Source organism: Parambassis ranga, chromosome 13 (assembly GCF_900634625.1).
Source record: "Parambassis ranga chromosome 13, fParRan2.1, whole genome shotgun sequence".
Lineage (NCBI taxonomy): Eukaryota > Metazoa > Chordata > Actinopteri > Ambassidae > Parambassis > Parambassis ranga.
The window spans coordinates 23041557-23112279 of record NC_041033.1 but is presented as its reverse complement, the minus strand read 5'-3'; the positions used below and the strand labels follow the sequence as shown (position 1 = coordinate 23112279).

The window sequence follows — 70723 nt, the reverse complement described above, 5'->3', positions numbered from 1 at the left end:
TAATTGATGACAGTTGCACTGACGTGTTTTTACTCTAAATCGCAACGTTGTTCTAAAATGATACCGACAAATCATCAGTCAAGTTAACCCCTTCATTCTGACAGGTTAAAGTAGTGATTAGGCACCAACCAGCCATGTTTGAAATATGTATTGATCACAGAGACACAAACTGCTTCAAAATAATAATGAAGCAAACTTTTAAAGTAGCTTTGTCCTTCACATGTTCTTATCTTCAGGTCACAGACCAGCATGTCAACATTAACATTAAACAGGACAACTGCACATTTAAATGTGTGTCTGTGCAAATCAACCTACGTTCTTCCAGCGCTTAGTTTGGTCGTAAGCAGCACGATGACTAAACGTACCGCGGATTCTCGGCTGAGTGGAATTCTTTCTATCTGCTGGAGGAGACTTCGCTGTTGTAATGTTTTCCTATTTTGCTGTGGAGTCAATAAAGATCTGGAGGCAGCTTCTCCAGTCGGAGTTCATTCTTTTAATACAAGCAAACGTCCAGTTACTATGGCAACAACCAACGCTCCACGCTTCACACCTAATGCATGTCGCGTATGCCTGTGCGGTACTATACACTACAGCTGTAGCCGGCGTTGTGGCCTCGTCACGTTTTCTTCACGTTAGTATCATTAACTGAACACCACTGCCTTCCGCCATTATTGTTATTGTGGGCTCACATGTGTGCGCTTGCGGGTGATGGTGAGAGTACGTCACACACAAAAATGCGTCATCATGACGAGGTCTAATCGCCGTAATCGATAAGTGGCAAATATTAATCTGTGACAGTTTTTCTGACGAGTTTTTGCACCAGCCTGGAGGAGACACGCTGCATCATGTTGTGACTCCTCCTGAAGACACTTTGTGGCAGTGCTGCACTTTGAGCTGCTGTTGGTCCGTGTTGATGCGACGTCGCCATGTTGTTGCAGGCGATCCTTTCCGCTCCTTTGACTTTGACCTGCCTGGTGATGGAGGTAAAAACTTACGTGTACACAGCCGGTGCTTACAGTTAGGTCCAAAAGGTGCCAGGGTTTAACACACAGGGAAGACTGAGGCGTGGCTTCCTGTTAAAAAGGAAACAGTTTTGCAGGTTATGTGCATCGATGTTGGCGTTAAAGGTGACACAGAATGGGCTCTGGTGATGCTGAGGCTCATTCTGTCTGTGTCTGTGTCTCATTTACCAGAACACGCCATGGATTTGGATGAAACTGACGACTCTGCGTTCTCCTACCCTGCCTGTCTTCCACCGGGCTCCTCCACCTCCCTGGACCCCCTGCCAGATGACGCCCTGATGAGGATTAAGCCGGTCCACACCTATTCCCGAAACAGCAGTCACAACCAGAACAGCATTCAGAATGACGGCTCCTCCACACCCCCGCCCGGACCCTCGTCCTCTGCAGCCTCCACCTCCTCTGAGTTCCCTCCAGCATCTGATCCAAACGCTGCTTCCTGCTCTGCTGCACCTGTCTTGTCCCAGTCCTCCTCCCTCCCTGCTCCTCCACCTGCTTCCTCTACTACATCTGGTGACACTGCTTCTGCCACTGTACCCACGACTACCTCCATCCCACCTCCACCTCCTCCTGCTGCTTCCTCCTCTGCTGCCGTATCTCCCACCACCTCCGCTGTGACCTCTGCTCCACCCTTCTCTTTTCCTTCTTCCAGCTTTCCTCAACTTTCCCGCTCCTCCTCTACCCTCCCCCCCAATGCTCCGTCCACTATGAGCTCCAACCCGGCTGACCCTCTACCAGAAGGAGCATCCACGCACAGGTCCCAGGACCAGGTGGCTCAGATGGCCTCTCAGAGCCTCCAGCAGCAGCGGGCCAGCAGGATGCTGCTGAGCTCGGTGTCTCAGTCTCTGGAGATCCTGGCGCAGTCCGTCCAGCTGCTCGTGGAGAGCCAGCAGGAGTTCGTACAGGAGTCTCTGCTGCTGCAGAGGGAGACGGTGGACATCCTGAGGGATTTCTCCAACACCGCGCTGACCATGCTGAGGGACAAAGCCAGCGGGGGACAGCTGGTGACACGTCATCATCCCTCATCACACTTCTGAGAGACGAACAGACGTTTGTGCTCAGAGAGCGAGGAGAGGAAGCAGTCTGCAGTAAACTGTGTGCACAGAAATGATAGATAACAGACGTTATTTTGAACAAATGCCCGGAGAGCCGTGTGCATGATGCAGTATGAGTAGTTAGTCACTATACGGAGTCCTGCTCATCCGTCAGGGGCCTAAAACCCTGACGGATGGAGGACATCGTCTGCTGCTGGACAGAGAAGCTGCTCGTCTTTCATGAAAATGGGACAAAACGTTTGCCCCAAACACAAAGCACAGAAACGGGCCGGTCCGGGCGGGATCTGCTCGACTGTGCGTCCAGTTTTTATTGATTACTTCCCTTTTTGTTTGTGCTGAGGTCCCATGCTTCCCACACTGTTGTTAGCATTTCTAATGTTTTGAGCTGTAAGAATGAAAAGACGTCCACAGACTGAAGGTGTGGACGAAGCAACACTACACGATGCTTTCAGATCAGACGTATTGATGAAATGGAAGAGCCGCTGCACGGCCATCTCCACCTCGGAGCCTCCCTCCTGTGGTGTGTGGCTGTGATCGGCACTCTAATGATCTATACGTTAGAATAAAACGTTTCTTCTGATGGTGGTGACGGTCGTTTATCTGTGCCTTCTCACAAAGTTCACTCCTCGAGTTACAAGAATGATCTTATTCTCTAAAATGGAAACTTGCTCAAATTAGTTTTTTCCCCTCGAACACTGATAATTTCAGTTCCAGAGTTTTTGTGTTATTGAATCATTTTTCTTAAATTCACGCCTTGATTCATTTTTAGGATATAAAGAAGATCCCTCCACGTTAGGACATGGCCTTACGTGGTTTAGTATTTGACGGTCATCACATCATTTAAGTGAAGGTTATAACCGAGCTTTGGTGACTTGTGTTAATTTAATGTCGAAGGATCAATGACAGCCCAGCACGGCCATGGTCACGCTGTGATGCCGACACTCCACAGGTTTGCAGTTTGTGTCATGGTGTCGTCTTCCTGCAGCAGTTTGTTCCTCAGAGTTCTTCGATCCTTTGCTGTGGACGGTCTCGATCTGTTGAGTCATCAGAGCAGCCTTGTATGCAAAATAAATAAAAATCCAGTTTCTCTGTAAATGGATCTGTACGTGACTCACTGCCCACACACCACCTGTCTCTGCTGTAACATCCGGGCCGGCACCGTCTGCGACTCTGTACCCTGAGGGTAAAGTGTTGGATCAGAACATGTCAGAGTGTTGGTGAGGAGACGTTTGAGTCCAGCTGCTTTGATGTAAACTCTTGGACACAGCTGGCACATGGTTACTGCAACACACGGGGGCGCTGTTTGTCAGGGCTTGAAGCAATTCTGTTGAAATGGTTCACTGTTGGATAAAAGGACAATTGGCGACATCTGCTGGCCAACGTTTAGCACAGCATGTATAAAGAGTATGAGCATCAATGATATATTTGTGTTATGTGATGCGGCCATGATGGATTACTGTAGGTCACGTGCTTTTTGTGAATACCGGTGCTTGTTCACGTGACCTCTCTCTCCCTGGTTGTTAATCAAAATCTCTGAAAAAGAAAAACTGGAATTTAAAAACAGCGAAACGTGTGTGTGACGCAATGAAGCGTCATTTAGGATGTCACGTGATCGTGCGGAGCGATGTCGGCCATCAAAGAGCGGATCAGCCCTCTTCCAGACAAACCGCTTCCTGCTCTGAGGGCCAGGGGAGCTGCTCAGGATCCTGCAGGGGGTGAGCGCCGCGCGGAGCCGCACTGGGTCTGAGCTGTGAACTGTTCCGTGTTGGAGTGAGTTTCCTGCTGCAGCTGGTGTGGCCCGGATCTGCCCTGGCTGCAAACCGCACACAGCGCATGTGTGTTCAGGTAGTAACATGTCTGTTTCCCTGATGGTTCATGTCTGCGTGTGTCAGCTTCACTTTCAATATAACAGATAAATGCAGAACGTTTGGTATCAGTTACTTTTATTCCTGCTGTGCAGGAGGCTGTAACTAAATGGACTTGCTTTTGGAGCCAGCCCCTAGTGGTTGCGTTGTGAATTGCAGCTTTTCACACTGCCGCATCGGCTTCAAGTCTGAGCCCCGGAAGTTTCCGTTTGGTGGCAAGGTTTATTTATGTAGATCCATTCATACACCAGGCAATTCAGAGCGGCTGTCGTTAGGCTGCTGGACATCGGTTTGACGTTGAAGCTGCAGCTGCTGTCTGTGCCTGTAGAGGGCAGCACTGACCCATCTGTCTTCTCTTCAGACGAGTGGTCGCGACCAATCTTTGGTTTCACATAGAAGGGATGACGAAGGAGCAGTGGCAGCAGCGCGACCCGGACCAACAGATGCCCCAGGCTCAGGTAACTGAACGGTCCAGCATGTCCTCACCTGCTGCACACAGGACACCTTTCATTTCTCCATAATCGTGCAGTGTTTTTGACTTCTTTAGTAATAATCCAGTGAAATATCTGCTGCAGGTGTTGGGGATTATTTTATACGAATTTTTAAAAATGCAAAATTTCTCGAAAAATCAGATTTTAGTGGCAATTTAACCTTTCATTTCTCCAGAATCCTGCAGTGTTTTTTCATGAAACTCACTGTGGTGATCGAGGAGGACGTCTTTAGTAATAATCCAGTGTAATATCTGCTGCATCTTTTGGGGATTATTTTATATGAATTTTTAAAAATGCAAAATTTCTTGAAAAATCAGATTTTAGTGCCAATTTAACCTTTCATTTCTCCAGAATCCTGCAGTGTTTTTTCATGAAACTCACTGTGGTGATCGAGGAGGACTTCTTTAGTAATAATCCAGTGAAATATCTGCTGCAGCTGTTGGGGATTATTTTATACGAATTTTTAAAAATGCAAAATTTCTCGAAAAATCAGATTTTAGTGCCAATTTAACCTTTCATTTCTCCAGAATCCTGCAGTGTTTTTTCATGAAACTCACTGTGGTGATCGAGGAGGACTTCTTTAATAATAATCCAGTGAAATATCTGCTGTATCCTTTGTGGATTATTTTATACGAATTTTTAAAAATGCAAAATTTCTCGAAAAATCAGATTTTAGTGCCAATTTAACCTTTCATTTCTCCAGAATCCTGCAGTGTTGTTTCATGAAACTCACTGTGGTGATCGAGGAGGACTTCTTTAGTAATAATCCAGTGAAATATCTGCTGTATCTTTTGTGGATTATTTTATATGAATTTTTAAAAATGCAACATTTCTCGAAAAATCAGATTTTAGTGCCAATTTAACCTTTCATTTCTCCAGAATCCTGCAGTGTTTTTTCATGAAACTCACTGTGGTGATCGAGGAGGACTTCTTTAGTAATAATCCAGTGAAATATCTGCTGTATCTTTTGTGGATTATTTTATACGAATTTTTAAAAATGCAAAATTTCTCGAAAATCAGATTTTAGTGCCAATTTAACCTTTCATTTCTCCAGAATCCTGCAGTGTTTTTTCATGAAACTCACTGTGGTGATCGAGGAGGACTTCTTTAGTAATAATCCAGTGAAATATCTGCTGTATCTTTTGTGGATTATTTTATATGAATTTTTAAAAATGCAAAATTTCTCGAAAAATCAGATTTTAGTGCCAATTTAACCTTTCATTTCTCCAGAATCCTGCAGTGTTTTTTCATGAAACTCACTGTGGTGATCGAGGAGGACTTCTTTAGTAATAATCCAGTGAAATATCTGCTGTATCTTTTGTGGATTATTTTATATGAATTTTTAAAAATGCAAAATTTCTCGAAAAATCAGATTTTAGTGCCAATTTAACCTTTCATTTCTCCAGAATCCTGCAGTGTTTTTTCATGAAACTCACTGTGGTGATCGAGGAGGACTTCTTTAGTAATAATCCAGTGAAATATCTGCTGTATCTTTTGTGGATTATTTTATATGAATTTTTAAAAATGCAAAATTTCTCGAAAAATCAGATTTTAGTGCCAATTTAACCTTTCATTTCTCCAGAATCCTGCAGTGTTTTTTCATGAAACTCACTGTGGTGATCGAGGAGGACTTCTTTAGTAATAATCCAGTGAAATATCTGCTGCAGCTGTTGGGGATTATTTTATACGAATTTTTAAAAATGCAAAATTTCTCGAAAAATCAGATTTTAGTGCCAATTTAACCTTTCATTTCTCCAGAATCCTGCAGTGTTTTTTCATGAAACTCACTGTGGTGATCGAGGAGGACGTCTTTAGTAATAATCCAGTGAAATATCTGCTGTATCTTTTGTGGATTATTTTATATGAATTTTTAAAAATGCAAAATTTCTCGAAAAATCAGATTTTAGTGCCAATTTAACCTTTCATTTCTCCAGAATCCTGCAGTGTTTTTTCATGAAACTCACTGTGGTGATCGAGGAGGACTTCTTTAGTAATAATCCAGTGAAATATCTGCTGTATCTTTTGTGGATTATTTTATATGAATTTTTAAAAATGCAAAATTTCTCGAAAAATCAGATTTTAGTGCCAATTTAACCTTTCATTTCTCCAGAATCCTGCAGTGTTTTTTCATGAAACTCACTGTGGTGATCGAGGAGGACTTCTTTAGTAATAATCCAGTGAAATATCTGCTGTATCTTTTGTGGATTATTTTATATGAATTTTTAAAAATGCAAAATTTCTCGAAAAATCAGATTTTAGTGCCAATTTAACCTTTCATTTCTCCAGAATCCTGCAGTGTTTTTTCATGAAACTCACTGTGGTGATCGAGGAGGACTTCTTTAGTAATAATCCAGTGAAATATCTGCTGCAGCTGTTGGGGATTATTTTATACGAATTTTTAAAAATGCAAAATTTCTCGAAAAATCAGATTTTAGTGCCAATTTAACCTTTCATTTCTCCAGAATCCTGCAGTGTTTTTTCATGAAACTCACTGTGGTGATCGAGGAGGACGTCTTTAGTAATAATCCAGTGAAATATCTGCTGCATCTTTTGGGGATTATTTTATACGAATTTTTAAAAATGCAAAATTTCTCGAAAAATCAGATTTTAGTGCCAATTTAACCTTTCATTTCTCCAGAATCCTGCAGTGTTTTTTCATGAAACTCACTGTGGTGATCGAGGAGGACTTCTTTAGTAATAATCCAGTGAAATATCTGCTGCATCTTTTGGGGAGTATTTTATACGAATTTTTAAAAATGCAAAATTTCTCGAAAAATCTGATTTTAGTGCCAATTTAACCTTTCATTTCTCCAGAATCCTGCAGTGTTTTTTCATGAAACTCACTGTGGTGATCGAGGAGGACTTCTTTAGTAATAATCCAGTGAAATATCTGCTGTATCTTTTGTGGATTATTTTATACGAATTTTTAAAAATGCAAAATTTCTCGAAAATCAGATTTTAGTGCCAATTTAACCTTTCATTTCTCCAGAATCCTGCAGTGTTTTTTCATGAAACTCACTGTGGTGATCGAGGAGGACTTCTTTAGTAATAATCCAGTGAAATATCTGCTGTATCTTTTGTGGATTATTTTATATGAATTTTTAAAAATGCAAAATTTCTCGAAAAATCAGATTTTAGTGCCAATTTAACCTTTCATTTCTCCAGAATCCTGCAGTGTTTTTTCATGAAACTCACTGTGGTGATCGAGGAGGACTTCTTTAGTAATAATCCAGTGAAATATCTGCTGTATCTTTTGTGGATTATTTTATATGAATTTTTAAAAATGCAAAATTTCTCGAAAAATCAGATTTTAGTGCCAATTTAACCTTTCATTTCTCCAGAATCCTGCAGTGTTTTTTCATGAAACTCACTGTGGTGATCGAGGAGGACTTCTTTAGTAATAATCCAGTGAAATATCTGCTGTATCTTTTGTGGATTATTTTATATGAATTTTTAAAAATGCAAAATTTCTCGAAAAATCAGATTTTAGTGCCAATTTAACCTTTCATTTCTCCAGAATCCTGCAGTGTTTTTTCATGAAACTCACTGTGGTGATCGAGGAGGACTTCTTTAGTAATAATCCAGTGAAATATCTGCTGTATCTTTTGTGGATTATTTTATATGAATTTTTAAAAATGCAAAATTTCTCGAAAAATCAGATTTTAGTGCCAATTTAACCTTTCATTTCTCCAGAATCCTGCAGTGTTTTTTCATGAAACTCACTGTGGTGATCGAGGAGGACTTCTTTAGTAATAATCCAGTGAAATATCTGCTGCAGCTGTTGGGGATTATTTTATACGAATTTTTAAAAATGCAAAATTTCTCGAAAAATCAGATTTTAGTGCCAATTTAACCTTTCATTTCTCCAGAATCCTGCAGTGTTTTTTCATGAAACTCACTGTGGTGATCGAGGAGGACGTCTTTAGTAATAATCCAGTGAAATATCTGCTGTATCTTTTGTGGATTATTTTATATGAATTTTTAAAAATGCAAAATTTCTCGAAAAATCAGATTTTAGTGCCAATTTAACCTTTCATTTCTCCAGAATCCTGCAGTGTTTTTTCATGAAACTCACTGTGGTGATCGAGGAGGACTTCTTTAGTAATAATCCAGTGAAATATCTGCTGTATCTTTTGTGGATTATTTTATATGAATTTTTAAAAATGCAAAATTTCTCGAAAAATCAGATTTTAGTGCCAATTTAACCTTTCATTTCTCCAGAATCCTGCAGTGTTTTTTCATGAAACTCACTGTGGTGATCGAGGAGGACTTCTTTAATAATAATCCAGTGAAATATCTGCTGCATCTTTTGGGGATTATTTTATACGAATTTTTAAAAATGCAAAATTTCTCGAAAAATCTGATTTTAGTGCCAATTTAACCTTTCATTTCTCCAGAATCCTGCAGTGTTTTTTCATGAAACTCACTGTGGTGATCGAGGAGGACTTCTTTAGTAATAATCCAGTGAAATATCTGCTGCATCTTTTGGGGATTATTTTATACGAATTTTTAAAAATGCAAAATGTCTCGAAAAATCAGATTTTAGTGCCAATTTAACCTTTCATTTCTCCAGAATCCTGCAGTGTTTTTTCATGAAACTCACTGTGGTGATCGAGGAGGACTTCTTTAGTAATAATCCAGTGAAATATCTGCTGCAGCTGTTGGGGATTATTTTATACGAATTTTTAAAAATGCAAAATTTCTCGAAAAATCAGATTTTAGTGCCAATTTAACCTTTCATTTCTCCAGAATCCTGCAGTGTTTTTTCATGAAACTCACTGTGGTGATCGAGGAGGACTTCTTTAGTAATAATCCAGTGAAATATCTGCTGTATCTTTTGTGGATTATTTTATATGAATTTTTAAAAATGCAAAATTTCTCGAAAAATCAGATTTTAGTGCCAATTTAACCTTTCATTTCTCCAGAATCCTGCAGTGTTTTTTCATGAAACTCACTGTGGTGATCGAGGAGGACTTCTTTAGTAATAATCCAGTGAAATATCTGCTGCAGCTGTTGGGGATTATTTTATACGAATTTTTAAAATGCAAAATTTCTCGAAAAATCAGATTTTAGTGCCAATTTAACCTTTCATTTCTCCAGAATCCTGCAGTGTTTTTTCATGAAACTCACTGTGGTGATCGAGGAGGACGTCTTTAGTAATAATCCAGTGAAATATCTGCTGTATCTTTTGTGGATTATTTTATATGAATTTTTAAAAATGCAAAATTTCTCGAAAAATCAGATTTTAGTGCCAATTTAACCTTTCATTTCTCCAGAATCCTGCAGTGTTTTTTCATGAAACTCACTGTGGTGATCGAGGAGGACTTCTTTAGTAATAATCCAGTGAAATATCTGCTGTATCTTTTGTGGATTATTTTATATGAATTTTTAAAAATGCAAAATTTCTCGAAAAATCAGATTTTAGTGCCAATTTAACCTTTCATTTCTCCAGAATCCTGCAGTGTTTTTTCATGAAACTCACTGTGGTGATCGAGGAGGACTTCTTTAATAATAATCCAGTGAAATATCTGCTGCATCTTTTGGGGATTATTTTATACGAATTTTTAAAAATGCAAAATTTCTCGAAAAATCTGATTTTAGTGCCAATTTAACCTTTCATTTCTCCAGAATCCTGCAGTGTTTTTTCATGAAACTCACTGTGGTGATCGAGGAGGACTTCTTTAGTAATAATCCAGTGAAATATCTGCTGCATCTTTTGGGGATTATTTTATACGAATTTTTAAAAATGCAAAATGTCTCGAAAAATCAGATTTTAGTGCCAATTTAACCTTTCATTTCTCCAGAATCCTGCAGTGTTTTTTCATGAAACTCACTGTGGTGATCGAGGAGGACTTCTTTAGTAATAATCCAGTGAAATATCTGCTGCAGCTGTTGGGGATTATTTTATACGAATTTTTAAAAATGCAAAATTTCTCGAAAAATCAGATTTTAGTGCCAATTTAACCTTTCATTTCTCCAGAATCCTGCAGTGTTTTTTCATGAAACTCACTGTGGTGATCGAGGAGGACTTCTTTAGTAATAATCCAGTGAAATATCTGCTGCATCTTTTGGGGAGTATTTTATACGAATTTTTAAAAATGCAAAATTTCTCGAAAAATCTGATTTTAGTGCCAATTTAACCTTTCATTTCTCCAGAATCCTGCAGTGTTTTTTCATGAAACTCACTGTGGTGATCGAGGAGGACTTCTTTAGTAATAATCCAGTGAAATATCTGCTGCATCTTTTGGGGATTATTTTATATGAATTTTTAAAAATGCAAAATTTCTCGAAAAATCAGATTTTAGTGCCAATTTAACCTTTCATTTCTCCAGAATCCTGCAGTGTTTTTTCATGAAACTCACTGTGGTGATCGAGGAGGACTTTTTTAATAACAATCCAGTGAAATATCTGCTGTATCTTTTGTGGATTATTTTATATGAATTTTAAAAATGCAAAATTTCTCGAAAAATCAGATTTTAGTGCCAATTTAACCTTTCATTTCTCCAGAATCCTGCAGTGTTTTTTCATGAAACTCACTGTGGTGATCGAGGAGGACTTCTTTAATAATAATCCAGTGAAATATCTGCTGCATCTTTTGGGGATTATTTTATATGAATTTTTAAAAATGCAAAATTTCTCGAAAAATCAGATTTTAGTGCCAATTTAACCTTTCATTTCTCCAGAATCCTGCAGTGTTTTTTCATGAAACTCACGGTGGTGATTGAGGAGGACTTCTTTAGAAATAATCCAGTGAAATATCTGCTGTATCTTTTGTGGATTATTTTAAATGAATTTTTAAAAATGCAAAATTTCTCGAAAAATCAGATTTTAGTGCCAATTTAACCTTTCATTTCTCCAGAATCCTGCAGTGTTTTTTCATGAAACTCACTGTGGTGATCGAGGAGGACTTCTTTAGTAATAATCCAGTGAAATATCTGCTGCAGCTGTTGGGGATTATTTTATACGAATTTTTAAAAATGCAAAATTTCTCGAAAAATCAGATTTTAGTGCCAATTTAACCTTTCATTTCTCCAGAATCCTGCAGTGTTTTTTCATGAAACTCACTGTGGTGATCGAGGAGGACTTCTTTAGTAATAATCCAGTGAAATATCTGCTGCATCTTTTGGGGAGTATTTTATACGAATTTTTAAAAATGCAAAATTTCTCGAAAAATCTGATTTTAGTGCCAATTTAACCTTTCATTTCTCCAGAATCCTGCAGTGTTTTTTCATGAAACTCACTGTGGTGATCGAGGAGGACTTCTTTAGTAATAATCCAGTGAAATATCTGCTGCATCTTTTGGGGATTATTTTATATGAATTTTTAAAAATGCAAAATTTCTCGAAAAATCAGATTTTAGTGCCAATTTAACCTTTCATTTCTCCAGAATCCTGCAGTGTTTTTTCATGAAACTCACTGTGGTGATCGAGGAGGACTTTTTTAATAACAATCCAGTGAAATATCTGCTGTATCTTTTGTGGATTATTTTATATGAATTTTTAAAAATGCAAAATTTCTCGAAAAATCAGATTTTAGTGCCAATTTAACCTTTCATTTCTCCAGAATCCTGCAGTGTTTTTTCATGAAACTCACTGTGGTGATCGAGGAGGACTTCTTTAATAATAATCCAGTGAAATATCTGCTGCATCTTTTGGGGATTATTTTATATGAATTTTTAAAAATGCAAAATTTCTCGAAAAATCAGATTTTAGTGCCAATTTAACCTTTCATTTCTCCAGAATCCTGCAGTGTTTTTTCATGAAACTCACGGTGGTGATTGAGGAGGACTTCTTTAGAAATAATCCAGTGAAATATCTGCTGTATCTTTTGTGGATTATTTTAAATGAATTTTTAAAAATGCAAAATTTCTCGAAAAATCAGATTTTAGTGCCAATTTAACCTTTCATTTCTCCAGAATCCTGCAGTGTTTTTTCATGAAACTCACTGTGGTGATCGAGGAGGACTTCTTTAGTAATAATCCAGTGAAATATCTGCTGCAGCTGTTGGGGATTATTTTATACGAATTTTTAAAAATGCAAAATTTCTCGAAAAATCAGATTTTAGTGCCAATTTAACCTTTCATTTCTCCAGAATCCTGCAGTGTTTTTTCATGAAACTCACTGTGGTGATCGAGGAGGACTTCTTTAGTAATAATCCAGTGAAATATCTGCTGCATCTTTTGGGGAGTATTTTATACGAATTTTTAAAAATGCAAAATTTCTCGAAAAATCTGATTTTAGTGCCAATTTAACCTTTCATTTCTCCAGAATCCTGCAGTGTTTTTTCATGAAACTCACTGTGGTGATCGAGGAGGACTTCTTTAGTAATAATCCAGTGAAATATCTGCTGCATCTTTTGGGGATTATTTTATATGAATTTTTAAAAATGCAAAATTTCTCGAAAAATCAGATTTTAGTGCCAATTTAACCTTTCATTTCTCCAGAATCCTGCAGTGTTTTTTCATGAAACTCACTGTGGTGATCGAGGAGGACTTTTTTAATAACAATCCAGTGAAATATCTGCTGTATCTTTTGTGGATTATTTTATATGAATTTTTAAAAATGCAAAATTTCTCGAAAAATCAGATTTTAGTGCCAATTTAACCTTTCATTTCTCCAGAATCCTGCAGTGTTTTTTCATGAAACTCACTGTGGTGATCGAGGAGGACTTCTTTAATAATAATCCAGTGAAATATCTGCTGCATCTTTTGGGGATTATTTTATATGAATTTTTAAAAATGCAAAATTTCTCGAAAAATCAGATTTTAGTGCCAATTTAACCTTTCATTTCTCCAGAATCCTGCAGTGTTTTTTCATGAAACTCACGGTGGTGATTGAGGAGGACTTCTTTAGAAATAATCCAGTGAAATATCTGCTGTATCTTTTGTGGATTATTTTAAATGAATTTTTAAAAATGCAAAATTTCTCGAAAAATCAGATTTTAGTGCCAATTTAACCTTTCATTTCTCCAGAATCCTGCAGTGTTTTTTCATGAAACTCACTGTGGTGATCGAGGAGGACTTCTTTAGTAATAATCCAGTGAAATATCTGCTGCAGCTGTTGGGGATTATTTTATATGAATTTTTAAAAATGCAAAATTTCTCGAAAAATCAGATTTTAGTGCCAATTTAACCTTTCATTTCTCCAGAATCCTGCAGTGTTTTTTCATGAAACTCACTGTGGTGATTGAGGAGGACTTCTTTAGAAATAATCCAGTGAAATATCTGCTGTATCTTTTGTGGATTATTTTATATGAATTTTTAAAAATGCAAAATTTCTCGAAAAATCAGATTTTAGTGCCAATTTAACCTTTCATTTCTCCAGAATCCTGCAGTGTTTTTTCTTGAAACTCACTGTGGTGATCGAGGAGGACTTCTTTAATAATAATCCAGTGAAATATCTGCTGCATCTTTTGGGGATTATTTTATACGAATTTTTAAAAATGCAAAATTTCTCGAAAAATCTGATTTTAGTGCCAATTTAACCTTTCATTTCTCCAGAATCCTGCAGTGTTTTTTCATGAAACTCACTGTGGTGATCGAGGAGGACTTCTTTAGTAATAATCCAGTGAAATATCTGCTGCATCTTTTGGGGATTATTTTATACGAATTTTTAAAAATGCAAAATGTCTCGAAAAATCAGATTTTAGTGCCAATTTAACCTTTCATTTCTCCAGAATCCTGCAGTGTTTTTTCATGAAACTCACTGTGGTGATCGAGGAGGACTTCTTTAGTAATAATCCAGTGAAATATCTGCTGCAGCTGTTGGGGATTATTTTATATGAATTTGTAAAAATGCAAAATTTCTCGAAAAATCAGATTTTAGTGCCAATTTAACCTTTCATTTCTCCAGAATCCTGCAGTGTGTTTTCATGAAACTCACTGTGCTGATCGAGGAGGACTTTTTTAATAATAATCCAGTGAAATATCTGCTGTATCTTTTGTGGATTATTTTATATGAATTTTTAAAAATGCAAAATTTCTCGAAAAATCAGATTTTAGTGCCAATTTAACCTTTCATTTCTCCAGAATCCTGCAGTGTGTTTTCATGAAACTCACTGTGTTGAACGAGGAGGACGTCTTTAATAACAATCCAGTAAAATATCTGCTGTATCTTTTGTGGATTATTTTATATGAATTTTTAAAAATGCAAAATTTCTCGAAAAATCAGATTTTAGTGCCAATTTAACCTTTCATTTCTCCAGAATCCTGCAGTGTTTTTTCATGAAACTCACTGTGGTGATCGAGGAGGACTTCTTTAGTAATAATCCAGTGAAATATCTGCTGCAGCTGTTGGGGATTATTTTATATGAATTTTTAAAAATGCAAAATTTCTCGAAAAATCAGATTTTAGTGCCAATTTAACCTTTCATTTCTCCAGAATCCTGCAGTGTGTTTTCATGAAACTCACTGTGTTGAACGAGGAGGACGTCTTTAATAACAATCCAGTAAAATATCTGCTGTATCTTTTGTGGATTATTTTATATGAATTTTTAAAAATGCAAAATTTCTCGAAAAATCAGATTTTAGTGCCAATTTAACCTTTCATTTCTCCAGAATCCTGCAGTGTTGTTTCATGAAACTCACTGTGGTGATCGAGGAGGACTTCTTTAGTAATAATCCAGTGAAATATCTGCTGTATCTTTTGTGGATTATTTTATATGAATTTTTAAAAATGCAAAATTTCTCGAAAAATCAGATTTTAGTGCCAATTTAACCTTTCATTTCTCCAGAATCCTGCAGTGTTTTTTCATGAAACTCACTGTGGTGATCGAGGAGGACTTCTTTAGTAATAATCCAGTGAAATATCTGCTGTATCTTTTGTGGATTATTTTATATGAATTTTTAAAAATGCAAAATTTCTTGAAAAATAAGATTTTAGTGCCAATTTAACCTTTCATTTCTCCAGAATCCTGCAGTGTGTTTTCATGAAACTCACCATGGTGAAGTCGGAGAAGGAGCTCTTTGTGAAACTGCTCTGGTTAGGCGACCTGGTGAGGATGGAGAATGATGTCATGGAGCCAAAGAGGAAGGGAAGTTTCCCCGTCAACAAGTCCCTGCTAGATTTTTTGTCAGTCGGCTCCATGGAAGCAGAGGTAGTACACCCACCTCTTTTAATACATGCTAACGTAACATAGCTCTGCAAGGTAACACAATTGTTATTTTTGTTTTGACAGTAAATTGGTCGAGTTACCACGGAAACGATTCAAGCTACCTCCCACTGACAGGATCGGAATGAGTTGTCTACCAAACACGGATAGGCTATACCCATTTCCTCTGGGAGCTCACCTCCACTGGACAGCGCCTCCTCTGGGCAGGTACAGTATAACTCTGTCCTTTGTGTCTCTGCAGAAGAATCACCACGACACAGCCAATCATCTGCTGAGCCTCTGAGAAGTTTTTATTTAAGAACCCATATAAATGCCTTTAAAAAGTTTACATAGATTTATCCGTCAGCCGCTTGTTGTATCATTATCTTGGAATACCTTGTTATTATTACAGTTTATAGCTTTATCCCCATTATTATACTTAATTTGTAGTCATGCTTTATTCATTAAATAAACATATCCCACACTTCATTTATTTCAGAACATAGCCTTTTCCCCCCTCACCTCATTCCATGATGTGGCTTTAGCTCATCTTCTATGTGGAACCAGTGTTTAGCCATATCCAACCTCATTAGATTTTAGTAGATAGACATATCCCTGGAAGGAGGAAATATTTAGAATACGTTTTTATTCCAGTACATAGCCATATCCAGACATCACTTCATTCCATGACATAGACTTATCCTTTTATTTATGAAGTACCAGTGTTTAGCCATATCCCACCTTATTAGAGTTTCAGTATATAGACATATCCCTGTGCCTAGAACTTGGAATGCCTTCTTTTTGTTCCACTTCGTAGCCTTATCTTTTCAGGACATAGACCTATCCCATATCTACCCTAGCTGGTGTTACCTTGTACATTTGCCTTTATTTTCAGCACATAGACTGATCCCCACCGTCCTCTTCAGTCGGTGTTGGAGGGGGGCAGCGGAGCAGTGGAGCCGTGCTGCTGAGGTCAAACACTTCTTTCTGCATCTTAAGTTTTTAACTGTGCTTGATAAACAAAAATAATAAGACGAGTCTTGTATTTCTGAAGCAGTGTTTTATTGCCGAAACAAATGTGGTCAAATGTGAGTAATGCTAACATTAGGTAATCAGAACTCCTTTAGTTTCCCTGAGGGGAAATTCTTTTTGTTACAGGCATGCATAAAAATCACAGATCAAGGCATGGAATTGAAATGTATAATAAATAACTGGGTAGCATTTGGTGCCTGAGTTGTATGTAAAGAACATAGTCACCACTTTATAAACCTTTACGTAGTAAAGAGCATGACCAGAATAACACTGATGATCCAGCTGGTCAGAAGGTGAAGCTAACGCTGCTAACCTGTCGGGAGATATAAACGATCACAGCTGAAGAGGCCGGTGTCGGTGAATCGACGCATCTGTTTATGGAGGCAGGACACACCCAGCAGACCCTGCAGGAGGAAACAGAGACGTCCATTTAAAAAGGAAGACACAAACGAGCACCTCCATCTGAAAACACTGACGGTGCACAGTGTGTGTGACTGAGACACACTTCCCAACACTACTGATGTACAGATGGGGCAGCAGTGGCTCAGTGGTATAGCAGGGTTGTCCAATAACTAGAAGGTTGGTGGTTCAATCCCAACTCCTCCCTAAGTCTTCACCTGCACTGCCTGTGTATCTAGAATAAAATCAAAGTACAGACAGCAACTTTCAAGGCTTGATCATTTCCTGTGTCCTGACAAAGGCCTTCTGAACACATTATTGTTCAGTTTTACGTAACATTACTGTATTTTCTAACCTCAGGTAATTCATCACTTACATTGGAACCATTTGAAGCTAAAGTTGGACTCGACCTGCATGAACCTCAATAAACTGGAAACACACAGCTCTGCTGGTTCCACATGTTTGCCTCCATCTTTAATCTAATCAATGCAACACACACACACACACACACAGCTAATCACTGACTCACCTGGTGGTTTGAAGACACAGCTCAGCAGCTCCTCCTGCTGGTCATAAACATCACTGCAGCTCCGACACTGAACAAATGGAACAAAAGAGAAATGAAAGTCAACAGAGTTCAGAAAAGGTACAACATGACATCACTGCACTGTGGGTGATACAAGTTATTACAATAATAACACAACTGACGACATCAGACTGACCGGACACACAAACACAGCTGGAGAAGTGTACAGACAGCTTTACTGAGTGTCAAACAGCAGGGGGCGTCACACTGCATTAAAAACAGTAACAACTACGGATAGGCCCGTCACGACAACTGATTTGGCTGGACGATTAATTGCCAGGAGAAATTATTGTGATAAGCGATAATATCGTCGTTTTGAGACCATGTTCAACTAATATAATGATAACGACATATAATGCAAGTACACCCTTTAAAGATCAATAAACTTCAATTTCTAAAGAACATTTAACACTTAAAGGCCCCGATCATCAACATTATTATTATTAATGATATTATTATTATGAGTAGTGGTAGGCCTATTACCATGGCTTATCTGAGCATAGTCAATGGACTTAAGTCAAACCAACTAGCACGTCATGAGCAACAGAGCCAAACAACACGCACTCTACCTGCTGCTGGGAGCGGGCTCACCTGTACGTAGGGGTGGGCGATATGGCATAACATTTTATATCACGATTCTTTAATGATAAAATCACGATTTGTTTTTACATTGACACTAATTTGCATGTTTCTGTGTAAATGACGTCAGGTAGCTACTCTGTCACTTCTCAAAAACTATCATAAAGTCTGATAAAGTAAGTAAAGTAAACTCTGATAACGTGCACTCAGTATTAGTTTCAATAAACATGAAAATTTAAATAACAATTACAGAACAAAATATTTTTCATTTCAAATAGGTTAAAAAGAAGACTAATGTAGTTCTGTAAAGTATTATTCAACAGTCATTTAAACAGACTGAAGTGTGCCTCCTAAGGACAATAACAATAAATAAACAATAAACTAACAATAAATACAGTATTGAGACTTAAGTAACTCTTAAAGTTCAAGTCACACACACACACAGGCTTAGAAGACGCGCCGCTGCTGCCGGCAGAAACAGCACCGAACATAAAGGTGGAGTTCGTTTTAGGGACCAGTTGCTCCGTTTTCTTTTCGTTTTCAGCCGTAGCTTCCTAACAGGGAGGCTGTCATTGGTTGGTCAGGTTCACATTAAGCGCGCTGAGAGTTGGACGAGTGGAAAAAAAACTCATGCGTCTGTGCGAACATAGAACTGCAATTAATAGAACGTGCTCTATGGACGATAAAACGATCTGTCCGTTCTGGTAGATCGCCCGACGCACCATGGCGACGCAGACAGCGAGCTGACCGTGGTCGGCTCAGAACGTCCCGTAAACGTTACACAATGAGTTAAAAAATAAGAACTACATGTTGATTTGACACATTTTAAGACAGAAGCCACGGGCCATATTAAATCTGACGGCCGGACTTTTCACACTTTATACGCTACGATGCACCGGAGTGACGCCTTTTGTCATCCAATCTCTTATCGCGGCCGAAAAACGTATCGAGCCCATTTAAAGTTATCGTGCAATTAATTGATTTATTGTTTATCGCGACAGGCCCAACTACGGAAAAATCTTCCATGAGGCCGTTTGTTTGTTTAGGAGCCGCTTTCAGGCTCCAGGACGCTCCGACCGCCGCCATGTTGGCAGCGTCACATGACAAAACTCCAAATATGGACAAAAGGGGGAACAGGAGCGGACAATCATGGAAGCAGGAAGCTCGAGCTGTGATACAGCAACTACCTGTCACTCAAAGCAGTAACGCCCATAATTATGAGTAAGTCCGAAAATAATTTAAACACCCCCCCCCCCCCATACAACTGACACAAGAGAGCCTATCATTTGAGACCAGAGTGGGTTTCCTACCAGGCTGTAAACATGTTCATTTCTGCTGTGAAGTCAGACATTTGAACATGACTCGCTTCTGGAGCCAGCCCCCAGTGGTTACGGTGTGAACTACAGGTTCTAACAAGGATGGCTGAAGTCTGAGCCCCGGAGGCTGCTGCTTGAATAAAACACAGCTCTACAGCCTGATGGATGCTGCTGTCCGTGTCCACTGTCCCAGGTTTATTTTCTACACAGACATTTGTTGCCTAGCAGCTGAGGACAGACTCCTCCACAGCTGGAGCTCAGTGTCTCACACAGGCCGCTTCAGCTCGTTTCCTTAGTTTTATTCATATAAATCCACACAGACGGATGTTTTTACTCTACTGTCGGTGTTGTATTGCTGCTGGTGCCCGAATTTCCCAGAGGGACCTTCCCAAAGGGATTAACCTTTTAAGTACACGCGGCCCGAGGACGGGACGGTTCATGTTTTCACTGCAATATCTCCGTCTGGGCGCAGCCATTTTGTGCTCTTTGTTGACAACCTACACCTCGTTGGAAAGCCACTTCCCTACTCTATTGATTGACAGCTCGTTTGACCATACAAAAGGATCGAGGGCATGTCCCTAGCCAAAACAATCCAATGAGCGACTATATCGAGCGAAGCACCTCCCCCCACTCTTACGCTTGTATTTTCAGCCCATTATATTTGACGCTGAATCTGATGCAATGGACGTATAGCCAATAAGATTTCCGTCACGGGGATGTCCCACATGAAGGGGTTGTGGAAGGAGGGTGGGCTACAGGCCTAAGCGTAAACATGAACAATGGATGCCGGCTGTCCATGCGTAAATGCGTAATAGTGAGAGTGAGCGTATATCTCCATTCCAGTGGTATTTCCAGTGACCAGAGAGATGGCGAAACGCATGGAAAAGAAGAATTACACTGTTGAAGAAGTTATTGAAGAGTGTACGAGACGGGAAAGCGACTTTTCTGACGAGGATGTGTCGGATGCGCAAAGTTATGTGTCGTCTGTTGACTCGGTGGAGGAGGACATGTTCATTGAAGGAGAAGATATTGTCCATGACAAGTAAGTAACTTTTATACATGTTGCAGTTTTATAAATAGAATGTAGACGTTTCAAAGAATTAGTGAATACAGTGTTGTGTCCTTTGTTTTGTTTACCTGTGTGGGGGAGGTGTGCGCTTTTACTATTCCTCCAAAAGTAGTTGTGGAGGACTGATTTGTGAGGTGAACAATGAATACAGCTACAGTTGTTCTGTGAATGAATATCTGATATATACATACAACCATACATACATCTATAGTTATTTTGTTTTATATATATTTTGTGCATTTTTAGGCAAACACTGTGTTCTATTTCATTTACCTGTGTGGGTCCTTTGTTCTGTTTACCTGTGTGGGGGAGGTGTGTGCTTTTACTATTCCTCCAAAAGTAGTTGTGGAGGACTGATTTGTGAGGTGAACAATGAATACAGCTACAGTTGTTCTGTGAATGAATATCTGATATATACATACAACCATACATACATCTATAGTTATTTTGTTTTATATATATTTTTTGCATTTTAGGCAAACACTGTTCTATTTTGTTTACCTGTGTGGTGTGCACTTTTACTATTGATTTGTGAGGTGAACAATGAATGCAGATACAGTTGTTCTGTGAATGAAAACCTTATTTTTTGCATTTTAGGCAAACTGATTCAGATACAGAGTGGGAGCCAAGCACCAGAGCCAGAGCAGCCTCCTACTCCCAGTGTACAACATCACAAGCCAGTCTACATCTCTGGTGACAGTAAGACACCCATCAAGCTTTCTAGCTGTGCTTTGTAGCAGCCCGTGACTGTAACAGTGGCATACTGAGAACAACATGTGGCTGTGAAACCTGTGGAATTGTAAACATGTAAACAGTTTGCTGTAAGTAGTTTGGGTATTTGTTTAGATAAAGGTGTTGTTTTTGACCATATCTCTTGTTCTGAGTCTTTTCTTGTGATGCACAATTTCAGTTTCAGTAGAATAATGAGCATTCAATGTGTTTTTGCTTCACTAACATTATTTCAATCATACTAATAGTGAATAAACTGAACTGAATATGGAATGAGGTTCCTCTAAGTGGCACCTTTCATTAGAGCTCTCATTGATGTCTGTATGTTGAAGCATTCCAGAGTTATGCACTTTGGTGCCAAAGTGTCCATTTGGAGACTCCAAATGGCACTTTTTGGAGAGCGCCTGGGAATACCTACAGAAAAACCTGTCCCAAATGGTCATTTCTTGTCCAATTACTATCTACTTTTAACTGGGAATAGGTAAGACTTCAGCCTGTGTCACTATATTGTCATCTAATCAACATCACCATGCTCCAGTTGTCAAGCAGCCTTTTTTTACAAAAAAAATTTAGGCGAGCTACAAAATCTTTTTATTTCTCTGTGTTTAGACTTCTCTCACTGTTAACCATTTGCAATTGCAGTAAATCACACAGCTAAAATAAAAATTTCAGAGTGTTACCTTCACAATGAGACCAAGCTTTTGCACATACTCCTAAGGGGTCACAAACAGCTTGTAGTTTAATTTGGGTATGCCTTTGACAGGCGTTTCATCAACTATTGAGGGTGGTGTTAAAGGGTTAATGAAGTATATTCTATTCTACACCAACACAACAACAAACTCTCAGCAGCGCATGCGCGCAGACTCACTCACAACCCGGAAGACAACCACCACCTGCTGCCGATCACATGTAACTCAATGAAAAGTTGCCAAACTACACAACACAGCGACGCAACATTTGTCCCGTACGTTCTCAACGCGTCTGCGCCTGAAACACGTCCCATGGCAACACGTCCGACAGAACACACGTGTCATATCAAAGCTTTTAGCGTTTCTGCGCAGACAGTAAAAACCGTTTCACCAGGTGAACACCCACCAGTTTAAACGTGTGTTTAAGCAGTTTATTGACAATGGTACCGTATTTTAACCGGCTTCTGTTCAAAAGAACCGTTCGTTGTCGTCGTCTGTCCGAGCAGCTACACAAGCCAATCACGAGTCCTGGTCTAAAGATGATGACTGTACCTGGACCTGGATCCAACCGGAACTAAACCGTGTACAGAACCTGCTCTTATCACCGACCTGCGCCGATAAAACCACGTCTTGCTTTGTCGCTCTGCGTTTGTCTTTTCTTACCGTGCTTTGTTTATGCTGCCGCCGCCATGACTGAACTCTACTTCCTGCTTCTCCTTCTTCTTCTTCTTGTGAATTTCCGGCAGCTCGGATGCCCGCAGGCTCATTGCTGCCCCCTCTCGGTGTCCTTTGAGTTGTGAGTTAAACCATCAGTGATTTTGGAAAGAGGTTTCCTGACAACATTTATTTTGTACACATCAAAGTTTAAGAGTCAGAATAAGTCTTATGATAAAAAGTTACACACAGAATAAAATCATTTTCTTTCTGTAAAAACAAACTTTACACTGAACACAGACAGTTACTGACGTCTAGCACAGATGTTGGATAAGACATGGACGTCCTGTATTTGTCCAATGAGATGTAATCTGAACGGTCAGTGCTGCAACTGTTGACAGAAGAATCTTTTTACATGCAAAAGAAGAAAGGACTGAAGGAGCCATTCGGAGGAGTGATAAAGGTCTTCATCAGGGTAGTTTTAACCCTTTGATCCCGTTGGTCTGAATTTCCAGAGACTGAAGAAAAACACAGAGAAAACCCTGACATGCTGCTTTCTACTGTGTCTTTACATGAACATAAAAGGAGCTGGAGTCACATAAAGCCCATCACAGACCTGTAATATACCTTTATGAGTATTGTCAGATGTTCGCCACCTTCACTGTCTCTTTGCTGTTTTCCCACATGATGATGAGGCCATCATGTGTCTCAAAGCTGCCCTGGTTGCTTCATCCTCTCTGCTCCTCCTCTGCTCCAGTCTCTGGAGCTTCTCTGTGTCTCCTCTCTCCTTCATCCTCTCTATCAGGAAGTCCAGGTGGACATGAAGGGACACTGAATCCACTTTCAGGGCGAAGTGCTCCAGCCGTCTGAAATGTTGGTAGGCCTCATCCAGCAGCTGAGACTTCTCTGCTGTCAGTCGATTCATTTCCTCCTTCAGCTTTCCTAAAAGACTCTTCTTCCTCTCTCTTTCTCTTCGATTCTTTTCGTACTTCTCTTTCATTTGTGCTTCAGTTCTCCGAACCTTCTTTGTCTTGGTCACATATTTCCACTTTTCTTTCACATGATCTGATACAGGACACTTCCCTCTACAGGAGGTACAGCGGCCATCTTTCATCACCTCACAGTCTTTAGGACTTTTGGCCATCGTGCATCCAGGATAGTGACAGTTCTCCTTACAGACATTACAGGTGACAGCTCCAATATAAAACACCAACCCCCACTTCCCTCCATTAATAGGTTCTTTTTCTTTGGACTGCACCTCAGCTTCTGCAGTGAACTTCTCATTCTCCTTCATCTCTTCTTCATGTTTCTTCAGAGCGTCTGTAGTCTGTGTGATTTCTCTCTGTTTCAGCTCAGTCAGTCTGATCCTGTCCTGCAGGTTCTGGATGCAGGCTGTCAGCCTGACTCGTTCAGTCATCACTTCAACGGTTTTCTTCAGTTTCTGAGCTTCCGTTTTCTCCAGGAAGTCAGTAAACTCAGTCATCCCTCTCTCTGACAGTTCAGCAGCACCGTTCAGGTATTCTTCGTCCTCTGCTCGGTCTTCATGCTGACAGTTATCAAACAGGAAGTAAACAGGCTGATCCTTCTGGTCTCTGGAACATTTCACATTTGCAGCTTCAAGAGCTTGAAGAGCATTTTTAGGTTTTCTTCCATCTGAGTGTGTGATCAGAGCTACGATGTTTTTCTCCATGTCTTTTCCAAACAGAGACATCACCGAGTCAAAGACATACATCAGACGGTCGCTCAGTCGATTATCAGTTGCCTTCATCACCAGACCCACTGCGTGAACTTCATGAACTCCATCCTCTGATCGGAACAGGTCGAATAGTCTCTGACAAATGTTGATGTCATGTTCGAGCCCTCTGGTGTCTGCATATCCAGGCGTGTCGATGATGGTCAGAGAGTACGGCAGAGTTTGACTTTCAAAGATCTGGTACACCGTCACATCGGACGTCTGACTTCTCTTCTCGTCCTCCACGATCTGAAACCAGACTTCCTCCTCAAACTTCACCCCCATGCTGTAGTTAAACAGAGTGTTGATCAGAGCAGATTTTCCGGCTCCTGATTCGCCCACCAATAAGATGGTTCTGTTGGTCTTGTTCACATTTCTTTCTCCAACAGTCAGTCTGGTCAGAGTTCCAAACGTCTCTTTCTTGGGTCTGAGCTGGATGACAGCAGGACGTCCTGTAGAGACCACAGTGCTGTTGGAGATGATGTCCTTGTATTTGGATCTGATGTTAGTGTTCCTGAAGAAAAAAGACAAAACTCATTAAAACTGTGTAAACTGTGCAAACATCCTGTCAACACCAGATGTTGTATTTTAATAAAGGTGTAGTATCATTTATTAGAAAATAACCAGAAAACAAAGGAACTGTGCATACAGGATTAAGATTAAGATTGACTTTATTAATCCCTGTGGGGAAATTGAGTTGTAGTCGCAGCATAAATCAAAGAACAATAAATGCAATATATACAGGAAACACTCTGAGAGACACAAACACAAAGCAGCAGATAAATGAAGATCAATACACAGTTCATGTAACTTTTCTGAAGTGCAGCTGAGAGGATGCTTTAGTTTCAGAGTGTGAGCAGCTCCGACAGTCACAGAGGAGTTAGAGTCTGATGGCGGGTGGCAGGGAGGACTTCCTCAAAGGTAAATAAAGCTGGATGCTCAAGATGTGGCAACAAGCGAAGGACATTTGAAGAAAAGGAGAGGACAAAAAGGACTGAAAGGCCAAATAAGCTTGAAAAATCCGATGAAAGGATTCTTAACCTTATTTCAGCAAGCACCTGGCTGCCTCATCAGGAGGTCAAGCTAACGTAAAAACGAGCCACAAACCTTGGGGACTTAATCCCTGCAGTAGTGAGTGAAGGTCTGACTGAATTCACACAGAGTACACTGATGTTCATTTGAAGTATAATAATAATGTGTTGATGTTCATACCATGTGTTTAAGTGCTCACCAGTCATCAAACACAGTGTAGTAATGTCCACAGAGTATTTTAATGCAGTGAATATTATTGTCCAACAGAGTACAGTAATGTTCATATAGAGTATATTAATATAATAACAGCTCACAGAGTATAGTTATGTTCACACCGACTATAGTAATGTTCTTATAGAGTATATTGTTCTCCATACAGAGTATAGTAATGTCCAGAGTATAGTAATGTTCTTATAGAGTATATTGTTCTACATACAGAGTATAGTTTTGTCCACATCGAGTACAGTAATATCCACTTAGAGTATAGTAATGTCCACAGAGTACAGTAATGTTCATATAGAGTACATTGATATAATAACAGCTCACACAGAGTATAGTTATATCCACATCGAGTACAGTAATATCCACTCAGAGTATAGTAATGCTTGCACAAAGTACACTAACAGAATGCTGAAGCCTCTTTATTTGTCTGTTTTTTCAGCTAGTTTCAGTTTACTCATCATGTACACCAGAGCTGATCGGGTTCCTTCATTCTCACGACTTTTCATCTCCTGCAGCTTCTGGAGCTTCCCTGTGTCTCCTCTCTCCTTCATCTTCTCTATCAGGAAGTCCAGGTGGACAAAAGTGGACAGTGAGGTGACATTCAGGGCGATCTGCTCCAGCCTGACAACATGTTGGTAGGACTCATCCAGCAGCTGAGACTTCTCTGCTCCAAGTTGTTTTATTTCACTCTCCAGATTTTCTAAGAGACTCAACTTCTTCTGACCTTCTCTTTTATTACTTTCATACTTCAGCTTAAGGAGAGTCTCAGTTTTCACGGCTCTCCTTGTCTTGGCCACATAGATCCACTTTTCTCTCACATGAGCTGATGGAGGACACTTATTGGTACAAACAGTACAGCGGCCTCTCTTCATCACCTCACAGTATTTGGGGGTCCTGGCCATGGTGCATGGATAGTGACAGTTCTCTTCACAGTCAGTACAGCAGACAGCTCCAGCATAAAACAGCCCCCACTTCCCCCGACTGAGAGGTTCTTTGTCTTTGTAGACTTCATCAACGTGGAAGGTGAAGTTCTCATTCTTCTTCATCTCTTGCTGATGTCTCTTCAGAGCTTGTTGAGTGTGTCTGATTTCTGTCTGTTTTATTTCAATCAGCTCAATCCTTTCTTGCAGGTTTTGGATGCTGGCTGTCAGGTTGATTCGTTCGTTCAGCACTTCGACCGTTTTCTCCATTTTTCGAACTGCAATTCTTTCCAGGAAGTCAGTGAACCCTCTCATTCCTCTCTCGGATATTTGTGCTGCATTTTTCAGGCATTCCGGTTCCTCTGCTCGGTCTTCATGCTGGCAGTTATTAAACAGGAAGTAAACAGGCTGATTCTTCTGATTTCTGGAACATTTCACGTTTGCAGCTTCAAGAGCTTGAAGAGCATTTTTCGGATTTCTTCCGTTCGAGTGTGTGATCAGAGCTACGATGTTTTTCTCCACGTTCTTTCCAAACAGAGACATCACTGAGTCAAAGACATAGGACAGACGGTCGCTCAGTCGATTATCAGACGCCTTCATCACCAGACCTATTGCATGAAGTTCATGAACTCCATCCTCTGATCGGAACAGATCAAATAATCTCTGGTTGGTGTTAACATCATGTTCGATCCCTCTGGTGTCTCCAAATCCAGGAGTGTCAATGATGGTCAGAGAGTAGGGCAGAGTTTGACCTTCAAAACCAAAGATCTCATACACCATCACATCCGACGTCTGACTCACTGTCTGACTTCCTGCCTGACCTTTCTTCTCGTCCTCTACAAGCTGAAACCAGTCTTCATCCTCAAACGTCACCCCCATGGTGTAGTTGACCAGAGCATTGATCAGACCAGATTTTCCGGCTCCTGTTTCACCCACCAATAAGACGGTTCTGTTTGTTTTGTTCACATTTTTTTCTCCAACAGTCAGTCTGGTCATAGTACCAAACTCCTGTCTCTTTGGTCGTAGCTGGTAGAGAGTAGGAGATCCTGAAGCGATAACGGTGCTGTTGGGGATGGTGTGGGAGAGTTTTGATGTGTTTTTGTTCCTGTAGAGGCAAAGGGACATTTTACTCATTGTAACATTGCACACATTTTATAACCGTTTCTGTATAACACATGACCAACTGAAACAGGAAGAGAAGCAAACAATACAACAAGGAGCTGCAGCACGTCGAAATAAGACAAAATTAACTTTATTCTGTTTGTCCATCAAGAGGAACCTAAACTGACTACAGTTAATTCACCTGAATGTTTCCCCACATCCAGAAAGAATGATGATGATTCCTGTTGGACATAGTCATCAGTGACTTGTGTTTTTTGAAATATGGTGGTTTTACTGTTTACTGTACCAGTTAAATGGAAGATTAACACCAGATGTGATCATCTGTAATAATTATAAATTAGCAGAGGGCCAATGTTCATCAATACACTGTTTGAGGCATGACTTGAATCAAGTTAGTCTTTTAGTCTGTGTCCCACTGGGAGTCCTAAAACTCTAACGACTGGTGAACACCTTCTACTCTGTTTTACCTGAGTTACAGTAATATACAGTACAGTACAGTAATATAGGCTGTGAATATGAAACAGTGTTGTTTGCATTGAAACAAACTGAACCATTTCTGACTTTGACACCTCCTGTATGGATAAAAAATGTGGAACAGTCCCAGAATAGAACCCTGTGGCTCTCCTAGCTGATGATCCTCAACATCAAGCAATTCCCCCTGGGATTAATAAAGTATTTCTGATTCTGATGCTACAATGCTGTGAGTGACTGGCTGTGTGTTTGAGGGCTGTCATTTACAGAGTTAGGACAGAGCATCCCCCTTATGTATGCTCACGCTGCAGGAACTGAGAAGAATTAAAGCAGTTTCCTGGATTAACACAGTCAGTTAACAGAGCCGAGCTCTCTGAGTTTTCCTGTTTGCACAGTCATCCCTGCAAAGACTACATGTACCAGGATGCACTGTGCACAACATGTTGAGTTATGGGTTTTAAACCAGCCACCAGATAAACTAACAAAGCCCCTTTCTAAAAAACTAGAGTGCATCCTTAGAAGCACATCTGCCTGTAGCTACGTTTTTTGTTTTTTAATCAGAACGTGACACAAAAAAATGAGGTTACTCACTCAATTCTGCTGGTCTTGATTATCTTTTCCAATTTGTCTTTGAAGGATCCTGAAGGTCTTAGCACACCTCTGTCCAGGTGAGGAGTTAAAGCAAACAAACACAAACGCAGTCATTCTGTTTCTGAGACGGTTTGGAATAAAGCTAGCTAGAAGTGTGACAGGCCTGCTGCCCTTTGACCTCACGCCCCTTAATAAAAATCTTTTAAAGAATTACAAGTTGATGTGTTTGAACATTCACTCAGTGTTTGCCAGCTTAACATCAGCTGTTCTATCACAGCAGCCTGAACATGGGTCTGTTAGAATCAACAGTGACTTGTTTCAGAGAAAGCAGAGCGGAACAACAGCAGTGGAAACACTTTTTAACAATTACTGCAAATGTTTGTTTGTGTGTTTAACTAAAGAATACTGTAGTGACACAATAATAACAGGAGGAAGTGATGATGTCACTCACTCTGCCATGGCGATGATGTGGTATGTGGATCTTCAGACGGATCAGGTTCTGGTATTTGGCTTCTGGTATTTGGCTGTTTAAAAAACACAGACAGAGCGCTTTTCTTTTATCTGTGACTGGCAGGAAAATGACATTATTACATCATTTTGTGTCGATGATAAGATTATTCACATTGGGTCTACAGCCTGTTAGCATTATTAGCACAGTAGCTAGTTGGCTAAACATGTCAGGCTAACAAATAAAGCCACATTCATTCACAGCGGGAAACAGCGTTGAAGTAATTCAGAGTTTTTAAAAATGATTTCCACTTTGAAAAACCTGCAGTCAGAAACCCACCAGAGGTTCTTACAGGTTTCTGTAAGGGCAGGTTCCAGCAGTGGGAAAGAGCTCTGGGTTTTATATAATATGACATAATGTAGAGTAAATAAATCAATGAATGATGCTAATGAAGACTCCGTCTTCCTTCTGATCTGAGGTTCTGTGTAGAGAAAAATCCTGACTGTGACCTCTGAAAACATTCCAGTATTTCAGTTCTAGTGTCAATCGAGTCTCTTTCTGTGCACTTTGAAGTTCTGCATGGAGCAAAGTATTTACTCTCAAAGCGGTCTTACCTGTGTGATTGGTTTGTGGACGCTCTGTGATGCTGAAGAGGCAGGAAGAGCAGAGAGCAGGCAGCGCTCCCAACGTTTATACTTAGCAGAGGAGGAGGAGACTCCGTGGTCCCATGACTTCACAGAAACTCTGAAACGTCCTGGTTTTAGCAGCATCTGTGGAGAAGTGTTTCCACCGACAGGGACGTCCATCTCAGGATTCATGTTGCACAGAGCTGCACAGAAAATATTTTTAATAACTACTACAACTATCAGAGAATATTAGGTGGGATCTTCTGATCATGTTGTGTCATAACCTCAGATTGAAGGTTCTCAGGATTCACATCAAGACAAAAAGTGTCACAACAACAGTTTAGTGTTGGGGTCAAACTTTAAAAGAATTTGAGGTTTATTTATTTATGAATCACTCCTAATATTTCATAGAAAAATTCCCCCGGGATGAATAAAGTATTTCTGATTCTGATAAGGTCATATATTCATATATTTTGTTCACAGTCATTTTGTTGATCTGTCTGTGAAGCCTTGTGCGTTCATACCTTGTTTATCATTTGATCATTGTGTGGTAACCTCCGGTTCTTCCTGTACTGCCTGTTTGTCTCAAAGTTGTTGTTTTTCTCATGCTCTTCTGGTTTAAATGTATTATCTAAAATGTGGGCGGAGGTGACAGAAAAAGCATCACACCCTACTTACACCCTACTAAATAGCTATTGTGCAGAACAATGTACAGCGTGTGTTGATGAAACAGAAACATCACAGATGAAGAGATGTGATGACAGCAGGTGTGTGAGTAAAGGTTCTTAAACCCTAAAGCTTGTTCCATACTCCACGAGAACAGAGAACTCACTCCACGGGTGGTAAGAGTAAAAAAAAAGTTTGTTTCGGCACGGAGGTACCATACTCCGTGGAAAGTGTCACACAAAAGGTTGACAATGTAATTGTATTGTAAATTGAGTGCACAGTCGTGGTTACCTGGCCTAACGAGCTGATAATGTTCAGGGAAGAGGGCTTACAGCATGACAATAGATAGAAGATCAGTGCAGCTGACTGTAGCAGACCTCTGGTCTGTGTGAGTTTAACTCTGTGAACGTGTGGATGACTGTTTGCAATAATACATCCTGTTTCTCGGTGTTTAATGTGCACGAGCCGCTGTAACACCGTGATCAATACTGGGATTAGTTTTTATCACCACCTTTTGGACAGACGCTCTACAGCCCTCAGCAGAGGGCCACGGACCCCATACCCCCAGAGCACCTCCCACAAGATGCCGCGAGGGACACGTTCGAACGCCTTCTCCAGATCCACAAAACACATGTGGACTGGTTGGGCGAACTCCCACGAACCCTCCAGCACCCTGCGGAGGTTATAGAGCTGGTCCAGCGTTCCGCGGCCAGGACGAAAACCACATTGCTCCTCCTGAATCCGAGGTTCAACTATAGGCCTAATTCTCCTCTCCAGTACCCTGGCATAGACTTTCCCAGGGAGGCTGAGGAGTGTGATCCCCTGTAGTTGGAGCACACCCTCCGGTCCCCCTTTTTAAAAAGAGGGACCACCACCCCGGTCTGCCAGTCCAGCGACACTGCCCCCGATTGCCACGCGATGTTGCAGAGGCGTGTCAGCCAAGACAGCCCCACAACATCCAGAGACTTAAGGTACCCAGGGCGAATCTCATCCACCCCTGGTGCCTTGCCGCCAGGGAGCTTTTTGACTACCTCGGCAACTTCAGCACAGGTGATAAACAAGTCCACCACTGAGTCCTCAGCCTCGGCTTTTATAATGGAAGGCGTGTTGGTGGGATTGAGGAGACCCTCAAAGTACTCTTTCCACCGTCCAACCACCCCCTCAGTCGAGGTCAACAGCTCCCCACCTCCACTGAATACAGTGTTGGCAGAGTACTGCTTCCCCCTCCTGAGGCGCCGGACGGTTTGCCAGAATCTCTTTGAGGCTGACCAATAGTCCTCCTCCATGGCCTCCCCGAACTCCTCCCAGGCCCGAGTTTTTGCCTCTACAACTGCCCTCGCTGCAGCACGCTTGGCCTGCTGATACCTATCAGCTGCTTCAGGAGTCCCACAAGCCAACCAGGCCCGATAGGACTCCTTCTTCAGCTTGACGGCATCCCTGACCTCCGGTGTCCACCACCGGGTCCGAGGATTGCCGCCACGACAGGCACCGGAGGCTTTGCGGCCACAGCTTTGGACAGCCGCATCGACAATGAAGGTGGAAAACATGGTCCACTCCGACTCAATGTCTCCAACCTCCCTTGGAATCTGGGTGAAACTCTCCCGGAGGTGGGAGTTGATCTCCCTAGCAGAGGGTTCGGCCAAACGCTCCCAACAGACCCGCACAGTACGTTTGGGCCTGCCGGGCCTGTCCAGCCTCTTCCCCCGCCAACGGATCCAACTCACCACCAGGTAGTGATCAGTTGACAGCTCAGCCCCTCTCTTCACCCGAGTGTCCAAAACACATGGTCGAAGATCAGATGACACGATTACAAAATCGATCATTGACCTCTGGCCTAGGGTGTCCTGGTGCCAGGTGCACCGATGGACAACCCTTGTGCTTGAACATGGTGTTCGTTATGGACAAACCATGCTCAGCACAGAAGTCCAATAACAAGACACCACTCGGGTTCAGATCAGGGAGGCCGTTCCTCCCAATCACGCCTCTCCAGGTGTTACTGTCACTGCCCACGTGGGCGTTGAAGTCTCCCAGCAAGATGACAGAGTCCCCGGTTGGGGCGCCATCCAGCACCCCTCCCAGAGACTGTAAGAAGGTCAAGTACTCTACACTGCTGTTCGGTGCATACGGGGCTATGAGCAAGCCCACACCCGTCCGCCGCCTCTCACCATGGGCAACTCCAGAATAGAAGAGAGTCCAGCCCCTCTCAAGGAGTTGGGTTTCAGAACCCGAGCTGCGCATGGAGGCGAGCCTGACTATATCTAGTCGGTACCGCTCAGCCTCCCGCACAAGCTCAGGCTCCTTCCGCCCCAGTGAGGTGACATTCCATGTCCCCAGAGCCAGTTTCTGTGTCCAGTGGTCAGGTCGCCGAGGCCCCCGCCTTCGACTGGCACCCAAACCACTGTGCACCGGCCCCTTACGGTTCCTCCCACCGGTGGTGGGCCCATGGGAGGTCGGCCCCACGTCGCTCTTTCGGGCTGAGCCCACCAGGCGCTCGCATTTGAGCCCCAACCCCGGGCCTGGCTCCAGGGTGGGGCCCCGGCTGCACCATACCGGGCGACGTCACGGTCCTTGTTTCACTTCTCTTCATAAGGGGTTTTTGGACCGCTCTTAGTCTTAGTGACGCACAGCCTTGAGAGAAAAATTTCTGCCCGGGCCATGTGTCCGAGAGTGCTGCACAACGGGCGGTCCGAGATAAAAAATGACGTCATTTTGTGGGCGTAACGTCTGCAGGCGGAAGGGAGTTCTCTGTTCTCGCGGAGTATTGATCCAGCTTAACCCTAACACCTGGACAAAGTTTTAGCAGCATCTGTGGAGAAGTGTTTCCACCAACAGGGGCGTCCATCTCAGGATTCATGTTGCACAGAGCTGCACAGAAAATATTTTTAATAACTACTACAACTATCAGAGAATATTAGGTGGGATCTTCTCATCATGTTGTGTCATAACCTCAGATTGAAGGTTCAATCTCAGGATTCACATCAAGACAAAAAGTGTCACAACAACAGTTTAGTGTTGGGGTCAAACTTTAAAAGAATTTGAGGTTTATTTATTTATGAATCACTCCTAATATTTCATAGAAAAATTCCCCTGGGATGAATGAAGTATTTCTGATTCTGATAAGGTCATATATTCATATATTTTGTTCACAGTCATTTTGTTGATCTGTCTGTGAAGCCTTGTGCGTTCATACCTTGTTTATCATTTGATCATTGTGTGGTAACCTCCGGTTCTTCCTGTACTGCCTGATTTTCTCAAAGTTGTTGTTTTTCTCATGCTCTTCTGGTTTAAATGTATTATCTAAAATGTGGGCGGAGGTGACAGAAAAAGCATCACACCCTACTTACACCCTACTAAATAGCTATTGTGCAGAACAATGTACAGCGTGTGTTGATGAAACAGAAACATCACAGATGAAGTGATGTGATGACAGCAGGTGTGTGAGAAAAGGTTCTTAAACCCTAAAGCTTGTTCCATACTCCACGAGAACAGAGAACTCACTCCACGGGTGGTAAGAGTAAAAAAAAGTTTGTTTCGGCACGGAGGTACCATACTCCGCGGAAAGTGTCACACAAAAGGTCGACAATGTAATTGTATTGTAAATTGAGTGCACAGTCGTGGTTACCTGGCCTAACGAGCTGATAATGTTCAGGGAAGAGGGCGCACAGCTGACAATAGATAGAAGATCAGTGCATCTGACTGTAGCAGACCTCTGGTCTGTGTGAGTTTAACTCTGTGAACGTGTGGATGACTGTCTGCAATAATACATCCCGTCTCCCGGTGTTTAATGTGCGCGAGCCGCTGTAACACCGTGATCAATACTGGGATTAGATTTTATCGCCACCTTGTGGACAGACACTCTCCTCTGTGCGCCGTGTTTCTCCTTCCAGGAGCTGTTTGCCAGCTGCTTATCTAAACTGTCCATCGTCGCTGTACTTCCTCCTTCTGTCTGTGTGTTCTTCACCTGAAGAAGCTCTTGGCTTCTCCACATTCATCATGCCCACAATAAATTCAGACCAATCACAGCATTGTTCTCGCACAGCACTGAGAGAAAAAGTTCTGCCCGGGCCATATGTCCTAGAGAGCTGCAGAACAGGTGCTCTGAGAGAAAAATGACGTCATTTAACCCTAACACCTGGACAAAGGCCACAACAATAATGCCGTAAGAGCAAGAAACATGAGAATAGGTTCAGCTGCTGGAGCAAAGTGGAATATTTAATAAGACTCAGGCAAAAACATTTAAACGTAAACAATGCGGGCTGGCAGTATCTGTAATAGTCCACAGGCTACATCAGCACCATCCTAACTTCTCAGGAGCCATCCTGGGACTGGAGACAGTGATGACAGTGATGCAATGACCAGAACCTCAACAGGGCACAGGATTCATTAACACTGAAGGAGAATACTATAGCTGTGCTTGGCACAGCACCTTCAGGACTCACAGAGGACAAGGGAATCCCTTTGTGACATTTACATGATCTCCATTTAGATGGACAGAGCAGACTATCAGACCTGGGGATCCAGGGAGCCATCCTGGGACTGGAGACAGTGATGACAGTGATGCAATGACCAGAACCTCAACAGGGCACAGGATTCATTAACACTGAAGGAGAATACTATAGCTGTGCTTGGCACAGCACCTTCAGGACTCACAGAGGACAAGGGAATCCCTTTGTGACATTTACATGATCTCCATTTAGATGGACAGAGCAGACTATCAGACCTGGGGATCCAGGGAGCCATGAGTAAGGATCAACACACAGAGGATCTCAGGAAAACTATCAAGCGTGAACGCTGTTCATCACTGCATCAACACACAAGGAAACAAGCTCCAGGACTGTCGCTGCCTTCTCTGAGCCTGCGCTCATGGACGGACTGAGTCTAAATGTCAGTTCAGAGTTTAGAGCATCAAAGTGACATGGCTTCAAACTGAGCTGCAGCAGCTGTCCGCAGAGTAAGAGAGAAACGTGGCCTGAAGTCAACATTACAAACCTTAAAAAGGCTGACAGGCCTCCTTAGATCCACTGGAATATAAAAATGTGTGCATACTGTCAGTGAGTCATTGATGTCACTAGCAAACTTACGGACTAACTCTCACCTGTAGAATCTTTGACTAAACCTAAACAGATCTAGCCCAAATGAAGGGGATCCATATCTGACTTCAACCAATTGGATCTGGGCCGAACCCTGATTTCTTGGAACCAATCATTCATACTGAACATTCCTGCACACAAAAGCCTGTGATGGTTTCTCTTTCACATCCACACACAGACATTTAAATGAAAGCAGCATGACAAAGACAGTTCAGATAAACAGGCGTTACCAAGACACAGTGCGTCAAAAGGATCAAATGATAAACAGTTACTGTGTACACACAGCAATGAAGAAGAACATTTCAAGGCTAAGTCACATGTTCTTTAACAGGCTGAGTGATAATAATGTGTCCCAGTAACACTCTTAGATATTGGATGAGATTGGACTTATGAAAAATTCAAGCTTTTAGTTTTTGTAGACACACAACAAGGAACATCCACATGTAAGTATGGACACCAGCAGACTGACTAACAGTCAAATTTGATTGGCCGAAGTGGGCGAATGCTTCGAAATCGCCAACTTTGTGCAGTTGGTGGCGCTAGAGCGTGGGTGGTGTTGACATGAAACTTGGTGAAAATCATCACGGTGCCGATCTGAATCAGTTTGCCAAATTTCACAGCTTTCCTTCCTGTGGGCTGCCATAGACATCCCATGGAAAAAACTGCTGCAGCTCCACTGCAAGGCCACCAATCAACAGCAGCCACATGTTGTGTGAGGCGTTTCAAACTGTTACTTCAAGTTTAAGTTTCAGTGGAGTCATGTGACGTGTCAGTCTCCTCCTCTAGAAGACTCTACACCTCTGAACAGCGGTTGCTCTCCATCAGAGCGTCCACAGCAGCACAGGTAAGAGTTTGCTGTCATTGTTATTAGTGCAGGGATGCAGAGCTCAGCATGCTGGGTAAATTCTAGGTTCAGTTTTGATTCAGTTTTATTAATGGATTCAGTTTTTACCTATCTTTATCTCTGTGACTTTGCCTCTGTTTGTGATAACTTAGTCCAAACTCGTCTCTCACTCTGACATCACTGCTGCATTTCTGTGGCGCTGCGGCGTTCTGACAACATGTCTGTCTTGAAGAACTCGTTCTTTTATCACAGTAAACATACCATTATTCTCTCCCTATGTTTACTGCACAACCTGACAACCTACAAGAAAATTCATTAACAGATAAACTAACCAAAGTGTTTGTTCTGTTTACTTCTGATGTCTTGATTTACATAGAAATTAAATCAAACCTTAATGTGATACAAAAACACAATTACACTGAAGGCTGTTTCCTCCATGACAGAAATATTATGTACTTTTAAACGTTTAAATGTTTCATCCAGGCTGTCATCTGTTTGACCCTGACAGCTCTTTGTATCAGGCATCACCATGGCAACACGGTGAGTACCAGTAACACAAGTGACCATTAAAAATGACTTCTTGGCTGTTATTAGCCATTACTGCAGAGATTATGTGACTTGTAGTGTCATGTATTGTTACAGTAAGAAGGTGAATGGACAAAAATAAACATTACTTACAAAACTGGAGCATCTGGAAGCAGAGAGTCAGGAGCTGATGTGCAGGATGACACACTGACAGAACCAAGGTGCTCAAGTCCAGGTCCTGAGTCCAGTCAACTGCTTCTGACCATTCAGTGGCACCATGTGAGGTTTTAGAATGTCCTCACCCATTTCTCCATGAAGTCCATGAGTCTCCTCACATCGTTCTATTTGGTGTTTTTCATTATATAAAAAAAGGATCAAACACAGCGTTAAGGTTCAGATATTCAAACTTCACGTCTGGATACAGAAGCAGCAGAACTCAAACTAGAAAGCAAAACAAAGACTTGTGTGTAATAAATACATGTTGAAGACCGTCTGACTTTGTCTGCAGGAACATCACTAAACACCACTCCTCAAAACACCAGGACATCATCTCCAACAGCACCGTGGTCTCTGCAGGACGTCCTGCTGTCTTTCAGCTGAAACCAAAGAAAGAGACATTTGGAACTCTGACTCGACTGACTGTCGGAGAAAAAAATGTGAACAAGACCAACAGATCTATCTTATTGGTGGGCGAATCAGGAGCCGGAAAATCTACTCTGATCAATGCTCTGGTGAACTACAGCATGGGGGTGAAGTTTGAGGATGATGTCTGGTTTCAGATCGTGGAGAACGAGAAAAGTCCGGCAGGAAGTCGGGCGTCCGATGTGATGGTGTACGAGATCTTTGGTTTTGAAGGTCAAACTCTGCCCTACTCTCTGACCATCATCGACACTCCTGCCTATGAAAGTACTGGAGGAACAGGACACAATGTCATCATCAATCAGAGACTGTTGGACCTGTTCCGATCAGAGGATGGAGTTCATGAAGTTCATGCAGTGGGTCTGGTGATGAAGGCAACAGATAATCAACTGAGTGACCAAGTGTGCAACGTTGTTAACTCAGTGATGTCTCTGTTTGGAAAAGACATGGAGGAAAACATCGTAGCTCTGATCACACACTCAGATGAAACAAAACCTGAAAATGCTCTTCAAGCTCTTGAAGCTGCAAACGTAAAATGTTCCAGGAATCAGAAGAATCAGCCTGTTTACTTCCTGTTTGATAACAAGCAGCACACAGAAAGAACCAAGCAAAATGAGTTTGAGTTAGAGAATGCACAGAAAGTAACAGAGAAAGGAATCTGTGAATTTACAGCCCTCCTGGAAAGATCTAGAGCTCAACAGCTGGAGACAACATTTGGGCTGAATGCATCCATCAGACTGGCAGGCTGCATCCAAAACCTGGAAGACAGAATCAAACTGAATGAACTGAAGCAGACAGAAATCAGACAGATTACAGAAGCTCTGAAGAAACATGAAGAAAAGAAGAACGAGAAGTTCGAAGTTAATGAAGTCTACAAAGAAAAAGAAAACATTAAGAGTGGAAAGTGGGGGGTTTTCTATGAGGCAGCTGTTTGCTGTACCGTCTGTGAGGAGAACTGCCACTATCCTGGATGCACGATGGCCAGAAATCCCGAACAGTGTGAAGTGATGAACAGAGGATGCTGCAATTCATGTAGAGGGAAGTGTCTTCCATCAGCTCATGTGAAAGAAAAGTGGAAATATGTGACCAAGACTAGACGAGTCCAGAGGACTGCAGCAGATTTAAAACAGAGGTATGAGAACGCTGAGAGGAATCTCCTGGAAAACCTGAACGAGGAAATGAAACGACTGACAGCAGAGAAGTCTCAGCTGCTGGATGAGTCCTGCAAATGTGTCCTTAAACTGGAGCAGATCACCCTGAAGGTGGATTCAGTGTCCTCTCATGTCCACCTCAACTTCCTGATAGAGAAGATGAAGGAGAGAGGAGACACAGAGAAGCTCCAGAAGCTGCAGGAGATTGACAGTCGAATGGACGAAGGAACCAGAGCAATCCTACAATACATGTATGTAACATACAAGAGTATGATGTCAGTGAACACAACATGTAACAGTTGTTCTATGCCACAAAATGTGTTTGACAATGTAGGCCCTCTAGCTGCAGTTTTCTGTCATTATCCGTTGCTGCAGATTAGGTTCAGGTGTTGTAGGATTTAAGTATTTAGAATTTAAATTAATATGCCCCTGACACCTAAGTGCTGCTTTCTGTTCTTCATTTGACAGGAAAATGGAAGAGACTCAGCAAGAACAGCAGACTGAGCAGCAGGACACACAGCAAATGGATCCACCTGCTGCCAGTCCAACTGTGGACCTCAAGACCATGTGGTACGTACCCTCAAACACTCAGATATGTGGCTGCCCCGGCCCCCAGGTCAGGTGCTGCCTCTCAGTGTTAGTGCTGTGGGGTTTTGTAAGTAGTTTGTTGTGTACTGGTATAGTGGACTGCAGGAGGTGCCTCATTGGTAACCTGGAGGATGTGGTCGTACACAGCAGTGTGTCTGAAACAACCAGATTCTTGTGATGGAACATTTTCCTGAGAACTACAAAAAAGTGAAGTTTAAAGATTTAATTGAATAAATTCTAAATGTATTCTACAGCAACATCAACATCCCATCCAAATACAAAGACCTCATGTCCATCAGCACTGTGGTCTCTACAGGACGTCCTGCTGTCATCCAGCTCAGACCAAAGAAAGAGAAGTTTGGAACTATGACCAGACTGACTGTTGGAGAAAGAAATGTGAACAAGACCAACAGAACCATCTTATTGGTGGGCGAATCAGGAGCCGGAAAATCTACTTTGATCAACACTCTGTTTAACTACAGCATGGGGGTGAAGTCTGAGGAGGAAGTCTGGTTTCAGATCGTGGAGGACGAGAAGAGAAGTCAGGCAGAAAGTCAGACATCCGATGTGACGGTGTACCAGATCTTCGAAAGTCAAACTCTGCCGTACTCTCTGACCATCATCGACACGCCTGGATATGCAGACACCAGAGGGCTCGAACATGACATCAACATCTGCCAGAGACTGTTGGACCTGTTCCGATCAGAGGATGGAGTTCATGAAGTTCATGCAGTAGGTCTGGTGATGAAGGCATCAAATAATCGACTTAGCGACCGCCTGTCCTATGTCTTTGACTCAGTGATGTCTCTGTTTGGAAAAGACATGGAGAAAAACATCGTAGCTCTGATCACACACTCAGATGGAATGAAACCCAAAAATGCTCTTCAAGCTCTTGAAGCTGGAAATGTGAAATGTTCCAGAAATAAGAACAATCAGCCTGTTTACTTCCTGTTTGATAACTGTCAGCATGAAGACCGAGCAGAGGAACCGGATGATCTGGAAGATGATAACCTATCAGAGAAAGGGATGACACAGTTTACTGACTTTCTGGAGAAAACTGAAGCTCAGAAACTGAAGAAAACTGTTGAAGTGATGAATGAAAGAATCAGGCTGACAGCCTGCATCCAGAACCTGCAGGACAGGATCGAGCTGACTGAGCTGAAACAGACAGAAATCACACAGATTACAGAAGCTCTGAAGGAACATGAAAAAGAGAAGTTTGAGAAGAAGAAGGATGAGAAGTTCAAAGTTGAAGTTGATGAGCACTACAAAGACAAAGAACCCATCAACACCAGGGTCTGGGGGCTGATGTTTATTTATGAAGGAGCTGTCTGCTGTACTGTCTGTGAGGAGAACTGTCACTATCCTGGATGCACGATGGCCAAAAGTCCTAAAGACTGTGAGGTGATGAAAGATGGCCGCTGTACCTCCTGTAGAGGGAAGTGTCCTGTATCAGCTCATGTGAAAGAAAAGTGGAAATATGTGACCAAGATGAGGAGAGTTCAGAGGAGTGAAACACTCATCAGACAGGCGTCACCTGAGAAGGACCTGACGGTTTTAGAAAACCTTCAGAAGGAAATGAAACGACTGACAGCAGAGAAGTCTCAGCTGCTGGATGAGTCCTACCAACACGTGGTCACACTGGAGAGGACCGCCCTGAATGTTGCTTCTGTGTCCACATTTGTCCACCTGGACTTCCTGATAGATAAGATGAAGGAGAGCGAAGACACGGAGAAGATCAAAAAGCTGCATGAGGTGAAGAACCGAGTGGACGAAGGAACCAAATCAGCTCTGCAGTACATATGGGCCAAACTCACAAAAGTTGGGAAGATATTAGGAAAGGGCCCCCTGCAGATGTTTTCATCCAAGTGAACGGCTTCTGTGCCAGACAGCCTGCATGACATGACACAAACCCGGCAGGACAGACCTCCTGATCCTACAGAGCCGAGCTCCTAAAGAGTGGATCATCTGTCCGAACATTGGTAATAACAATAATAATAATACAGTTGATCATATTTTGACTCTCTCCTCGCTGCTGCAACTTTACATTTTGCTTGTGACACATCAATAATTGTCTGTTTTTCAGCTGTGTGTTTCTTTTCGTGTTGGATAGCCATGTTTTTGTCCACCATGATATGTGTATAAAAACCAAAAAACTTAAATAAAACTCAACATTTGTTGATTTCTCTCTGCAAACATTTTATCATAATTAACCGCAGACTAAAATCTATAAAGTCTGAGTCCCATTAAACTCTACAACACTTGGCCTCTAAACACTGCAATGACACCAATGAAGAAATAACTTGGTGTACACATCACATGGTTAGCATATAGCAGTGGGGGCCGTGCATATCACATCTAGGCCTTCAGTGACGTCCCACTTAGTCCTAATACACCTCATAATAACATCAACATGACACCATGGCTCCAGAATACATACAGAATCACATGTAAACATAACACCATCTCAGTATGAGCTAGCCGAGCAACACCTGAGCATTTACAACCAATCAGCACACATTAACAATTAACAGTGGGAGGCTATCATGGATACTGTCAGAGTCCAACATAACAGGGGATTTTAAGAGATAAAATAAAAAGCTTGCACCCACCAACACAGATCTCCTCCACAGTGCTGCTTATTTGAAAATGAAATCCATCCTCTCCTTTGTCAAGAAGAGTTATCTGTGCCTTTCAGTTCCATCAATAACTTCTTTTCTGTGGACATGGAGGCTGATGCTGAGTGTTTCTGTCATAAGTTTTAATACGCTTTAATGCAGAGAATGCCGGCTGAACAGAAGCAGTGGACACAGGGACAGTCACAGCCACACAGGGACAGTCACAGACAGGGACAGACAGGGACAGTCAGTCACACAGGGACAGTCACACCCAGACAGCCCAGTCCTTCCCTCTGCTGGGACAGGCTAGCTAGCTAGCACGGGGGTTAGCCAACCTCTTCTTTCTTTTTGTGAAAGGTCTGTCTTGAAAATGGCGTCGCAAGTATCTGTAAGCAGCTCTCTCTCTTCTCCTCCCTCAGCCATCATGGACTAAACCAAACTATGAAAGCTTTAGCAGAGATAAACTCAAACACCTGGAAAGCCACATGATGATTGGGGTCCAAACCTTGTTACACTGAATGAAATCTGATGATCTGCTCCAGTTATTTAATTCAAAATGTGTCATGTTATATAATGTATGAAGTGAAAGAGAAAGCAGCACAGGTTATCTAAGAACCGCTGCTGTCCAAGAATGTTCAGTGTTTGATAAACATCACAGTGAAAGCACTGATGCCTTGAAGGAGGAAGTGCATTTAAAAAGATTCAAACACCTGTGACCACATAAAAACAGACTTCTTCCTGCTTTGAAAGGAGTGGTTTGTTTTTTTAAGAAGTGCACGCCAAGACTGCATGCAGAGATAAAAACATCACATCAATCAAAACCATCGGTTCACTGACAGTTTTCTTGTTCTCATAACACAGCGCTGTGTTTCATATTATTTTGAATGTAAAAATAGCGACAGTGATAAAAAAAAATCCCTTTGCTGATGCTGATTTGAGGCTGATCTACGGTAACACAGAGCCCTACATGTCGAGGTGACGCAGTCCGCAAGCACTGCGATTGGTTGGTTTTTGGCTTGGAGGAACATAGTTCTGCTGGTTTTGGCCTTTGTGCTCCTGCACTGCCATTTTGTTGTTGTTGTTGACTATGGACAAGATTATGAACGATAAGGAGCTTTCAAAGGATTTCCTCCAAATCCAAAAAGATCCACTCTCTCTCTCTTGGTCGCCATTGTTTGCTGAAACAGAAAGTGCCAGAAGCTAAACAATTAATGGTAACCATTCAAGGAATGAAGCGGCAGTGAATCACACCGCCAACATGTTCAAGATGTGTAAACTCAATCAGAAAAACCAGGCGGCATATAACAATAGTTGTGTTGATCATGAAGTGTTGACAGCATGTCTGCTGCTTCCTGCTGAGCAACATGTTCCTGTACACACACCTATGAATGACTGACACTCAAGGAAAAGGAGACTTCCCTGCAGCTCTTTAGACACTGACAGTAGAACAGTGTGCTGGATGCTGGACTCACAGCAGCAGCATGTTTCTGATGATGTTCGGCCTTCATCAGGTCCTAGAGGAGCTCACTGCACAGTCCATGACGACCAACCCAGGTTGTGAACACAGCCACAGAGGTTTTAGCATTGCAGGGTAAAACCTAAAATAAGCAGATGAATACATGATCGCCTCTCAGTGCACACCTGATCTCAGCTGTCACTGCCACAGCTCCTCCTGTTCATGTGTAATGTTAAAAAGCTGCAAGATGTAAGATGACTGACATCTGAGCAGATCTGTGAGTCGAAGCTTTGCAGCCGGCACAGAGAGAGAGAGACAAACTCACAGGTCAACTGAGGACACCTGCTGGACAGAAGAGGAACAGCAGGCCTGATGTGACAGCAGGGTTAATGTTCAACGGTCTGATCAGACTCTGTGATAGTTGTTGGATTTCTGCTCTGCTGTGGCCCTCCAAGCTCAGAGACATGATGCACAGTCTGCCTCTGTGAGCTGGAACAAACCCAGCACAGTGTGTGTTCTTTCTGTTTCTCTCTGAATCACAGCAGGTGAAGCCAGAAACTGTTGACTTTATATACATCTATCACAAAACACACAAAACACCCCCCCCAACATATTAATAAACAGCAGCTTCATGTTGCTGCAGGATGTGTGCGGTCGGAACATTGATCAGAACATTGATCAGATTAAAAGATGGAGGCGAAAATGTAGAAACAGCAGAGCTGATATGTCGCAACTGCAGTCTGTGGGTTTCCACTCTGTCCATGTTGAATCATCACAGCTGGATGAAATGAGGCTGTTTTAGTTTCCTCAAGTCGTCTTTAAGACGCTGCAACATACAAAAATCACATCTTTCTGCTGTGCTGTTCTCTGACTCCTGCAGAGAAGCAGTAAAACCCTGCAGCAAGTCCTCGGCACACTGAGGCCTGCAGGAAGACACCGCTGCCACGGTTGAACTTCATGTTAACGTGTGCTGTCGTTGAGATTCATGTTACAAAACAACATGCTAATAAACACAAACTGCTATAATTTAAACTTGAATGATTTATTTGTGAATTTATGTTGTTTTTAGTGGCATTTTTACAGTGTTCCAGCTGTTTCAGTGTGCGAGTGTGTTGATCCCTCATCATTGTATCCATAAATTAAATGTGTGTGTGGATCAAACTGTCTGATGACAGACACACACTGCTGATGAAGAACGTTGCCTGTCAGAGGGGAAGCAGTGCATATTTATTAAAGGCTTTTATTCTGAAGGACTGAGCTGTGCAAGTGCTGCTATCAGCAAATCAGAGTTTTAATACAGTGCCGAGCAGAAATCCCCCAGAGGGCTGGACCTGACTGCTGCTCTGATAAAGACATGAGCAGAGACGGCACATGAGGAAGACAGAGTGGAGGACGCACAGAGTGGACATGGGTCACAGAGCGCTGCTGCTGCTTCTGCCTCTCTGGATCTCAGGTAGGACTCTGCTCCATGATGAACGTTTATCTCTCAAAGTGTCTGAAAGAGGATCAACCTGAGGTCCTCATTCTAAAACACTCAGAGACCTCTGACCTCACTCTGAGTGCAGATGAAACCTGCTGCATGAATTCATCAGCAGACTGATCTGACAGAGTAAAGTCTGAAATTAAGGATTGGCGCCTGAAGCACTCGCAGGCTGTCGTGCGGCCAAGAGCAGAAAGCTTGAAGCTGGTGTTATCTGGGCTGCTGGTGTGCGTCTTTTTGCTGTGTGTTATTGTGAATAACATGAAGGAAACTGTTCAGCATGCTACTGTTGGAGTCATTGGAGTTATCAGATTTATAGGATGTAGATAAGAGTTGGGCTGTTACAGACCATGCATCTGAAAGCTCCTCCCTCTCCTGACGTGACAGCAGCCGATTTTCATAAAGATCTATGAGAAGAAGCTATTGAAACCATCACGGCTATGGAAACAAAAGTCATGATGTGGTCAAATGTTAGAGAGCAGCCTTATAAAAGAGTTACTGTCATGAAATGGTTCATAGAATGAAAATATTACACATATCATTTCTGAATTGTTTCTGACTTTACATGTTTTTATTGTCTTTCAGTTTTCAGTGGATCAAAAGAATCTTTAGGGGAACAGGCCCTTTCACAGTCAGTCAGTAAGTCCTTTACCCTGATGAGGGCTTTTACTTCCTGTCAATCAGTCTCAAGTTGCAGCTGAGCTTTGTTCGGGGCTGTGTCCATCAGCGTGAACTCAGCAGTAATGGGGGGTGATTCTAGAGTTACTTGGGGCCCTCAAACCAGCGTTCATCAGTCTTATATAATAAATAATCTGACACTAACAAAAATGTAATGTTTTACTCAACACATTTATAAAACAGAAATGGAAGGACGTATGTCAGCAGACAGTAGCTAGCAAGGTAGCTAAGCTAAAGTTGGAGTAGGAGAGTGGGACATCAGCTTCATCAAAGATCTTTGCATCACCGAAGCAGAGTGATTATTAGTTTGATTGCTGATCAGCTCGAAGGAGCAAGTTAAGAGGAACCCAGTCCTGAAGTGCAGAGAGAAGTGGAAACCATTACAGATGCTGTTTTACAAGAGCCGTGCTCTGCAGATGATGAGGATGATTTTCCTTTTTCATGAGAATAACATGAAACCTTTTTGTTTTTCCCAGAATGCCCTGTGAGTGCCGCTGTAGATGTGGTGTTTCTGGTAGATGGCTCTGGAAGTGTTTCCCGACAAATGTTTAAAGACATCTGCAGACTCATCTCAGCGACAGCCGGGGCTTTTCAGATCGGTGAAAACAATACCCGGGTGGGTTTGGTCCAGTTCAGCACCGATGCCCGCACTGAGTTCAACCTGAAGGATCACCTGACACGACCAGCGCTGCTGCACGCCATCAGCTCACTGTCAACGAGAGGAGGAGACACTATGACAGGTGAGAGCTTAGAGGAACTTAATAACTGTGCCATTTTGCATTTGGCTCACTTCGCAGTTTTACAAACTCCTCCTAGGGGAAATGTCCGACCAAGGACCAAAAACGCAGCACTTCACGTCACATGGTCTGGCTGTTGACCCTTAGCCAACACACCACAAATGGATGTTTATGGCTGCTTCTCCCACATACAGGCATGCTGAGCCTGTCATTCTGAAACATAGCGCCACCTACTTACCCTACCCTTCCCTGTTAGACCTACAGACATGAAACTCGGTGAACATATGTATCACCTCTAGTCGAGAAAAAAGGAGGGAGATTAAAGAACACTTTAAAGTGATGTGATGTCAGGAATATACCTCTAAGGTGAATCAAGCATCTCAGGAATTTTACATGCTATCAAACACAAATGTCCCTTTTATTTTAACAAAATAAAAAACAAGGCTGGCATAGATTTCATTGGTGAACAAATATATCAAGATCTCAGGAATTAAAGTGCAATTAAAACCCATTTTTCAGTGTCAGTCTCAAACACTGCTTAATGAGTGCTTAATGAGAGAACTGGCATCTTGTCTGTTGCCTAGGCTTTGAGCTTTGCTGTGTGGTGTGATGGCCAGGCGGACGCACTGATGCATGTGTTCATTTGCGAGTCCACTGCGGTACTGGTTCTTCAGCACGTTCATTGTTGAGAGCGCACATTCACAGCGGTGGGTTGTGCCAAACTTTGTCAGAATGTGAAGTGTGCCTGCTGCTGCAAACTGGGAGCACGGCGATTTCATGTTATTTAGGCTTCTACCGCTGGCAGAGTTTTAATAAATGAACCGCAAACTCAAAGTGAAAGCAAAAACTCTTGTTCTTGTGCTGCAGCTCTGAGCAACGCAAGGAGCAGGCTGTCAGTGTATCGTTGCCGTGGAGACGTGAATTACATTGTTTAGTGTAATAATGAGCTTTATCATTCTACAATTACTCAAACTTTTGAAACTGTGAAGTGAAACCTGTCCGTCTCATTGGTCCAGGCAACGCCCTCAACTATGTCTTCAAAAACAGTTTCACTGAGGAGGCCGGTGCCAGGACGGGTTTCCCCAAAGTGCTGGTGATCATCACAGATGGCGAATCTAATGATGCAGTGGAGGGTTATGCCAGGCTACTCCGGAAAATGGGGGTGAAGATCTTTGTCGTTGGTATGTAGCCAGAACAAGTTAATGACATTCTGCATCTTACATTTTCCTTGAGCATTTAATATTTTAACAGTAGTAATAATACATCCCGTCTCCCGGTGTTTAATGTGCACATAAATGACATAATTTTGTTCTCGGAGCGCCGAGAGCGAGAAGCATGGAACAGCCTTATGAAGTCCCCGTTTACAGCAGCTTGCAGGAAAAACTGATAGCAACCCAGTCCAGCTGTTGTATTTGTGGGGATAATTCAGAGTTTAAGGATTTTTGAATATGGCTGAACTACTTCCCGTGATTTTCAAAACCACAACAGAAACAGTCGATCAACAGGTAAGAGGGAAAGTTTCTGTCAACAAATACAGGCCCACAGGCTTGTATGGGAAAATGTCTATTTTTATTATATCTTGTAACTTTTACAACACATGCTCACTCATAGGTCAAGTTACCCACATGTATATGACACTTTTGGTAAAATAAAGTGTTATTGTTCATAAAACATCAGAGGAAGTAAAGAAATAAAGGCCATACCAAGGATTGACCCTAAATCTGCTTAATTTTCATCACAGATGGCTTTCACCTTGACGGGGTCTGGTTTCAGTCCATCAGCTGTGAGCTTTTGTCCAAAAGAGTTTACTACAGTAACACCGACGTGGCATTTGTCCAGGTTTAGCTTTGGCTCTAAGGCTTCAGTCATGCTGTGCTGTCATTGATGTTGTCCACCATGGCAGCCTCCAGGCCCTCATATGTTTCAGCCTGGGCAGACACAGTACCAAAAGGGAGCCTGAGGAAGCAGTATCTGCCAAATATGGTACTAAAGGTTACATACTTCAGAACCTAATATGCATAGCCATGGCCTTTTGCTGCATTTGGCCAAGCTCAGAAGAGCGGGCTATATCTATTGCCTTGTCTAGAGTTAGCATGGGGCAACACTGAGGCCTGAGTAGTTTATGAGTACTTGAAGCTTTAGTTTAATCTCTGCTGCAAAGTGCTCAAATGACTCAGGGCTCCTTTGCATCTTTTCGTGGAACTTGTACCAAAACATATGGGGCTAGCTTTAGTAAGGCATGCATACATTGCATGTGTTGCTTATGTCCCATCCTTTGTCCCTGAAACATTATATCAGTGCTTATAATGCATGAATGACCTGCGTTTGGCAGCTGCATTTACCACAGCTTCATAACGTGTCTTTCAGCTATCAACGATGCTTCAAAAGAAGAGATACAGCTCATGGCCTCCACACCGCACAGCAGCCACATCGTTTGGATGGACCACATTGATAAAAGCCATAATGAAGAGAGAAACCTTATTACTCTGGTGTGCACCTGTGTTGATGAACAACTCAACATACTCATCAGCAGAGAAGGTGTTGGAACAACTATTTTCTCTCTGTCATCCTGTCCCTGTTTAAACGTGTGACAGTTTCAGCTGGTGGTCTTTATGCACATCTGTAATTCTTTTTATTGCAGTTGTTGAGCCAGCCTCTAACCTCCAAGTCCTGGAGGTGGCCTCCAAGTCCATGCGGTTGACTTGGGACGCCTCCATTGGAGACATTTCAGCATACAAGGTTCAGCTGATCCCCAGGATGGCAGACAGCAAGCTGCAGGATCTGTATGTGGGCCCGACGCAGACCACAGTGATGGTCAGAGACCTGGCTCCAGACACAGAGTACCAGATCAGTCTGTTCGCTCTAAAGCGCCTGACACCCAGCGAGCCTGTCACAGCCATGCAGAAGACGGAGCCAGTTCAAGTCTCTCTGGGTGAGTTTCCACACAGGTTGATTTTTCATGCAATCCTCAATAATTTCAGACGGATCATGTTTCTCCCACCCAGAATGTTCCCTGGATGTGGATGTGAAGGCTGATGTCGTCCTCTTTGTGGACGGATCCTATAGTATCGGTTTGGCCAAAGTCAGAGCATTCCTCGAGGTCCTGGTGAACACCTTTAACATCGGGCCAGACAAGGTTCAAATCAGCTTGATCCAGAACTGTATGGACCCTCATGCCGAGTTCTACCTGAACACCCACCATGACCTGAATGCTGTGGTGAAGGCTGTGAGGACTTTCTCGTACCGTGGCGGCTCCACTAACGCCAGCAAGGCTTTAAACCACGTGAGGGAGAAGATCTTCCAAAGCAGCAGAGGGTCACGCCCCAATGTTCCCCGTGTCATCATCCTCATCACTGATGGGCAGTTGTCTGATGACTTTGAGGATCCAGCTACCAGGCTTAGGAACGCAGACGTGGACATCTTTGCTGTGGGTGTTAAGGATGCTGTTCGGTCTGAGCTTGAGGCCATTGCCACTGAACCTGTGGAGACCCACGTGTTCACTGTAGAGGACTTCGATGGTTTCCACAGGATTTCCAAAGAGCTCACACAGTCAATCTGCCACAACATCTACCAGAGACGTGAGTCAGATTTCCGGATTCAGATTCGGCCTTGTGGGGTGGAGAAGAAAGATACTGTTTGTTTAAATGGGACATTTAGATTTAGAATATGGCAGAAGTGGTTCACAATATGAGTACTATAATTTGTTAGTGGGAGTAGTTTGTTGGGTTTCAAGCACATGCTGCACCACTAGCAGTTAACTGCATCAAATTAAAGAATAACCAAAACATTCCTCACTGCAGCACTGTTTTCAATCTGCAGCTCTTTGATGTGGACAGAACCTGTGGGTAGTTTCATCGATCAAATCAAACTCTCCTCATGCTGTTTCTCTTTCCTCTCTCATTGAGTACAATGGCTCGAAACCTACTAAACATGAGCAGCAGTTTTCAGATGGTCTGATTTTAGATTTTAGGTATAAATGAGTCCACCTTTAGCATCTCTAAAGGCGTCTTCCTCCTCTTCCAGAGCTGCTCCAGCCAAAGACCCTGTCTTTCTCAGAGGTCAGTACCAGAAGCTTCAGGGCATCATGGGAGATTGATGTCAACATGGTGGAGTCCTTCTTGGTTCGGTTCGAGCCAGCAGACGATGCTGATAGCCATTACATGTCCATGTCTGTGCCCGGGGACACCCTCACTGCCCTCCTTCCCCAACTCACCCCCATGACCCGCTACAAAGTTAACATCTACGCTCAGTATGAGAAAGGGGACAGCCTACCTGTGACTGGCCATGAGACCACCTTGAAAGGTACCAAATTACGATTTGTGATGATGAGAGCACAGACATAATTATCATCTGAGGTGTTGATGGTTTTATCTTGAGGCTGATAGTTGATGAAAGGTTTCTTCTCTGATTTCCTCCTCAGGGCTCTGCGCTGACAACACACAGAGTCCAACAGGTGAATTGAGGAACAATTGACAACAGGAGAAGTGTTGTTGTAGAATACACTTCATGTGTTGGTCCTTTGTGCTTCTGTTGAACAGAGACTGATGAGGTCAGGTTGGTGGGAGGAGCCAGCCGCTGCGCTGGTAGACTGGAGGTAAAGGAAGGTGAAGAGTGGAGAGCAGAGTGGTTCTCCGAGAGAGACCTGAAAGCAGCGACTGCAGTGTGCAGACAGCTGGACTGTGGCTCTGTTCTTTCCATAGAGGCAGGAAGTTACCCATACAAAGTACAGATCCACTGTTCAGGTCAGTGTCTTTAACTGTGATGGTAAACTTTGTCATGAAGGAGGAGACATGAACTGTGATGAGAAGACTCAGAAGCAGAAACATTTGCTGCTGGATGGAGGAGAACATGGCATGAATGAACAGATTTATATTGTTCCAGTAACACAGATAGACTCACAGCTCTGTCTCCACACACAGACTCTGTCTGCACCTATTAGCTTAGACAGAGTTGGTATTAGAGGTTACAAAGACCCAGCACAGCTTTCAGCCTGATGAAGACATCTTCATGACTTATAGGTCACAAATGTGTGTCTAGTGATCAATAATTTTAACATTCGGAAGGAGAACAGTAAACAGTCCGACAGTGGGAGGAAGGAACCCACAAAATGTATTAACCCAACGGAGCTCAGGAACAAATCCATGTTTTAACCTGTGTGGTTCTGTACGCAGAGTCACAGGATAAACTTCTACCTCTTCTCTCTGCAGACTCTGTCAGACTGGTTGAAGGGACTAACATGTGTTCAGGCAGACTGGAGGTGAAGTCTGACCAATCCTGGTCCTCAGTGTGTGAAGATGACTTTAACCTGCAGAATGCAGAGGTGGTCTGCAGGGAGCTCAGCTGTGGGGCTCCTTCGGTCTTCAAAGGGAGACTCTATGGAGCAGCAGAGGCTCCAGTGTGGATGAGGAGGTTCCAGTGTGGAGGCCATGAGTCTGCTCTGCTGGACTGTGGAAGCTCACAGTCCACAGAGAACAGCTGCTCAGCTGGAAAAGCTGTTGGACTCACCTGCTCAGGTACAGCTGCAGCTTTCATTTCAGGTTCTGAACTTCTCCTCTGTTTCAATCACTTTCACTAATCAATCACTTTGATCAGATCCTGATGATGTCCGCTTGGTGGGAGGAGCTAACCGCTGCTCTGGTAGACTGGAGCTGAAACACAATGGAGAGTGGAGGGAGGTGGACATATCGTACTCTGACTGGACCCTGAAGGAAGCAGCTGTAGTATGTCGATGGCTGGACTGTGGCGCCCCAGCTTCAACGTCAGGCAGAAAGAAGTCCTTAAAACATCCTGTGTGGAAGATCATCCCTGACTGTGTTCAGTCTGAATCTATGATAAAAGATTGTGTTGTCTGGACCTCTGGGAAGTCCTCCAGCCTGGAAATGTCCTGCTCAGGTAAGTCCACGAATGTCTCTCATGGTAAAGTGATGTTACTGTGTTCCATTGTCCACAGTTGATGACATCACACTGACCTGTAACACTCTCCACAGACTGCACCTTGATGCTTGGTGGCAGCAGCAGATGCTGGTTGTCTTACTATCTCCCACCTTTCCTCCAACTTTTTACTACCCAGTCATGAAAATGGACCACATGTTCTGTCTGTCTGTCCTTCTGCATCCACAGACTCTGTCAGACTGGTTGAAGGGACTAACGTGTGTTCAGGCAGACTGGAGGTGAAGTCTGACCAGTCCTGGTCCTCAGTGTGTGAAGATGACTTTAACCTGCAGAATGCAGAGGTGGTCTGCAGGGAGCTCGGCTGTGGGGCTCCTTCTGTCCTCCAGGGGGCGCTGTATGGAGCTGTGGAGCCCTTGGTGTGGTCCACAGAGTTCCAGTGTGAAGGCAACGAATCTGCTCTCCTGGACTGTGCCAGAACCAGCTCAGCTAGAAGCAGCTGCTCAGCTGTTGGACTCACCTGCTCAGGTTGAGGAGGAGCTGCAGCTTTGAGACAGTTTACTGGTCGACTTCCTCTCATCATTATTTCCATGTTTCTCCTCAGACAATATCAGGCTGGTGGGAGAGAACAGTCGCTGCGCCGGTGACCTGGAGGTGAACATGTACACAGAGTGGAGACCTGTGGGTGTTGATGGTGATGAATGGAGCTCTGCAGCTGCAGCATGTGTGCAGCTCGGTTGTGGTTCTGCTGTGTCAGCAAGTCAAACAGAAGGTTCTTCAAGCAGACCTCTGTGGGGGATCAGCTCCTCCTGTGTCCGGACAGCATCTGTACTCAAGGAGTGTGTACTGATGAATGACACGACAAGAACCAGTCTTAGTCTCACAGTGATCTGTTCAGGTGATCCTCTCACTCTGTGTGTGTCTCAGTGTCTTCTGTCTGCTTCCTCATGTATGAATGCATGGATCTTCTATGTTCCACTTCACACAGTCCTTCAGCATCGACACACACGGCAGCTTTGACTCAACACATCCTTTCATTTCTCTGCTAGTTTGGCTAATCTTCTCCTCTTTGGTCATAGAGCTGCTTGCTCGCCCAAACATCTCCCTCTCTTACTCCACTGACGGGGTCTCCCAGGCCGAGCAGCAGGGCTTTTGGGTGCTCATTGGCTCCACCTTCGGCATCATGTGCTCCGTCGAACCGCAGTACCAAGGAGGTTCCTTCCAGCTGATGTTCACGTCCTCCAACACAGCACAGAACTACACCCTGCCAGCTGTCAATCACTCCGCCCTCTTCCTGTTCTCTGCTGCAGACCACACCCACCGAGGAACCTACACCTGTGTTTATCACAACCACGTTTGGTCCCGTGACTTCTCCTCTGTGAGCCAGCCGCGCTCTCTGGCCGTCTTAGGTAACTTCATAGAGTCCAGCAGGAGCTGTGACGGCCACAGGATAGTTTCAGTGCTGAAGGAAATGACTGTGACAGCACATGACCACATCACGTGTCTCCATCTGTTTCAGCCCCTCTGACAGAGCTGATCATCAGGGTCACTGTGGTCCTGCTGGCTATGATGTCCTCTATCACTGCCATCTGCTGCTACTATAAGGTACTGCACGTGTTGTGTCTGATGTGTTCAGTTGAAGGAGAAACGTCATTTCAGGGATTATAAGACGTGTTTGCTGTCGTATCTTTCAGCCGAAGCTAGACTGACCAGAGAGCAGAGATGATGGTCTTGGAGGATCCAGAACTGAAGGACCTTCAGACGTCTTTGACCCTGAAGAGGACCTGAACCCCCCTGAGTGTGTCTGCTGAGCTCCAGGACGCCATGACATCACCGTTAGTGTTCCAGGTGCAGCTCAGCTCTCATATTTGTCATGATTCATGGAACGTGTGTATTGTTCCTTCACACAGTTGTACATCATGTAAATACTGACAGCAGATGGAGATGAGTGCTCTGGATGAAGAAAGCTGATGATGAGTCCATTGTTAAAGCACAGGAATGTGTGTGTGTGAATTTTCGATGAGTTGGCGCTCTGCTTCCTTCAAATAACTGTCAGATTTTTCTGTTTGTGCAGTTTGTCTCTCTTTTTTTATCTTTTGACATTGTTTAGGTTTTCCAATAAAACCTTCCACCGGAGCTCATGGCTGACGCGTGTTTGTAAGATGTGTCCCCCACAGTTTGTTTTCTCAGATACAAAAGTACAAAAATAATAATGTTCCAGTAAACAAAAATAAAAAATCAGCACGGCCATAAACATGTAAGAAATACATCCACATGCTCTAAAATAGTATAACACAAACTTAACATGGTCAGGAAACCGTGAGCTCCTCTAGGCTCTCGGGCCATCTACCTTCTATCCCTCAGCTCAACTCTCAACTCACTTAAAGCTACAAGCACGTGTTTATTTTACTCTGAGCTCTCACCAGCGTAACGACATGAAGTAACTAAAAGTTTCTTAATAGAATACTCTGACCGTGCAACAATAACAATAGTGCAAAATTAGGGCTGGGCAGTATGACCAAAATTCTATATCACAGTATTTTTATGTTATTATAACGGTTTCTGGTATTTGATGGTATTTTCTCTCCTCATGCATGATGTGTTAACTGCACTAATTGTGAGAAGAATTACTGCAGTAGAGTGGTTCCCCTGTTCCAGGTCATGAGAATTATACAAAAAAATCCATATTAGTATAACATGTAATACAGCAGGGCTGTGGGTTATTATTTAATATCGAGTAGTATCCTGATTACTTGAGGCTTTTTCGTCAGTTACCATTAATGAACGATCATTTTTATTGTTTTAAAAATAATTACAAACGATGTGTGTGTGTGTGTGTGGGGGGGGGGTGTTAAGTTATACTCAGCTTCACTCGTGGCTTTGAGTGAACGCAGACTAGATGAAGGAGGTGGAGTGACGTGACATATGCTTGTTAAAAACTCCACAAGGACAGAGACATCTGTTTGTGTTCCTGAGGAGGCAGAAATAAGAATAAAATCCGTTTGGACCGGACTGTTCATACTTCATGAGAAACAAGTGTGTAGAACTCCTCATACGGCTCCACTGCAGCATCACACACACATACAGGTTCAGAAGCTGTTCCGCTGCTGATCATCTGCAGAAGCAGCAGTTCAGGTGAACATGTATGAAGCGGAGATATTTGGGAAAACAGGCAAAGCTGTGAAATCCCAAACAGTAGCACCATCGTCCCTGCTGTCCAACGTGTCTGTTCACCTAAACTGCTGCTTCTGCTGCTGTTCAGCGCGTCAAAACCTGTTTGAGTGAGTGCGATGTGTGCTGCAGTGGAGCCGTGGGAAGAGTTCTACACACATTTCTAGCTGATAACTTTCAGCCAATCAAATCTGGGCATTTCAGGTAGTGCGACTACAATACAAGTTGCAGACAGATTACACACGTGAAAAGACGAGAGAAAAGAAAAGAAAGACAGCGATACACCGGGGTTAAACTGGGCCAGAACGGTCCAGTACGGCATTCCGGCAGCTTCTATAAATAGATGCGTTCGGAAAACAATTAAACAGTCTTAAAGGGAGTTTTTCCTTGCCACAGTGCTCTTAGGGGGGTTCCTGTGAAGCGCTTTGAGACAATGTCTGATTGTAATATGCGCTATATAAATAAAACTGAATTGAATTGAATTGAATAGTAATGTTGTAATTTTTCGGAGATGCAGGTTGCAGTCTGGTTGTTCCCGTCATGCAGAGATTCAATACATCAACCAGTTAAATCCCCTTTCCCTCTCACACACTCACCACTTTGTTCTGCTGTAACTGTGCATGCAAAGAAAGTTTAGTACAGGGCTCAATATCCAGCATTGGATGGAGGAGGAGAGGACCCAAGCACAGGATTATAGATTATTTGCAAGCATACTGAATGGAAATGAGATTTGAAAATTGTAGCTGGCATAAGTTATGTTATCTAGAGGGGGATATGTAGAAAAGTATTGTTCAAGTTAAGGAAATTAAAGAAAAATGTTGTCTGAAGTGATAGTGTTTCCAGCATTGCAATGAACATACTTGAAAATAAATATTATGGTGAACATTATATAGGCCTAAGTAAAAAACATACGCCCCCTCCTTTCCCCTTATTTTAAAATGCAACCCTACTTTTATGTAATTAATGAAAGAACATTCTACAGCTCTATATTATGTGACGAAAATATTGTCAAAGTTTTTACATTGTACTGTATTGTACTGCCGTTTTGGTTCCATGCATATTGGTATGTATATATTTATCTCCTAGCCCCTAGTTCCGAGAAATTTTCTCTAACTGGACCTCTTCAACTTGAAATTGAGTACCCCTGATATAGACCTTACTCATTTGAAATAATATCAAATCATAAATGACTTCCAAATAAAACCTTTGATTATCCAGCATCACCTGATTGTAGTGCTGCTTCTCTCCTGGCTGAGCTGGACGTAACAGAGCTGCAGACACTTGGTTGTGGATTTCAGTCAGACGGAGTCCTCTTGGTCCCTGTAGGAACTCTGCACTGGCTGTTGGCAGGACACTGCAGATTAGAGCAGCCAGAAACGAACAATAACAAAACATGTCAAATTAATTTTATTAATTCATGAATCCAACGTAGAGATGGAACAGATGTAATTCTGTGCCTGTGGTCTGGAGTCATATCGGTGCGTTCTCTGTGTATTGTAGACGCCACGCTGTGACAGCAGCAGACTGTGGTCTCTGAGAGCCTGAGGGGTTCTAATCCTCATCACCGCCTAATCTGAAAACACTGCTTCCAGTTGGCACATGTTAATGTGGGAAATGAGATAAAAGGATGACAATAACTGGGCATGTTTCCTCATTCATGTCATCATAAACTGTTTGAACTTTGTCATAGTTCATAACAACCAAATATTTCATGTTAATTCTCTTCAAACACAACGAGCAGCGGTGAAAACTTCCGGCTACAGGTGCGGGGCTCTGCTAGCATTAGCACACATGCTATTCCTGCTGGAAAACTGGGTCAAACTCACTTAAACGTACTCCACAGAGACTCTTTTAACACTCTGAACATGTCAAATAATCTTTAACAACATTCTGGTAGCGTCTCAACCAACAGTTTACCTGAGAAATGTGCAAAAACGATCCCAACAATGGCTGCGCGCGATTCACTCACTGCTCAATGAGGGCGGAGACACAAGCAATCGAGCGCAGATCAGCAGATTCAGTCATTCAGAGGAGCACAGATAACACAGAACACAACAGCAATGGTCATTTTCTTCACACTTACTGTGTTTATTGCTCAGATTAAGAATAGTTTTCTGTTATGTTGTTAGAGCGCACCATGATAAGACATGGAGCTAACAACACAGCAGGCTGAGCTAACTGAACTGCATTTTAATGAATGTAATCAAAAGGTGCAACAATCACTGACTGTAAATTACAGCCTATCACACATTAGGAGAGCAGGACATGACCTCTGTGTGCACACTGTAAGAACAGTAATACTTACTATGCAAGTCACAAAAACCATGAAAATCTGATCCTGTGAATCTATAAATGCTTAAAGTTAAAAATGTAAGTGATGAAGGCCAACTTCACCATAATGATAAAACCCTGGATACAGCCGAGGCCTAGAGGCATGAGTCAAAAGTAAAGACAGACAGATGTGGAAGGGGTTTGTAAAATTGGTGAGATTGCATTTTCTGTCACCACCAGGCATCACACTGTGTGAGTAAAACACACACACTGTGTGACCACGCTAATGTCTCATTAATGATGCAGATGCACCCTATCGAGGCGTGCCTTCAACCTGATGGCCTCTTCTCTGCTCCACTGCTTGGACACCGTGTCCATCTTGCGTGCAACCGGGTCCTAAATGATCATTCTCAGATTTTTTCATTTGAAATGACGAACAATGTGCACAAAATAACAGATAGATTACTGTTGCACAGTGACATGATGAGACCATGCTGGTTCCCAGGAATATATTTGAGACCTGAAAAGTCCCGACATGATGCAGAGTAATGAGACAGTGATGAATCCCTGGCTGCTATGAAGAGTAACATGGCTCCTAATGATCTGCTTTGCTGTTTGTTTCTGTCTGTTCCAGTCTGCAGTGTCCTGTTTAGCAGAGGTCCAACAGGGACCAAGAGGACAAAAATCTGGCTGAACGAAGAGTGAGAGGAGCTGCTGACACACACTCTATGATGACTCTAAGAACAGGACGCACACACCCAGTCAGTGCAAAACTTATATTTTATTTATTGTGACCATTGTAAAAAGCTGCTTGTTAAAGCTGAAAGCAAAGCTGCTGTAATCTGAAGCCCTTCTCCCAACAGAAAGACCTGAAAGTCCTCTTCAGGGTCAAAGAGGTCTGAAGGTCCAACTCTTTCCTCCAGCCTTCAGTTCTGGATCCTCCAAGACCATCATCTCTGATCTCTGGTCAGCCTAGCTTCGGCTGAAAGATACGACAGCAAACCAGCTTTTAATCACTGAAGTGACGTTTCTCCTTCAACTGAACACATCAGACACAACACGTGCAGTACCTTATAGTAGCAGCAGATGGCAGTGATGGAGGACGTCATAGCCAGCAGGACCACAGTGACCCTGATGATCAGCTCTGTCAGAGGGGCTGAAACAGATGGAGACACGTGATGTGGTCATGTGCTGTCACAGTCATTTCCTTCAGCACTGAAACTATCCTGTGGCCGTCACAGCTCCTGCTGGACTCTATGAAGTTACCTAAGACGGCCAGAGAGCGCGGCTGGCTCACAGAGGAGAAGTCACGGGACAAAACGTGGTTGTGATAAACACAGGTGTAGGTTCCTCGGTGGGTGTGGTCTGCAGCAGAGAACAGGAAAAGGGCGGAGTGATTGACAGCTGGCAGGGTGTAGTTCTGTGCTGTGTTGGAGGACGTGAACATCAGCTGGAAGGAACCTCCTTGGTACTGCGGTTCGACGGAGCACATGATGCCGAAGGTGGAGCCAATGAGCACCCAAAAGCCCTGCTGCTCGGCCTGGGAAACCCCGTCAGTGGAGGCAGAGAGGGAGATGTTTGGGCGAGCGAGCAGCTCTATGACCAAAGAGGAGAAGATTAGCCAAACTAGCAGAGAAATGAAAGGATGTGTTGAGTCAAAGCTGCCGTGTGTGTCGATGAAGACCCACACACACCGGCCAAACTGTGCACCTCACACCAAATGACCCCAAGCCACGTGGTGACACACAGTTCAATGTGATGTCTTGACAATGGAACACAGCAACATTACTTTAACAGTCAGTCTGTTTTACCCGTGCAGGTGATTTCCAAACTGGAAGAGCTGACAGAATCCTGCAGAACACATTCCTTCAGCTTGGATTCATGCTGAATGCAGGAAGACTGGATCCTCCACACAGGTCGACTAGTGAAATAATCTCTTGTTGATGCTGAAAAGGGGGAAACACAAACCAGCCTACGACACATTACTGCTGTTTGTTTCAGGGTCCACTCAGAGTACGATATGTCCACCTCCCTCCACTCTCCATTGTGTTTCAGCTCCAGTCTACCAGAGCAGCGGTTAGCTCCTCCCACCAGGCGGACATCATCAGGATCTGATCAAAGTGATTGATTAGTGAAAGTGACTGAAACAGAGGAGAAGTTCAGAACCTGAAATGAAAGCTGCAGCTGTACCTGAGCAGGTGAGTCCAACAGCTTTTCCAGCTGAGCAGCTGTTCTCTGTGGACTGTGAGCTTCCACAGTCCAGCAGAGCAGACTCATGGCCTCCACACTGGAACCTCCTCATCCACACTGGAGCCTCTGCTGCTCCATAGAGTCCCCCTTTGAAGACTGAAGGAGCCCCACAGCTGAGCTCCCTGCAGACCACCTCTGCATTCTGCAGGTTAAAGTCATATTCACACACTGAGGACCAGGACTGGTCAGACTTCACCTCCAGTCTGCCTGAACACACGTTAGTCCCTTCAACCAGTCTGACAGAGTCTGTGGATGCAGAAGGACAGACAGACAGAACATGTGATCCATTTTCATAGCTGGGTAGTAAAAAGTTGGAGGAAAGGTGGGAGACAGTAAGACAACCATACATCCGGGTCACTGCTGGTGCGGTCGACCGGTGGCAAAGCTGAGCAGTTTTCTCTACTTTTTTCTAGTTTTATATTGTTTTTTTGTTTGCTCTTGTTTTTTCTTATCGTTCTTACTCGTAGTCACTGACATGTTGTATACGTCTCCTGCCTAACTCCAATGGCGCTAAATACTACGTAATAGCGACTCTTACGCTACCTCTCTGTCAGCAGTTAACTTGTGCTACCGCAGTTAGCAGTTAGCTTTTGTAATACTGCACGGCTACAACCGGACAATCCTGCACTTTTCTCCCTGTTTTTCTCCCTGCTTCTATTCTGGCACTAACTGAATCATGGTTAAATAAGAACGACACTGATAACACATTGCACATTGATGGCTTTACCCCACCACTCCGACCGACTGGATCGGGACAGTGAACACACCGGGAAGCAACATGTGCCTGTATGCAAACAACAGCTGGTGCTCCACAATCGTGGAGAGAGAGAGAGACTGTGCACCATGGGCATCGCTCCTGGCTGTCTCCCTGAGTCCATTCAACCTGCCCAGAGAATTCCCACAACTTTTTTCATCCTGGTTTACATTCAGACTGAGCATACCCCCAACACACTCAACAAAATGGAACAGCTATCACTGGACTCCCCTAAGTTCATCCTAGGAGACTTCAACCACTGCTCTCCTGACAAGTCCCTCAAAGATTTTCAGCAATATATAATAGGGATGTCCCGATCCGATCACGTGATCGGAAATCGGGCCCGATTATGTGATTTCAGACTCGATCGGAATCGGACATTACCTCCCGATCAGGACTCGGATATATATTTTTCAGGGCTGTCAAAGTTAATGCCTTCTATGCAGGGTGGCTCTGTGTCTTGTAGTGTAGGGGTATGACAGCTGCTTTTGGCTTGAGAGGTCCTGGGTTCGAGATTTCGATGCGTGTGTGAAATCTCCCAGTGTGGCGGTAGTGACTGACACACACACACACACACACACACACACACACACACACAGGTTTTGCTGCAATGAGTGCCTTTATAGAGAGTCCTGAAAGTATTGGATCGGGACTTGATATCGGCAGATACTCAAAATCAAATGACTCAGACTCGGACTCGAGGGCAAAAAAACCTGATCGGGACATCCCTAATATATAACATGCACTACTTGTCTTGGGAAGACACTGGACAAATGTTATGGTTCTGTACCAGATGCATACAGAGCTTTCCCCCTCCCCCCATCCTGTGGATACTGGAATTTCTCACCAACAGGTCAAAGAGAGTACTGGTTAACATCACCTTTTCAGACCTCGGTTCTACCTCGACCGGCTCCCCTCAGGGCTATGTGCTATCACCCCTAATCTTCATCCTTTACACTGATGACTGTAGATCCACACAACCATTAGTCATCTGGTTAAGTATGCTGATGACACCGTTCTCCTGTCCCTGGTGTCAGGCCTCTCACATCACCATGGTCCAGCTCTTCAGGAATTCATTGAATGGTGCAACAGCTCACACTTGGAACTGAACGTCAGCAAGACCAAGGAGCTAGTGGTGACTTACTCCAAAAAATAGAGGGACTTGACTACAGCAGCCACCACCATCATCCACGGACAGCCAGTGGAGCTGGTCGAGGAGATCAGATATCTGGGCACCATCTTTCACAACCTCCTGAAATTCTCCCCCAACACCGAGGACACTCTCAGAAGGTGCCAGCAACGTCTCTACCTCCTGAGGAAACTCGGCTCCTTTGGAGTCAGTAAAGACATTCTACAGACTCTCTACTTCAGCTTTGAGAGCATCATCACCTTCTCAATAACCTGCTGGTTCCACTCCATCAGCCTCCACAACAGAAATCGACTGCAGAGCACTGTTTCAGTCAGCTCTAAGGTCATTGGCCTGCCTGTACGAACTCTTGCTCACACTCATGACCAACAGACACTCAACCTGGCAGTAAGCCCCCTCAGAGAGCCCTCACACGTCCTCCACTCAGCATTTAAGTGGCTCCCCTCTGGACGACAGCTCCGCTGCCCCGCCTGCAGAACCCAAAGAAGAAAGGCCACTTCATCCCCAAAGCCATCCTTCTCCTTAACTCCTCCCCACACACTCTCTCTCCTCCCTGACTCCTCTCCAGTCAACACACAGCCATAGTACAGTCAACCTTCCCCCTGCCCCCCACCCTCTAACTCACATACCTGTAATTACTAGTCGCTGCTATTACCGTTTTTACCTCAGCTTTAATTTGCACATATATATACTTCTGTTTACTGCTTACTTTTGCACTTTAGCCACTTTACAATCTATTTACATTGTTCATGGACATTTGGATAGTCATAACATTTATGACTTGATACCCTGTACATACTTAATATTTTATTTTTATCTATTCTCTATTCTATTTTACTGTGTCTTATACACTCAACAAAAATATAAACGCAACACTTTTGTTTTTGCTCCCATGTTTCATGAGATGGACTTGAAGATCTAAACTTCATTCCAGATACACAATATTACCATTCCTCTCAAACATTGTTCACAAATCTGTCTAAATGTGTGATAGTGAGCACTTCTGCTTTGCTGAGATAATCCATCCCACCTCACAGGTGTGCCACATCAAGATGCTGATCTGACATCATGATTAGTGCACAGGTGTACCTCAAACTGCCCACAATAAAAGGCCACCCTGAAATGTGCAGTTTTGTCTCACAGCAAAATGCCACAGATGCCACAAGCATTGAGGGAGCGTGCAATTGGCATGCTGACAGCAGGAATGTCAACCAGATCTGTTGCTCGTGCATTGAATGTTCATTTCTCCACCATAAGCCGTCTCCAAAGGCGTTTCAGAGAATATGGCAGTACATCCAACCGGCCTCACAACCGCAGACCACGAGTAACCACACCAGCCCAGGACCTCCACATCCAGCAGGTTCACCTCCGAGATCGTCTGAGACCAGCCACTCAGACAGCTGCTGAAACAATTGGTTTGCATAACCAAACAATTTCTGCACAAACTGTCAGAAACCGTCTCAGGGAAGCTCAACTGCATGCTCGTCGTCCTCATCGGGGTCTTAACCTGACTCCAGATCGTCGCCGTAACAGACTTGAGTGGGCAAATGCTCACATTCGATGGCGTCTAGCACGTTGGAGAGGTGTTCTCTTCACGGATGAATCTCGGTTTACATTGTTCAGGGCAGATGGCAGACAGCGTGTGTGGCGTCGTGTGGGTGAGCGCTTTGCTGATGTCAATGTTGTGGATCGAGTGGCCCATGGTGGTGGTGGGGTCATGGTATGGGCAGGCATCTGTTATGGACGAAGAACACAGGTGCATTTTATTGATGGCATTTTGAATGCACAGAGATACCGTGATGAGATCCTGAGGCCCATTGTTGTGCCATACATCCATGAACATCACCTCATGTTTCAGCAAGATAATGCACGGCCCCATGTTGCAAGGATCTGTACACAATTCTTGGAAGCTGAAAATGTCCCAGTTCTTGCATGGCCAGCATACTCACCGGACATGTCACCCATTGAACATGTTTGGGATGTGCTTGACCGGCGTATACGACAGCGTGCACCAGTTCCCACTAATATCCAGCAACTTCGCACAGCCATTGAAGAGGAGTGGACCAACATTCCACAGGCCACAATAGACAATCTGATAAACTCTATGCGAAGAAGATGTGTTGCACTGCATGAGGCAAATGGTGGTCACACCAGATACTGACTGGTTCTGAGTCCCCAGACCGCCAATAAAGCAGAAACAAAATGCACATTTCAGGGTGGCCTTTTATTGTGGGCAGTTTGAGGTACACCTGTGCACTAATCATGATGTCAGATCAGCATCTTGATGTGGCACACCTGTGAGGTGGGATGGATTATCTCAGCAAAGCAGAAGTGCTCACTATCACACATTTAGACAGATTTGTGAACAATGTTTGAGAGGAATGGTAATATTGTGTATCTGGAATGAAGTTTAGATCTTCAAGTCCATCTCATGAAACATGGGAGCAAAAACAAAAGTGTTGCGTTTATATTTTTGTTGAGTGTATTTCAAGCTGCTCACTCATGCCTTAAATTGCCCCTCGGGGACAAATAAAGTTTTCTGAATCTGAATCTGAACCAGCATCAAGGTGCAGTCTGTGGAGAGTGTTAAAGGTCAGTATGATGTCATCAATTGTGGACAATGGAACACAGTAACATCACTTTACCAGGAGAGACAATTATGGACTTACCTGAGCAGGAGATTTCCAGGCTGGAGGAGCGCATAGAGGCCATTGTAACACATTCCTTTGTTGTTGAGTTAAATTGAACACAGGAAGATTTCATCAGCCACAAAGGTCGTCGACGGAAGCGATCTTTAACAGATGATGACAGTGGGGAGCCACAGTCCAGCCACTGACATATTACAGCTGTTTGTTTCAGGGTCCAGCCAGAGTCATAGTCATCCACTTCCCTCCACTCTCCATTGTGTTTCACCTCCAGTCTACCAGAGCAGTGGTTAGCTCCTCCCACCAGGCGGACATCATCATGATCTGATCAAAGTGATTGATTAGTGAAAGTGATTGAAACAGAAGAGAAGTTCAGAACCTGAAAGGAAAGCTGCAGCTGTACCTGAGCAGGTGAGTCCAACAGCTTTTCCAGCTGAGCAGCTGTTCTCTGTGGACTGGGAGCTTCCACAGTCCAGCAGAGCAGACTCATGGCCTCCACACTGGAACCTCCTCATCCACACTGGAGCCTCTGCTGCTCCATAGAGTCCCCCTTTGAAGACCGAAGGAGCCCCACAGCCAAGCTCCCTGCAGACCACCTCTGCATTCTGCAGGTTAAAGTCATCTTCACACACTGAGGACCAGGACTGGTCAGACTTCACCTCCAGTCTGCCTGAACACATGTTAGTCCCTTCAACCAGTCTGACAGAGTCTGTGGATGCAGAAGGACAGACAGACAGAACATGTGGTCCATTTTTATGACTGGGTAGTAAAAAGTTGGAGGAAAGGTGGGAGACAGTAAGACAACCAGCATCTGCTGCTGCCAGCCAGCATCAAGGTGCAGTCAGTGGAGAGTGTTACAGGTCAGTGTGATGTCATCAACTGTGGACAATGGAACACAGAAACATCACTTTACCATGAGAGACATTCATGGACTTACCTGAGCAGGACATTTCCACGCTGGAGGAGCTCACGTCACCGCCTCGAACACATTCCTTTATCATGTATCCATACTTGAAGCAGGAAGAGATCATGTCCCACACGGGCCGCGTTGAGGAATGATCTCTAAAGGATGTTGAAACTGGGGCGCCACAGTCCAGCCATTGACATACTACAGCTGCTGCCTTCAGGGTGCAGTCAGTGTATTGGCCATTCACCTCCCTCCACTCTCCATTGTGTTTCACCTCAAGTGTACCAGAGCAGCGGTTAGCTCCTCCCACCAAGCGGACATCATCAGGATCTGATCAAAGTGATTGATTAGTGAAAGTGATTGAAACAGAAGAGAAGTTCAGAACCTGAAATAAAAGCTGCAGCTGTACCTGAGCAGGTGAGTCCAACAGCTTTTCCAGCTGAGCAGCTGTTCTCTGTGGACTGTGAGCTTCCACAGTCCAGCAGAGCAGACTCATGGCCTCCACACTGGAACCGCCTCATCCACACTGGAGCCTCTGCTGCTCCATAGAGTCCCCCTTTGAAGACCGAAGGAGCCCCACAGCCGAGCTCCCTGCAGACCACCTCTGCATTCTGCAGGTTAAAGTCATCTTCACACACTGAGGACCAGGACTGGTCAGACTTCACCTCCAGTCTGCCTGAACACACGTTAGTCCCTTCAACCAGTCTGACAGAGTCTGTAGAAAGGAGTGGGGGTGGTTTGTTGGTATAATGTAGACAGTAAACTGGTTCCTCAGTTCATATGTTATTTAAAGTCTTATAGACTGATATTAACCCTATAATGTGCTCACATGGTTCATGTCTCCTCCTTCATGACACAGTTTACCACCACAGTTAGAGACACTGACCTGAACAGTTGAGGTACATGTAGTGAGAGGACTTCCATGTTGTTTGCATTGAAACAACAAAGCCACAGTCCAGCTGTCTGCACACTGCAGCTGCTGCTGTCAGGTTCCACTCTAACCACTCTGCTCTCCACTCTCCATCTTTCTTTACCTCCACTCCACCAGCGCAGCGGCTGGCTCCTTCCACCAACCTGACCTCATCAGTCTCTGTTCAACAGAAGCACAAAGGACCAACACATGAAGTGAATTCTACAACAACACTTCTGCTGATGTCATGTGTTCCTCTGTTTACCTGTTGGACTGTGTGTGTCGTCAGCGCAGAGCCCTGAGGAGGAGATCAGAGAAGGAACATGAAGAAGCTTTTTCAGCTCTGGACAGAAGACCCAACTCCAACCTCACATTTATTTCTAAGATACTTGAAAGATTGGTTGTAAGTCAGCTAAATGACCACCTGCATAGGACCAGTCTGCTTGATCCAGTCTGCATTCAGAGCCCATCACAGCACAGAAACAGCACTGCTTAAAGTCACTAATGACCTCCTCATGGCATCAGACCGTGGACTCGTCGCTGTACTCGTTCTACTGGATCTCAGTGCTGCCTTTGACACAGTAGATCACAGCATCTTACTACACAGATTAGAACACGAGATTAGGATTACATGGACAGCTCTAGGCTGGTTTAAATCATATTTATCTGATAGACTCCACTGCGTTCATGTTAACGATGTCTCCTCTTTGCATACAAGGGTTAATCAGGGTGTTTCACAGGGTTCAGTGCTCGGACCGATCCTGTTCACCCTCTACATGCTCCCTCTAGGAAATAGCATAAACTTTCAATGTTATGCTGATGATACCCAGCTGTATTTATCCGTGAAGCCTGAAGAAACGGAGCTGTCAGTCAGACTACAGGCATGTCTAAAGGACTGGATGACCTCCAATGTTTTACATGTTGAGTAAGAATCTCAGTCATCCAGGTCATAATGATACATAGAGAAGATTGAAGCAGGCGTCTGGACTTGTAGAGTTTTCATGAAGACGTTGTTTCAATGTTTTACTATTAAACCCGGACAAAACTCAGGACCCAAACATCTCAGAACTAGATTATCTGATACCACTTTCTCTCTGGACGGCATTACTTTGGCCTCCAGTACGACTGTGATAACTCTGAGTTATCTTTGATCATGTGGTTTATCCCTCAGATTAAACAGGTCTCTAAGACCACTTTGTTTCACCTCCGTAATATGGCTGAGATCAGGAGCATCCTCTCAGAGTGATGCCGAAAAACTTCCATCCATCATCCATTAACCCGCTTTGTCACTACGGGTGAGAGGTGGGGTACACTCTGGACAGGTCACCAGGCCATCGCAGGGCAACATACACAGACCAACAATTATTCACACTCACACTCACACCTACAGGTAATTCCGAGTGACCGATTAACCTAACAAGCATGTCTTCACAATGTGGAAGGAAGCCGGAGTACCCGGAGAAAACCCACACAGGCACAAACGTGCAGACTCAACACAGAACGGCACAGTCAGAATCGAACCAGCAGCCTTCTTGCTGTGAGGCGAGCTTCTCTTCACTGGCCTCCAGTAAAATACAGAATCGACTTTAAAACTCTCTACATAGACTAGATAGGCTCTAACGGCCCCATATATTCCTAATAGGGTCACAGAGTGCAGGTTTACTTGTAGTTCCCAGAATTCATGGCAGGACGAGCCTTCAGCCATCCAGTTAGTAGTTTTCTCTCTCCCTCCCTCTCTCTCTCCCTCCAGATCAGCATGCTGAACTGCATTCAGCCCTCTGACAAACCCAGAGTCTACCAGCCTGTGTCGTTCCTCTATGTAGCGCCTGTATATTTAACCTGAACAACAATCAGCTAAAAACACATAAATGGAATACACAGCCTGCAGCATTGCATTACAATAACCTGCCATGTGTGATGTTTGCTGCATGTTTGATCCTCTCGCTCTCGTTCCTCCTCTCTCTCTCTCTTCTCCTCCTTTACCTGGCCTGGTAAATCAACACATCCGCTGATCATTGTGTGCACTCTCATCATCACATGTTATTATGTGGATATAAAGAGTTAAGTAAGGTTTGTGATGTCTTCTTTCTAATATTCCTACAGAGCCTTTAATCTCTGGACACTGGATTTTCACAGTGCACGGTGAGACTTTGACAGCCTGTGAGGATGTGACTGTACAATGAGAACTTTATAATTCCTGTTTCTTATTTATTTATGTATTCTCTTAGGTAGACAGGTTGTTGTGTGTGTGTGTTGTTACTGATTATGATTATTATTAATATAACCTGTTAATACTACTGCTGCTAATAATAATAATAATCATGGAGCAGAGTCCTACCTGAGATCCAGAGAGGCAGAAGCAGCAGCAGTGCTCTGTGACCCATGTCCACTCTGTGTGTCCTCCACACTGTCTTCCTCATGTGCCGTCTCTGCTCATGTCTTTATCAGAGCAGCAGTCAGGTCCAGCCCTCTGGGTGATTATTACTCAGCACTTTATTGGCTGACAGCTGATAAACAAGAGTTTTTTCCCTTCAAACCACAGCAGGTGGTCAGCTCACAGACACACTAATCAATGTTCTGATCAATGTTCTGAGGGTGGTGGTGACATGTCCGTCACTGACCTGCACCAAACGTCCCCTCAGTGGAGTCTGCAGGTAACTGCTGTCACGGTGCTGTGTCACCCACCTGCAACTGGATCCTGGAGGGGTCTGAGAAGGTCTCTGCCGGACCCCCTGTGAGCAGAGGAACAGGAGAAGAAGAGGCAGACAGGACAGAGAGGATAAACGAGAGAGGAACAAACATGCAGCTCACACCGTACATTACAGAGGACAAACATGGCAGCCTACAGATGATTGTATTAGATCTGAACAAGCTGAGAGGAGAAACTGCTCGGTCATGTGGGACCCCCGGCAGCGCCGGCCTGTAGCAGCATGCTGCACTATAAGAAATGACTGACTGTCCAGAGACAGACAGGATAACATTGTAAGAAGTAGGGGTGGGACGGTTCAGGAAAAAAATCAGAACCGTTCGGTACACGTGTTTCGGTTCGGAGCGTGTGTTCTGTTCGGTTTTGGACAGTGTGTTTGTGTGTGTGTTTTGGTTTTTGGCCGTGAGCTCCTCCTCTGCCTCGAAACACTCACAGCCGGTCAGTCTCTGTAGCTTCACGCAGCAGGTTCAGCTGCAGCAGAGCAGAGACCCACAGCACTCTGCGTCCAATCGTGCGCAAAGCTGCAGAAGGTCCCGTCAATGCTCACAGAGCGGGATGTAAATAATATATTTCAATGGCAAAAATAAAAAGAAATGATGTGTTTCATGACTAACCGTCGACGGTGCTGCTGTGGAGCAGGTGAGCAGCACCAAGTTCCTGGGTGTGCACATCACTGAGGACCTCTCCTGGACTAACAACACTGCATCCCTGACCAAGAAGGCACAGCAGCGCCTCTACTTCCTCCGCAAGCTCAAAAGAGCCAGAGCCCCTCCCTCCATCCTGTGCACCTTCTACAGAGGGGCTGTTGAGAGCATCCTGTCCAGCTGCATCACTGTGTGGTACGGAGCCTGCACCGCCACCTGCAGGAAGACGCTTCATCGCATAGTGAGAGCAGCTGAGAGGATCACCGGCGTCCCTCTCCCCTCCCTCCAAGACCTCTACGACAGCCGTCTCACCCGAAAGGCCCTCCGCATCACAGGAGACCCCACCCACCCTTCACACCGCTTCTTCAGTCTGCTGCCATCAGGAAAGAGACTGCGCAGCCTCCGGGCCAGGACCAGCAGACTGAGGGACAGCTTCATCCACCAGGCTGTCAGGAAGCTGAACTCTCTCCCTGCTGCGCCCCACTTTCTCCCCCTTCCCTGACACCACCCCCCACCCCCTACCCCTACCACCATCCCCTCACCCCTACCACCACCCAAGATAGGAACTCTTTGTACCAGCCACTTTACCAAAGGAACTCTGTGCACCAGTCACTTTTTACCCTGTCATGTCACACCAGTCTCATATAAGCTGCTATAACTTAATCTATTCCTGGACTGTTACATTATGCCAACTGCACTGACTTGCACCATTGCATCTTTTGCACTCTCATACCAGTCTCAATAAGCTGTTATAAGTTAAACCATTCCTGTTTATATTATGCCAACTGCACTGACTTGCACTATACATCTTTTGCACTCTGACTGCATTGTGCCTTCATTATGTGCCTTGTATTTTGTGTGTGCCTCATTGTAGGTACATTTTTTACACTTTATATTTATCTTTAGTTTTTAGTTACATGTTATATGTTGCGGAGTGAAGAGTAACGCAATTTCGATTCTCTGTATGTTCAGCACATATAGCAGAGTTGACAATAAAGCTGACTTGACTTGACTTGACTTGACTTGACTTGACTGAAAAAACACGGACAACAGTAATATTAGCATTGCATAGCTTAGCGTAGTCATAGAGTTCAGTCTATCCAACTAGCATGTCGTTCTCTGTCCGACGGTGGGAGTAGGTGCGCACATGTGTCTGTGTGTGTTTGTCTGTGTGTGTCTGTGCATGTGTCTGTGTGTGTCTGTGTTTGTGTTTGTCTGTGT

The 70723-nt window shown here is 43.5% G+C and overlaps 4 protein-coding genes and 1 long non-coding RNA gene across 13 annotated transcripts in view; 4 read left to right on the top strand and 1 right to left on the bottom strand.

Moving 5' to 3' along the window:
• LOC114444613 (flocculation protein FLO11) overlaps positions 1 to 2658 on the top strand; it is a 5711-nt gene extending 3053 nt beyond the window's left edge. For both annotated transcript variants that reach the window (XM_028419334.1, XM_028419335.1), the window contains exon 6: positions 1194 to 2658. In XM_028419334.1, the coding sequence (XP_028275135.1) occupies positions 1194 to 2056 (863 nt within the window). In that variant the 3' untranslated portion in view covers positions 2057 to 2658. The remainder of the gene's footprint in view (positions 1 to 1193) is intronic.
• A 959-nt stretch (positions 2659 to 3617) lies between these two features.
• On the top strand, positions 3618 to 17018 carry LOC114444646 (uncharacterized). 2 transcript variants are annotated; one of them, XR_003671573.1, is made up of 5 exons: positions 3618 to 3919; positions 4301 to 4397; positions 15338 to 15524; positions 15606 to 15746; positions 16414 to 17018. It is a non-coding gene; the product is annotated as an uncharacterized LOC114444646 (long non-coding RNA). The 2 variants fall into 2 exon arrangements; XR_003671572.1 differs by having other exon boundaries at positions 15606 to 17018.
• A 5724-nt stretch (positions 17019 to 22742) lies between these two features.
• On the bottom strand, positions 22743 to 57250 carry LOC114444610 (immune-associated nucleotide-binding protein 12-like). Of its 6 annotated transcripts, XM_028419328.1 has the most exons (7): positions 57185 to 57250; positions 56492 to 56621; positions 37014 to 37201; positions 29724 to 29938; positions 29113 to 29185; positions 28662 to 28730; positions 25079 to 27582 (listed from the first exon to the last, which is right to left on the bottom strand). In XM_028419328.1, exons 5-7 carry the CDS (start codon positions 29118 to 29120, stop codon positions 25977 to 25979), a joined length of 1683 nt encoding a protein of 560 aa, XP_028275129.1. In that variant the 5' UTR covers positions 29121 to 29185; positions 29724 to 29938; positions 37014 to 37201; positions 56492 to 56621; positions 57185 to 57250; the 3' UTR covers positions 25079 to 25976. The 6 variants fall into 6 exon arrangements, with proteins under 6 accessions (XP_028275132.1, XP_028275131.1, XP_028275129.1 ...); XM_028419331.1 differs by lacking the exons at positions 25079 to 27582; positions 28662 to 28730; positions 56492 to 56621; positions 57185 to 57250 and adding exons at positions 22743 to 23089; positions 23199 to 24817; positions 37339 to 37448; XM_028419326.1 differs by lacking the exons at positions 56492 to 56621; positions 57185 to 57250 and adding an exon at positions 37339 to 37448.
• On the top strand, positions 36288 to 41115 carry LOC114444602 (uncharacterized). 2 transcript variants are annotated; one of them, XM_028419318.1, is made up of 5 exons: positions 36288 to 36335; positions 36844 to 36875; positions 37369 to 38901; positions 39119 to 39220; positions 39493 to 41115. In XM_028419318.1, the coding sequence occupies exons 2-5, from the start codon at positions 36865 to 36867 to the stop codon at positions 41108 to 41110; spliced, it is 3264 nt and encodes a 1087-aa protein (XP_028275119.1). In that variant the 5' UTR covers positions 36288 to 36335; positions 36844 to 36864; the 3' UTR covers positions 41111 to 41115. The 2 variants fall into 2 exon arrangements, with proteins under 2 accessions (XP_028275119.1, XP_028275120.1); XM_028419319.1 differs by having other exon boundaries at positions 36292 to 36335; positions 36819 to 36875.
• On the top strand, positions 44670 to 53950 carry LOC114445174 (collagen alpha-1(XII) chain-like). The gene is made up of 17 exons (XM_028420132.1): positions 44670 to 44765; positions 45378 to 45431; positions 45947 to 46210; positions 47224 to 47388; positions 48575 to 48745; positions 48849 to 49139; positions 49213 to 49785; positions 50231 to 50509; positions 50628 to 50660; positions 50746 to 50949; positions 51415 to 51720; positions 51800 to 52099; positions 52328 to 52624; positions 52701 to 52994; positions 53176 to 53505; positions 53616 to 53701; positions 53791 to 53950. Exons 1-17 carry the CDS (start codon positions 44684 to 44686, stop codon positions 53803 to 53805), a joined length of 3744 nt encoding a protein of 1247 aa, XP_028275933.1. The 5' UTR covers positions 44670 to 44683; the 3' UTR covers positions 53806 to 53950.
• Positions 57251 to 70723: the final 13473 nt, after the last annotated feature.

What these genes read in the sequence shown, in the direction of transcription:
- LOC114444602 (XM_028419318.1), top strand. An exon ending in AGAGCAATCCTACAATACAT is followed by an intron (nt 38,902 to 39,118) that starts GTATGTAACATA and finishes TTCATTTGACAG; the next exon opens with GAAAATGGAAGAGACTCAGC. An exon ending in GTGGACCTCAAGACCATGTG is followed by an intron (nt 39,221 to 39,492) that starts GTACGTACCCTC and finishes TGTATTCTACAG; the next exon opens with CAACATCAACATCCCATCCA.
- LOC114444610 (XM_028419328.1), bottom strand. An exon ending in ATCAAGACCAGCAGAATTGA is followed by an intron (nt 27,583 to 28,661) that starts GTGAGTAACCTC and finishes TTGCCTCTACAG; the next exon opens with GAACAAAAACACATCAAAAC.
- LOC114445174 (XM_028420132.1), top strand. Translation starts at nt 44,684, where the DNA reads ATGAGGAAGACAGAGTGGAGGACGCACAGAGTGGACATGGGTCACAGA. An exon ending in TCTGCCTCTCTGGATCTCAG is followed by an intron (nt 44,766 to 45,377) that starts GTAGGACTCTGC and finishes ATTGTCTTTCAG; the next exon opens with TTTTCAGTGGATCAAAAGAA. An exon ending in GCGCTCTCTGGCCGTCTTAG is followed by an intron (nt 53,506 to 53,615) that starts GTAACTTCATAG and finishes CATCTGTTTCAG; the next exon opens with CCCCTCTGACAGAGCTGATC.